The sequence below is a fragment of the Eschscholzia californica genome, unplaced genomic scaffold (genome assembly GCF_041429995.1).
Source record: "Eschscholzia californica isolate CP2 unplaced genomic scaffold, dmEscCali1.0.p SCAF_5, whole genome shotgun sequence".
Taxonomy (NCBI): Eukaryota; Viridiplantae; Streptophyta; class Magnoliopsida; order Ranunculales; family Papaveraceae; genus Eschscholzia; species Eschscholzia californica.
The window spans coordinates 22,840,747-22,894,791 of record NW_028238472.1 but is presented as its reverse complement, the minus strand read 5'-3'; the positions used below and the strand labels follow the sequence as shown (position 1 = coordinate 22,894,791).

Here is a 54,045-nt window from a genome sequence, read left to right as displayed (position 1 = left end):
TTCGTTAGAAACCAGGAGGTAAGAAGAAATATTGAAGAAGAAAAACGAATAAAGGAAAAGTTGTTCTTGAAGAACATCAAATCGCGGCAGATCATCTGACCAAGTCAGACGCAAAGTTAATGAGATAAGAAACAACTCCAACGCTCGTCCGATGAAAAGAAGCCACGTGTAGGGTTTTGTACGTCTCTAAGATTACTACTCATCTAACTAACGTTGTAAGCGGAATCTCAAACATCGTATGTTTAATGCTAGCTAACCAGGATCATATGCATGAACTAATAATGAACTACAAACTGAAAGTAGAATACCTGGATTCGCTTTCCCACGACCTGGATTCCAATGACTTTATCTCGAAGAAGATGAGACCTCTGTTTATCGCTCCTCTACTTGAGACACCCGAGTAAATAACTTGATCTCCCTTCTTTTTTCTCTGCTAGAACTCCATTATAAGTTGAGAAGAAGAACCATTCTTCTTTTGACAAATTAGATAGATTGGGAACTTTTTCTCTAAAACCCTCTCTCTCCACGTAGCTATATATTGCGAGAGAAAAGTTGTTCTCTCTTGAGAAAAATCCAACCATATTTTGAACTCTAATGACCTATATAGAGAAACCGTAATAAGAGTCTCACTCAAATTAGGTTTCAATAGGAGTCCCAAAAAAGATAAACTCATCAGAACTCTTTCTGGCTGGAAATTAGGGTTTCCCCTAATTTATTGTGGTCGGACACTTAAGCCCATTAATGGCCTTGGCCTAGCCGGCCCACTCCCCTTTTGTGGCCGGTTCAGATTAACCCATTACTGGGCTTGATCTGGTGGGCCCAAAAAAAGGGTTTTCAACTTTTTCGGGCTTCTCTTTCGAGCCTGATTCCATCTATCTTTTGGCACTATCAGACTAGATCATATCCATCTATAGGAAACACCAACGTTTCCATCCTTGTCTGTTTTCCACTATGAAAAACTTATTTGTACTTGAAAGGAACTATTCCTTTAAGTAAAATAGATGAAGTTCCAAAACTTGATTTTAGACATGGATTCCATTCTGATCTTATGGCACACAGCAAGTATACAGGCGTCAAGTGATAATTTCGGGTACCAAAATAGATCAAGTTTCCTAAATAGGTCACCACTCGCAAGTAATACGGGCGTCAAGTGATAATTTCGGTAAGACCGGGTCGATCCGCAGGGACTAAGTGAAACCTATTCTAAGACTTGGAAGTAACACATTTTTGTTTTCGAAAGTGGTTTTGGTGATAAAATAACATGAATAAAATATTAAAACGAATAAAATGATGAACTCAAATGGGGGAAGAAGTCTAGGGGTTTCGGAATCTACCACATAAAATCATCTTTACAACAAATATTTAAGTAGTCAATTCTCCCTTTTTATAAATCGGAATTTCAGTTTAGGAGGCGTAATGCTTAGCTAAAAGCCGCTTACGATTGTCGGATCACTTCGGTTATCCGCGACTAACATAGACTGGATCCTACAACGGGTTACACATAAGAATGGTAACTTGAACAGTGAGATTAGAATGATGGGAACTAGTATATAGATGGATATGATCCAGTCTGATGATACTCAAAAGATAGAAAAGAATCGGGTCAAAAGAGAAATCTAAAAAGGCAAAAAGCACACTTTTTTGGCCGGGAAGGGAATCCCTTATCCCTTATAGGGATTCCCCTTGCCGGCCATATAAGAGAAGTAGGCCGGACAAAACAAGCCCATAAGGGGTTGTTGTGGCCGGCCACACTAAAGGGAAAACCCTAATTAGGGTTTATCCTAATTAGGGAATCCCAGAAGAATTAAACTCTTTTTGTGCTTATCTTTTCTGAGGTACCTTTTAGAATTCCTTATTTGAGTTGAACACTACTAAGGTAATGCCTATATAAAGACCAGTTTTGAGTTCAAAGAAGGTGTGAAAATTTCTCATAAAGAAATCACTCTTTTCACACAACTATTGGAGAGAGAGGATTTTAGAGAAAAGTTCCAATTCTATCTATCAAAGTCTAGAAAAAGGAGTTCTTCATCTCTACCTTCAAGAAAGTTCTAGCTGACTGAAAGGAGGGAGTTCGAGTTATACATTTGGTGTCTCAAGTAGAGGAGCTCCACTTGAAGCTCTTTATCTTCCAAATACTGGTCGGAATTTAGTTCGTGGGAAAGCGAATAAAGGTATTCTTCTTCCTTCTAGTTCATAGATTAGTTCATGTATAGATCCTGGACAACTTAGTGTTAATCATATGATGATTGAGATTTCGCTTACAACACTAGTAACATGATTAGGATATGTATTAGATAAATGTAACTCCCAACACATCACACGCCAATAGACACGCGACATTGCTCAACCAGGTCTGCTCTCGCGAAGACACCCAACAAAGGCAGCCCTAACAAACATAGGTCCCAAAGCCCAAACACGCAAAGGACAACCAGGCTTCACGAACAACCTTGGTTCAGGTTTACATAAACTTTAAGTATTTGCATGATGAATTATTCAAGTCATTGCAACACTCCATTTTCTGATACTACTACTCTTTAGTTTCTTTTTTTTTAACTAAAGAGTGACGAGACTCGTGATGATACAGAAAATGGTCATCAGTTAACTATTGTCAGTAAATAAATAAAAAACCAAAAGTCGAACGGGTCAACCCGTGTCATGGCAATAAGACTACTGAGCCCAAATAGGTTTGTCACCTAAGCCAAAAATTGGGACGTCGACAAGATCATCTTAGGAGCGTCAGCCATGCCCTGCCTCAAATACAACCAGTCTGCCCTAGGATTCCGAAAAGTAAAGGAGAGTCTACTTAAGCAAGATTGATGCCTTAAGCCTTGAACATGAGAAGACATAAGCATGCCCCACGCTTACTGACTCAATCTCAAATCTTCTCAAAGATCTCAGTCGGCTAAGACTTAAGTATCTAAGTAACTTGGGTTTCAAGAGTCTTAAAAGGAGGTAACATTTCCTAAAAATGTATCATCTCGGCAGAATATCTATTAGTCCTCTAAGGACAAAGAAACTTTTAAATATCTGAGATATGAGATAAACTCAAAGAGGAATCCCTAATCTCCTAACTACCGAAGAGTAGTCTTAATCCCGAATGTTGTATATAAACCACTTCATCCTCACCGTCGATCAACAGTTGGTCCAAAGCATCCTAGAAAAGTGCATCAAAGGGGAGCTGGCTGTCTTCAGCGTCGGAGGGGTTTCCTGACTCTGTGCATGTTTTCCCTCATGTTTTTATGAGTAGGAGCGAGAATGAAAGGAGCAGAATCTTTCAATCAGATGTGATCCAACATGAAGTCTTTTTACTCTGACTGATTCCAACATTGACAAATTTTGACATCAGCAACTGCTAACATTACTAATTACCTTAACATAAGTCATGCGTTGCATACCAACCCTACATCGGAGATTAGCCTTGCTAACGTGTCCAAAATTTCGTGCATAGGCTGTTAGCGGGTTGGCGCGGTCCCAAATCAGATTAATATCAACCCATATTCAAGACACTTTCAAAACCATGTCCTGCCACGGTTATCCAACCCTATAGAAGGTCATTTCTACACTCATACTTTTGAACAATTTCACAAAAGCCACCATTGATTTGGGCTTTGAAGTCTCTACTTCGTTTTTTGCAAGCTTTATCCACCTGAATGCAATCGGAAACATAAAAAAGAATTTCAACATCAGGACAGAGGTCTGATCATCAAGAAGATATTCTTGAAAATCCGTTTTTCGTCATCAATGATTAAGTTACAGATAGGTACTTAATAAAAACAGGTAAAATATAACGGTAAAGCTAGAAATAAAATTAGCTCCACCTGAGTTGTCAATGAATTTTATAAAAAGGGAGTTATCTTGGTTGGCATTAGGGGGCACAGGCAGGAAACTGGTCATACACATTAGGGGCTAGACGTGAACACAACCCTTTTTGTAATTAAATTGCAAAATCCATGGTCAAAATATGACGGTCAACATCAGTGACAGTCTAAAAATGGTAGTCTCAAAACAATGACGGTTTGACATATGACAGTGGAAACAACAATTGTCTAAAATATGACTGTCCATTTAAGCAAAAATTCCAAATATTGTTGACATAATAAATTGATTATCTGAAACAACGACAGCCTCATACTAGAAAGTCTACAATAGTGGTAAATTGAGACAATCTAAAATAGTGACAGTTTAAAACTAAGACAGTATGAAATAGTGACAGTTCAACAAACAACAACAAATACAAACAACATATCTTAAGATATATTAAATCTAAGCTGTAATCAATCACTCTTGTTATGACCATCTTCAAGTGGAGTAGGCAATGTTCCACAATCAAATTGTAGGAAATTTCGAATCCGATGGTATAAAAACTTATAATATACCTTATCCCTAAAAAACTTAATAAACCATCCTTCTCCTTGTTGGACCCATCCAGTAAAATATGATGCCGCAATCAAACCAGCGCTTCTCCACCTTCTTTCCTTTACATACAACTCTATTTCTCTCTCAACATCTTCACACTTAATCATTCTTCCATTTCTTATAAATGAGTTTCCAATATGACGACCTAATATGACAGCATCTTCCAATGCTGAACAACCTCCTTGACCTAGATCTGGTGGCATTGGGTGCATGGCATCTCCTGCTACAGTTACCCTTCCTTTTGACAGTTTTGCAAATAGGACATCCCAAGGATATCTGAACATCAATGGGACTGCTGTTATAGTGGATAAATCTGTTTGGTTTATGAGATCTAGGAGTGTTGAAGGAAAGTGAGCCAGTTTATCTATTACATTTGCCTTTATCAACTTGGGATCTTTTCCTGTCATTAGATTTTCTGTTAAATAAGATAATAAGGTATATTAGTTATAAGAAATAGCACCATTAATAAATCTCAACAGTGTTTTGTGCGTGAGAGAGAGCTAGAGAGGGAATTGAGTCTCCAGTTTCCAACTCAAATCTTCCCTGCTCTATCTTCTAAAACAGAGGTCAATTTCCAATTCAAATAAGTGATTTTACTTAAACTTACTGTTTATTGCTCATTTAAATTCTTCTTTTACTATTTGATTTTTTAATAATATTTTCGATAATAATCTGAAGACTTTAAACTCCCCTGCTACCATAGAATTTGGTATTGCTTTTGCAGTATTTGAACGTAGTCCCCTAGGATTCAACTATTCCTTATCAGAAATTGAAGAAGCAAACTTCAATTCTGATCTCCTGATCTTGACAGAACTTAAAGGCAGAGAGAAGAGAAAAAAACTAAGAGAGAGATAGAAGACGAATTGTTTCTGTGTGTTTTTCCTTCTGTGATTTTATCCCTATTTATAGAGTACGAAACCAGATCAGAAGACCTTGGGTTGTTTTGATCCAACGGTGGAGAATAAGTAGCCAGTACACACGTTCTTGGACTGATTCCACTAGCCAGTAGTGGAAGAAGAAGTCAGAGAAAATTAAGGCACTGGACTCTTTCCACTAGCCAGTAGTGGGAGGAAAAGGTCAGAGAAAAAATAAGGCATTTCTCTGGTAGACCGAGACCAAGACCTAGACCGAGTCCGAGTTCGAGACCGAGACCGGGACCGGGTTCCGGGCCGGATCGGGTCACCGAAGAGATAAATGTAAGTGTGCCTAAGGTAAGGGTGCCTCTAAAAAGTGATGGGTCAGAGAAAAAATAAGGCATTTCTCTTGGAGATCAAGACCGAGACCGAGACCGGGACCGGGTTCCGGGTCGGGTCGGGTCACCGAAGAGATAAATGTAAGTGTGCCTAAGGTAAGGGTGCCTCTAAAAAGTGATGGGTCAGAGAAAAAATAAGGCATTTCTCTTGGAGATCAAGACCGAGACCGAGACCTAGACCTGGACCGAGTTCGAGACCGAGACATGGACCGGGTTCCGGGTCGGGTCGGGTCGGTGACCTGACCCGCGAGGGTGTGAAAGAGATAAATGTAAGTGTGCCTAAGGTAAGGGTGCCTCTAAAAAGTGATGGGTCTCTCCTCCGGAAAGCACTATTGTAACCCCAAGGGCCACACCCCTTACACCCAACTTTCTATTTATAAACACAAGCATGTGTTTCTCTTTGAAAGATGTGGGACAAAACTTTTAGTTTGAAAGTTTCCATTTCCCTATTAGTAAGCATGATAAAAGTGTTCTCTACTTTATTCTACAAGTGTTGTGAGTACAATGGGTATTTTGTTTGTTTGTGGGTGAAAGTAGTTTAATCCAAAAGTGAGCTCTTTTTATCTCAAATAGAAGTAGTTGTTAAATTTTATTCAAACACTACTACAAAAATAAGAAATAGCACCATTAATAAATCTCAACAGTGTTTTGTGCGTGAGAGGAAGCTAGAAAGGGAATTGAGTCTCCAATTTCCAACTCAAATCTTCCCTTCTCTATCTTTTAAAAACAGAGGTCAATTTATTACTTAATTTTCATAGATATTTATCTTATTGTAGTAATACCAGGAAAGATTCTCTAATTTGTTCTAGTTATGTTAGTTTTAGGCAATTTATTGTTGTGTTTTTTTAATTAATAGACATGCCTAGGACTGGGAAAATAGTCTGAAAACCCGCGACCCGTACCTAACCGTGCAGACCATTACGACCACGTCACCGAAAGAAGCCTGGCTCGGGCTTACCCAACCCGTGGCTTCGAGTTAAAACGGTCGGGACTCGGGTAAGTAATTCTAGCCAAGTCCCGCCCAATAAGTACCCACTACCTGACGCCCGATAACTACCTGTTACACATCCGCCCGCTACTACCCGTTGACTCCGCCCGTTAACCCGCGAGAGATTATATGATCCAACAACTGAGCTATCATGTTTCTTCAAGAAAAATCCTCAGTCGTTGGATAAGAAGGAAAGTCAAATTATATGATCCAACTTGGAGTACATTGCCTCTTCTGAAACTTGAAATGCACAATTTCGAACCCATTGTGATTCTAAAGGTTTTGGGCCCAAGAAATTGAAATTAGATGTGAAGCATCGATGGAATTCGACGTATATACCTTATGTTGAAAAATGTCTTGCCATATCAAAGTGTGATAGACTCTTTTCTTTTGAGTTTGATTGGCTACATGTTGATATCTATCTTTTTATCTCTCTAACAGTCAATGACAAAGTTAAACTCTCGCCTGATTTGGCGAGGGTGGGTTTCATCTCCCTGTCTCAGTCGTTCGCTATATCTCTCTCTACTAGCAGATTGACAAAGTTGAACCCTACCGATCTTCCTCATATGGTGCTTTCTGTTTTGTTGTGGTGATCAATTTTGTGGTGGTGATCTTTTATGTTGTTGTGGTGGTTGTCTGGTTTCTAGTGGTTGTGTTGTGGTATTGTTGTGATGGTGGTCTGGTTTGTGGTGGAGGTGGTGTGTTCTTCTAGGGCTTTGTGGTTTGTGGTGGTGGTGGTTGATGATCCCAATTGGTCATCAGTTGACTGAGGTCATTACGTCTGGAAAAGACCAAAAGACCAACGAGTCCATCTGTATCAAGTTTACAGGCTAGTTGAGCCCGAAAGAAATCTGTTACTCAAGCCTGTAACTGGGGAGTCTGTACGATCGTCTTGAGCGCCTCAACCCTACCATGCCTAAAATACAACCAGGTCTGTCCTGTGATTTACGTAGACTAGGGGGTCCAGGCCAGCGGGGTCAATACCTCAATCTCAAAACATGAGAGTAGAAGCATGCCTAATGTTTACCGACTTAATCCCAAACCTAATGAACGATCCTAATTGGTGAGAATCTTAAGTATTTAATAACCTTGGGCTTCAAGAGCCTTTCAAGGAGGAAAAATCTTCTTAGGAATCTATAGACTAGGAAACATAATCTATTGAGAATCTTTGAACAGTGAAACTTATAAATATCCAAGAAACATGATAATCCCTAAGAGGAATCCTTATATCTTAAGACTAAGAAATTGCAATTTTGATCCAACATAGCGGATCTCAATTGCCTCAACATCATCATAGCCTCCTCAGACTTGGTCAAAGCATCCTATAAAAGGGAATCAAATCCTCTTAAAGCAAGGGGAATCAAAACAGTGAATCAACTCTCTCAATACATCAAGTAAGTCTCCAACAGTTTAGTCAACATTCAATATTGTAACTGCAAGGGCAATCTGACTATGTTGAACGTAAGTTTTCGAACTTCTTGTAGGTTTTGCGCCCAAATCGAAAGGAGCAAAAGAGGGATTTAACGTAGCCGTCTCATCACTCAAAGCGGGATTCAACATCATGGTCTCATCATTCTGACTAGAAGGACAAATTTTGACATCAACAGTGGTCTAGTTTGTGGTGGTGGTAATAACACTTTGTAGTATGAGAATATTTCTTGTTCGAGGGGGCATAAGTTTTGAAAATCTAGGCTACTTTTCAGCCCATTCAGGCAAGGACTCGATTTACCTAATGTTTTCTATTTTCCTAAATAAGAAAAAAAAAAGTGTGAAATTTCAAATCTCAAACTTAAAAAAAACAAACACAACCTAAGCAAAAAAAGTAAAGAAATCACATTACCCTTGTTGAGGAGATGATCATTATAGACGATAAACCAGTGAATGTGTTTTTCAGTGAGTGGAGCAATAGCAGCCCTTATACCCTTGTCTAGAAACTGTTGGAATTCATGATCAAACCCATGACCTTGAGGAAACACCCCTAACCCTCGAACTGCCGATTTCCCTGATTCCACAACATCTCTTAGTCCCAACCACTTACCCACCAGTGAGTTCACCCCATCACACCCTATTAATACCTGTCACCATAGTCAAACCGCAATAACGCATCGGTAAATTTAAGTCAAAATGTTTTTCTAGACATTGATCTTTGTAAAGGTAGGTGATTTTTTTTTATTATCTGAAATTGATTTGTCCGACTCGGTTTAACATAATGAATCCAAAATGAACCTGTATCCACTATGGTGGGTGGTTTCTTCCTTACTTGAATAATTTTTTAAGAAAAGATTTTGCAAAAAAAGTACTCCCTAGTGTATACCTGGACACATTCCATAGCGGAGTTGGCTAATAAGACAAAGATTATTTTGTTCTTTTCATTATCTTTTTGCAGGTTGTGAAAAGACTAAAATACCCTTAGTCCTATTAGAGTCGGGAGTACACCATAGATTATACCAGGAGTCCACGTATCAGCATTGATTTTTTTTCAAGAAAATAAATCATTGACAATACTCTTGTAATAACTCTCGACTCTAGGATTTATAACTCCATAGCTCTTGATGCTCTTAATAATGGTAATAATAATCTGATTCAGGAAATAATTGACTAAAGATTTTGGATGAGATTGGACTCGATTCTTTCCAATATATTGTATATACTATTTGCTACCTCATGTATTTTCTTTCCTTTCTTATATATAGCTATCTATGTCAATTACATATTAATGTAAAATATTAACAATATAAATATACAAGGGGGGTTAATGGTTTTCCTCACACAAAACCTATTCATATTCTTTTATGGTATCCAGAGCCGTTCTCTGACGAGTTCGATCCTTGTTATTTTTTTTCGGTCGTCTCCAACCGAGATCATATTCTATTGTCCGATTCGTCTTTACCGAGGTTTTCTTCTTTTCTAGAGTTATTTTTTCCCGATTTCATATCGAGTTTAAAATCTTCAAGGGTTTTTTGAGCTTACCCCCTCATCACTAATTGGTAATTGAGTTTACCCCCCTCAATAATGGGTAATTGTGCTTTCCCCCTTAGACTTACTATTATTGACAAAAACACAAAGGTTGTGTTTGCTGTACGTGAAATAATTGTGACTACCAAGAACAATTATTCTTCAATATGATTCCTAGTAGAGATTTCACCTTACTTTATTGTTTGATTTGGTCGGGAATATGATTAGTAAAGATTGATTTTGGTTGCAATTTGTAATTTTATCGTCCCATGCCAAACATGTCCTTAGTAGTTTTGTTAAAAATACTAAATTCAAGGGGGTAAGTTCAATTAGCAATAACTAAAGGGGGTAAACTCAATTACCAATTAGTTTTGAGGGGGTAAGCTCTATGATCAACTATGATATCTTATCCGCATCTAGTTCATCATCTTAATAATACGAGTCTTCACCCAGTTTTTTTTATTTCAAGTGGTATTTTATCTCCCTCGGCACCCACTATGATATCTTATCCGCATCTTAGCTCTATGATCAACTTAAAACTTGATTCAGAATTTTTTTTGCTATGGCGTCCTCAAGTTTTATCTTTATTGGAAAGTCAACATCTAGTTCATCATCTTGATAATACGGTCCCTCCACCGAAACCCACACTTCCTTCCCCTATAGGTTCGTTAACTGTTAATCCTCTTTATGAATCTTGGTTAACTACAGATCGCCTTATTTTTTCGATCCTCTATAGTTCTCTCTACAAAGAGGCAATGACTAATATTATAGGCTTAACCCGAGCGGCTGATGTTTGGGCTCAGCTCAATCAAACTTATGCTAGTCCATGCATCACTTGCTCTCTTCAGCTCAAGGAACAAATTCAATGTATTAAACGAGGTAATGCATCCATAGCGGATTATGCTCGTAATTACAGGGTTTTATGTGAAACCTTAGCCACCACTGGTCCTCATATTTCTGAAGCTGAGAAAGTATACTGGTTCTTGAAAGGTCTCGGCCCGCATTATGAAACTTTAGTCGCATTATCAAAAGGGTGTTATAAAATACTTTGGGCTTGTTCCTCCTAATACCGAAGGTGCTTATGTCTCTACCCACAATTCAAGTCATCTCCAATATCGGTCTCCACAATGTTCCTCTCGTTATGATCGGTCTTCTCGGTCTCCCCCTCGCCATGATAGACGACCCTCTCGGTTCACACCGACGTTTATTTGTCAGTGGTGTAAGAAGCCTGGCCATTTTGCTGACCGTTGTATCTTGCTTACTGGTCGACCACCGCGATGTCAACAAAGAGACTCTCCTCGTCGCCGTGATCAATATTCACCACGACGACCGCACTGAGAACCCTCTTCTCGTCAGACCCGTGACTCATATTGTCGTCGTCCTCATGATCGATCTCTATCACCTCACCGAGAAGCCCATATTGCCGATGCTGAATCTATTGAAACTGGACTGCGTCTTTTATTTCATAGTGGTTACCTACTATTTATTGGGTTGAAGCTTTTCAAAAAGCAAATTTTCTCATTAATCGAATGCCTACGACAGTGCTCCAGGATGCATCTCCCTTCTCCACTTTATACGGTACGCCACCGTTCTATTCCATGTTGTGTTCTTTTAGATGTCTTTGTTTCCCTTTTTTGTGACCTTATGCTTCTAAAAAACTTTCACCTCGGAGCTTCCCATGTGTGTTTATCGGTTACAGTCAATTTTATAAGGGTTTCAAATGCTTAGATCCTAACACCAAGAAGGTATTTATCTCTCGCCATGTTATCTTTGATGAAGCTATTTACCCGTTTAAAACGTCTGATTTTGTGTCTTCATCTGATGATCGAGTGAGTTTTCTTGATACTCGTCCCTTAATGTCTTCGTCTTCCCCACTACCCCTAGCACTGAAGCCAATCCCATTCCCATTTTGGTGGATGATTCTGCCTTAAAGGCAGCTTTAGTTACCACAATTCGTCTAGATGATACCGAGTCAGTTCTTTAGTGACCCCTATTCCTGCACCAACTGGGAAGGTTCCTTTAGTCTCGACTGAGGGCCCCTCCGCGGTTCCTTCTACTACACCACCGGAATCCACTCCTACCACTCCTCTAGTATCGGGTCCTCGTTCTTTGGCAGGTATTACTCCGGTTCCCATGCGTTCTCTGACGGATTCGATTACGGGAGGGGTTGCTCTGACGGTTTCATTAGATTCTAGCTCGGAGTGTGGTCCTCAAGGTTATATGTTGATGGACTCAATCATGCGTGATGCTCTACTAGTTGACACGACTCCCTCTCAGGTATACTCTCGGTACCCTATTTCTCCCCGTGATTTTGATACTTTTGGTTCTTCTAGTTCCAGCTTTTATGCTGCTTTATCTCCTATCACGGAACCGCGGGGATATCGTATGGCTAGTAAATCAATACATTGACAACGTGCTATGGAAGAAGAAATGGAAGCTCTTATGAAACAACGTACTTGGTCTTTGGTGCCCTCTGACCCCTCTATGAACATTGTTGGTTCTAAATGGGTTTTTGGCACTAAGCTCAAACCTGACGGCACTATTGATAGGTATAAATCTTGTTTGGTTGCCCAAGGTTTTACCCAAAAACCTGGACTTGAATTTGATGAAACTTTCAGCCCTGTGGTCAAACCTACAACTATTAGGATTATTTTATCTATCGCAGTTTCTCGTGGATGGTCAATTCTTCAGTTAGATGTGAAAAATGTCTTTCTTCATGGGGATCTAACTGAGGAGGTTTACATGGCCCATCCTCTTGGCTATATTGATACTTCTCATCCATCGTATGTTGTCGTCTTCACAAGGCTCTCTATGATTTAAAGCAGGCTCCTCGGGGATGGTATGACAGATGCAGTTGTTACCTACTCCGTATTGGTTTTCCTGTTAGTAAGTCTGATACCCCTCTTTTTATTCGTACGACTCTAGTGGGTATGATTTACTTGTTGCTTTATGTTGATGATATTATACTCACGAGAGCTGATTCCTCCACTGTTGATACTATTATTTCTCAACTATCTTCTGAGTTCGATATGAAGAATATGGATTCTTTACATTATTTTCTAGGTATTGAAGCAACCTCGAATAAGGATGGTCTTTTACTTACTCAATCTAAATACGCCTTAGACATCTTTAAAATTTTAAATTTAGGCGTGTCAAACCAGCTTCTACACCTATGACTACAGGCACTCAGTTGTCAGGACAAGGTGGTGCTTTTTCAGATCCTACTCAATATCGTATGGTGGTGGGTTTTCTTCAGTATCTTACGTTGATCCGTCCAGATTTAGCCTATGCGGTCAATGTGGCGTGTTAGTTTATGCACGCTCCCACAGTTGACCACTTTCAAGCTGTTAAACGCATATTGCGTTATGTTAAGGGGACGATTCAAATGGGTTTACAGTTGTTTGCGGACTCTGCCTCTATTTCTCTTCATGCTTACTCTGATGCTGATTGGCAGGTTGCCCTGATACACGTTGTTCTACATCTGGGTTCTTCATTTTTCTTGGTCGGAATCTTCTCACCTGGAGTGCTCGTAAGCAGCCTACGGTTTCTCGTTCCAGCACCGAAGCTGAATATCAGACTCTTGCCTCCACTACTGCTGACTTAACTTGGATTGGTTATATTCTTCAGGAATTAGGTATTCGGCTATCTACTCCTATTAGTATCTATTGTGACAATAAAAATGGCATCCTCATGACTACCAACCCAGTGTTTCATTGTCGTTCTAAGCACATTGCTTTGGACTACCACTTTGTTCGGGAAGAGGTGGCAGCCGGATCAGTGAAGATTCAGTTTGTCCCATCTCATGATCAGCTCGCTGATATTTTGACAAAAAGCTTATCTCATTTCTAGTTCTTGGAACTTTGTCCCAAATTGAACATTCGCGTCTCCTCGAAGCTCAATTTGCGGGAGGGTAATAATGGTAATAATAATCAGATTCAGGAAATAATTGACTAAAGATTTTGGATGAGATTGGACTTGATTCTTTCCAATATATTGTATATACTATTTCCTACCTCATGTATTTTCTTTCCTCTCTTACGTATTTTCTTTCCTCTCTTATGTGTAGCTATCTATGTCAATTACATATTTATGTAAACTATTAACAATATAAATATACAAGAGAGGTTAATGGTTTTCCTCACACAAAACCTATTCATATGCATTTAGTTCTATACTCGTTGAAATAGAGTTTTTACCTTGGTGTGAATGATTGTTCCATCCTCCAAGCCTAAAATAATAATATTGGAGGAGTTTGGAGTAGAGGAATTGCGAATATGAGTAGTACTCTCAATGGATGTTAGTTTTGAAGAGAAACGAATGGTACCAGTTGGCAATTCTTCAGCAAGAGCTTCAAGTAAAGCTTTCCTGTGCACTGTTATAGTTGCCATATTTCTCCTTCATTTTTCGTCATCAGCATAAATTAATTAATTAGCTCCAGGATATAATTGACAAATTTGCAGCGATGGAAAATGTGTAATTAAACTTACCCTCCTTGAGGTGGAACATAGTTAACCACTTTCACCCCATTTCCCACATTTGTTATGGTAAACCTTCCAAGCAGAAAAGAGACAGATTAGTTTAGACAATATTAGAGAAAGAGGGAGAGAGAGAGAGAAAGAGAGAGAGAGAGAGAGAGAGAGGAAGAGAGAGACTTGTTGAAAGGGGAGTAGATGGAGGTGAGTTTATGAGCGACACCAAGTGATTGAAGAGCAATCCAAGCATTTGAGAAGAGGGCGAGAGCAGCACCTGTGACCCTGAGTTCATCTGACCTCTCTAACACAAGAGCTCTTAATCCTACCTTATGAAGAGCTAAGGCTGTAGCAAGACCAGCCACTCCACCTCCTACTATCACTAATTCTTCTTTCCTAATCTCTCCTGCCATCTGTACTCTTAGATCTCACTCTATAATCTTGCTTCTCTCTTCCTTTTTCTTACATATATGTTATTACTTTAATCTCTTTCCTAGCTGTGATCTTGATTAATGACTACTCAACTAATACTTAGATAGGTCTGACTTATTTTGTCTACTATAAAATTTGTGAATTAATAATTGAACGTGAAGTTTTAATTGTTTATTTATTAGATGACTGTTGTGTTTGGAAGATGCGGGAAGTTGCCCACCGCCCCACACCTCCTCTCACTCACATCCTCAATTTGTGGTGTCTCACTTCTCTCTGTTTAGTTATGTCTCTGACTTCTTTCTCTCACTTCTATCTTCTCCCTCCAACTAGTATCCGATCAAGGAAGCTTTGTTTGTGCGATTAGCCGATTCTCGAGGATTTCTTGTTGTTCTTGATTCGACAACCCTCAAGAACTTGTAGTTGGAACGAACGACATGTTCTTGAGGGTTGTTTGACCAACCCACTGTTTTTAGTATAACTAATTTTGGTCCCTGCTGATGTCAAAAAATGGTCTTCTGTTATATCAACATGACAAAGGGTGTTGATGCATGATAGCTTCCGTTATGGTTGAATATTCTGTTAGCTTGATAATGATTCCTTCGCCTGTTCCTGTTCTTCGATTCTAGGGAGGAAAACCTGCAAAGGGTTTGAAAACCGCTCCGACGCTCAAGCCAGTCAGGGTATTATTTGCAGTAAAAAGATTGAATATTGATTGGACCTTTTTTGGGGCGAGTTATGAGAACTCTCTGTGTTTCTTCTAGGTTTTTGGGGGTAAAATATGATGTTCCAAAAGTCTTGTGGAAGAGTATGTGGGTGCCCTTTTATTGGCTTAAGAGCCGGCTGTGATTGCCATTGAGGCGGCTGTGATTGCATTGAGGTGGCTGTGATTGCCGTTAAGGGAAGTTTTCCCTTGTGTTTATCTCGTATCCAGGATAAATAGAAGTTCCTAAGTTTAAGGATCCTTCGTAGATATCCTGCCGAGGTGATAGATTTTCTAGAGAAGTTTCCTCCTTTTAGACTCGTGAAGTCTAAGCTTGCTTAAACACTTCGAGATCGGAAGGCAACCGAGATCTTGGAGGGTAATCTGGGGTTAAGTCGGTAGGTTGCTAGTGCGCTTTCTGCCTCCCCAGTTTAGGGCGTGAGGCATCGACTGAACCCACGTGGACCCCCATGATTCCTTTAGAAATCCCAGGGCTGATCTGTTCATGCCGAGGGCAAAAGAGGGCTGGTTCCTCTAGCCGACCTCCAAGTTAGGGGAGTGCGTAATGGATCGTCAAGGATTCAGCTGCCCTGTTGCCTTAAGCCGGGTTGACCCGTTGAACTTCAGGTCTGATCTTGACTTCCTGACGTCAGTCTATGTCAGGACCTTTTATACATCATTATGAGTCCGGCCACTCATTAGTCGAAAGTAAAGACACTGAGGAGTAGAAGTAACTCTGAGGTCTGGCCCCTAAATATTTTAAATGACCCTGAAGACACGGGTATACCTGGACCAGAGCCGTTTCGTGAGGCTCGATCGTTCTTCTGATTTTTCTGAGCTCTGTGCTCCAGTGCCGACCTGAGATAAGATGTCTGAGGTGTTTTCTTCTCTAATAATGGCGGTCGGGTTTCCCTTGTTTAGGTTGTTTTTGCTAGAGCGGATTTGAGTTGTGTGTTCTTGAACTGATGTACACGTATCCTTATTTTCCGTGACAAGTCTCGACGTCTGCTCGAGGAAATTGATTTCTTTTCATGCGCGATTCGGTGACGTCACAGATCTGATTCTCTGATCACGCACTTTCGGCGTTAATCTTTTAAGTAACTGCCCACGACAGTTCTATTGCCATGCGTAGGCACGTGGTATTCCGTGACTGGAGAGACGAACCTTTTTTGCCGAGTCTCATTAATACCTCCTCTGACTTTGAGTAATTAACAACCGGCCCTCTTTTCGGCAGTTGGTTTCATTGTTCGTCGTCCTGGAGTGGTCGTCTTCTTGTCGTGTTCATCAAATCCTCAGTGGATGTGGTTGATCCACCGGCTAGTCCTCCTTTTGTCTCTTCTCTTTCCAATACGTAATTATTATAGTTTTTTGTGTTTTAATGAATCTTATTTTCCATTAGTAACTATCCCGTCTTTTCTTCTATTCACTTAACACGAGTTCCTTATTTTCCCTCTTTCTGCAACTGTACAAGACGATAGCAAAACAAAAATATGTTATTTTTAGCAAAATCCTAAGCTTACTTATGCAATCCTAACTTATTACACATGATCCGAATGATCGCTCATGCATTAACAAAAAAAGGGGTTAGACCTGTTCCATTATGCCCTAATCTTACTAACTCTTTCTGCAACATAATATCCAAATGAGGCATGTATAAAAGATTTTTGAATAGGTCTGGAGTTTTAAGCTCGGGCCCCTGGTTGTGGCTTTTACTACTAAGGATGTTTCGTTGGCTTGAGCGCGACTAGTTTAACTATTACTTCTCCTTGGGCCCCTGGTCATGGCCTTGGCTACCAGGGTTGTTTCGTCGGCTTGAGCACGACTAGTTTAACTAAGACTTCTCCTTGGACCCCTGGTCGTGGCCTCAGCTACCAGGACTATTTCGTCGGCTTGAGCACGAGTAGTTTAACTAGGACTTCTCGTTGGGCCCCTAGTCGTGGCCTTAGCTACCAGGGTTGTTTTGTCGACTTGAGCACGACTAGTTTAACTAAGACTTCTTCTTGGGCCCCTGATCGTCGCTCTCACTACTAGGGTTGTTAATATACGACTAGGTTAACTAGGACTTCTCCTTGGACCCTCGGTGGAGGATCACGTTTTACCCGAGTAAAGTGAGGTTAGCTTGGTCTCCTCCTTAGGGCTCCTGGTTGCCGACTTAGCTATCAGGGGTACCTGTTTTTTCCTTGGCGAAAAGTTTAACTAGGATTTCTACTTTGGACCCCTGGTCGTAGCTATTGCTATCAGGGCTTCCAGTTTTACTCGAGCAAAGTTTTAGTTTAACTAGGACTGCTCCTTGGGGCCCTGGTCATTTCCTCAGCTACCAGGGCTATCTGTTTTACCGAAGCAAAGTAAGTGTAGCTAGGACTCCTCCATAAGTCCCCTAGTTTGTCTCCTTAGCTACCAGGGCTATCCGTTTTGCTGAATCAAAGTGAGTTTAATTAGGAGTCCTCCTTAAGGCCCCTGGTCGTGGCCATAGCTACCAGGGTTATCAGTTTTGCCGAAGCAAAGTGAGTTTAACTAGGACTCCTCCTTGCATAATATTTGTTTTGAAAAAGCATTATTTTATTGATAAAAACTGTAGTTGGTAGCGCTACACTCTTGCCTAATGGCTTTATTATAGAAGAAATTGAAAGAAAAGTAATTGTGGTGGTCGTTCGTCGTACCTGGACGGTTTCTGCTTTACTCTTACATGTTTGCTGTGGGATCATCATAAAAGACCCTGTCCTTTCCGATAGTGGCCGGGCCGGTTTCCTCCTCCCCACACTTCTGAGTTGAGGTCAAGTAGCACTCCCGGGCTACTTCTTGGTTTCCTCGGACTGTCCCTATGAGAATCGTTTCTAGGACAAGTAATTTCATCATTATGTGGTTCATAGAGATAACGGCCTTAGACTCCCTTAGGAAGTTCCTCCCTAAGATGATTTTATAGGCATGCATATTGTCGACTATGGTGAAGTCCAACATTATCGCCTTTTTTACTTCTCCATCCCCTATCAGTATAGGTAGTGATGCCATTCCGTCGGTCTCGACTTGATTGTCGCCGAACCCTCTCAAACAAGACTTGTAAGTCTTATGATATTGAGGACTCACCTCGAGTTGCTAAAAGCACGTGCGGCTCATGACTTTGGTCGAGCTCCCTATGTCAAGTAAGATGCGTCCGACGTTCCAGTTGGCCACCACCGCTGTTATTACCAGGGGTCGGTGTGTGGGTTGATTACCCCTACCAGGTCATCATCAGTGAAGATGATGGGTGGTGTCTCTATGCTGGGCTTGGTAAACAGAGTTGGCGGATTTTTTGCTTCGTTAGCGTACCTGCACTGCTCACTCTTGGTATTCCCGCTAAGGGTTGGTCCTCCAGTGATGGTATGAATGTTACCTATTGTCCCAGAGGACTCTTCTGGCCCCTTGGACGTTTTTCTGGCATTCGTGGAGTGCGTGTTGTTATCCAGTCTTGATCCGACCCCACCTTTGCTTGCAGACCTTTTGTTCTTATATTTTGGAGGTTGTTGTTCTCTCTTGTGATCGTAAGATTGTTGTTCCTTCTGGATGTACTTGTCAAGCCCTCCTTTCCTTACCAGCTCTTCTATCAGATTTTTGAGGTGCCGACAACTGTCGGTCCTGTTGGAAATGACTCGAATATGGGTTGATATGGAACCCGGTTTACGACCCGCCAATCCGCTTACAAGGCAATGGTAATTGCCTGCGGCGAATTTTGGACCTGTTAGCGGAGCTGATTACTAAGACAAGGCTGGTATGCGAAGCAGGGTGCTGAGGCAGATTTGATCTCCGAGACAGAGCTGGAAGGCGAAGCTAGGCTTATGTCGCTTATTAGTGTTAACGTGCCCATGTGTAATTCAGATTTAGAAAGAGAGAGTCGGTGAGGCGGTGGGATTAGGTTTTTAGTGGCTATATAAACTAAAACCCTGAGGAGATATCAGAAGCACAATCTCACGAAATCTATTGCGTAACTTGTTTGCATATCATAGTGGAAATCATCGTGCCGTTGTCGCTGTGGAGTATGTCTCACCAACCGAACCAGATAAATCTCTGTGTTCTGTTCGTGATTGTTCTTTATTTTGCTATTGCTTATGCTTGATTACTCGTTATTGATCACATTAAACCCCAATTAACATAATAAACTGGTATCAGAGCTAAAGGTTTTGAGGTTTCTGTGATGGCGAAATACGAGATAGAGAAGTTCGATGGAAGTAACGATTTTAATCTTTGGAAGATTAATATACGAGCAATATTAATTCAACATGGTCTGCTGAAGACGTTGAATGGGAAGGATGCACTCGGTAAATCACTTTCAGAAGCAGAGAAGGAAGATCTCATGGGAAGATTCTACTCTGTTTAAGCAATGAGGTCTTGCGGAAAGTAGCGACGGAAACTACAGTCGATGGGCTATGGAGTGAGGTGGAGACAAGGTATATAACGAAATCTCTAACTAATCGTTTGCATCTAAAGAAGAAATTATTTAGTTTACAGATGTTAGAAGGGGAATCATTGAAAGACCATATGGAAGAACTCAACCGAGTATTCTTAGATTTGGCAACTATAGATGTCAAATTCGAAGATGAAGATAAGGTGGTACTATTGTTTGCTTCCCTGCCACCATCATATGAGAGCTTTGTTGATTCTTTTATGTCTGGTAAAACAACTACAACCTTTGAGGATGTTAAAGCAGCATTGAACTTGAAGGAATTGAGACGAAGGTCAATGGAAGAAAGTAACTCAGGAGATGGTTCGGTTGTAAGGGGAAGGATGCAGTAGGTAGACGTTGGGAAGGGCCAGTCTAGGTCTCAATCAAAACCTAGGAAGTACAGGTGCTTTAATTGTAAGAAGGAGAGACACTTCAAGAATAGGAAGAAGCCAGGTGAGGCAGCAATCATCGAAGAAGATGATGGTAGTGTCTTGGCAATCATTGAAGAATGTGATGAAGCTATGGTTCCGGCGATCAATGCCTACTTCACTGAAGATAGGAGGAGTTTGGATACTGGTTGTACATTCCATGTATGTCCTCATGAGGAATGGTTTTCCACTTACACCGCCATTAATGGCGGTATGGGGTTAATGGGAAACGACGCTCCTTGTAAGGTGGTTGGAATTAGTACTATTCAGATCAAGATGCACGATGGTGTTGTGAGGACTATAACAGACATGAGACATGTTCCAGATTTGAAGAGGAACTTAATCTTTTGGGAACTCTGGATGATAATGGTTGCAAGTATACTGGTGAAGGTGGTGTTCTCCGGATTTCTAAGGGGACTCTTACAGTTATGAAGGGGTTATAAAAGAATGGTCTATATGAGCTACAGGGTAACACAGTTACCGGACTTGTAGCGGTTTCATCATCAGACAAGGAAGTTGAGACTACTAAGCTATGGCATATGCGGTTAGGGCATATGAGTGAAAGGGGGATGGCTATACTGAGCAAGTAGGGTTTACTCTGTGGACAAAAGATTGGAAAACTGGAATTATGTGAACATTGTGTCTTCGGAAAGCAATGTCAGGTAAAGTTCAGTACAACGGTTCATACTACCAAAGGAACTCTGGATTACATCCATTCAGATCTTTGGGGTCCCTCCCAGGTTAGCTCACATGGCGGGGGTAGATACATGTTAAGATTGATATATGATTTTTTCAGGAAAGTACGGGTATACATACTGAAACGCAAAGATGAAGCATTCGTCAAGTTCAAGCAATCGAAGACCTTGATCGAGAAGCAGACTGGAAAATCGATCAAACGCTTGAGGACTGACAATGGCATGGACTTTTGCGGAAACGAGTTTAATAGGTTCTGTGAAGACCAAGGGATTGTGACACACCATACATTCAGAAAGACACCACAACAGAATGGTGTGGCAATCTAAACTAAAATCCTAAAGAGATATGAGAAGCATAATCTAACGAAATCTCTTGTGTAACTTGTTTGCCTATCATAGTGGAAATCGTCGCGTCGTTGTCGCCGTGGAGTAGCTCTCACCAACCGAACCACGTAAATCTCTGTGTTCTGTTCTTGATTGTTCTTTATTTCCTATTGCTTCTGCTTGATTATTCCTGTAGTCGTACCCTCGACGGAAGGCGCACCAAGAAGTCATTTGTCCGGGGCCAAACTCTTCCTTGTCATCGTTGGGCTTTGGTAGCTGTACTTTCGCTTTTGAGACGAGGACCTGAGGGATTTCTTCTCCGCCCTTTGTCAGAGGGGTGTAGGTGGCGAAGTCGGGTCTTACCTTCCTGCTCCGGTCTCGCTCTTTAGAGGGCCTTACCTACTCGAGCTCCTTTCTCCTAGGTAGTTCTCCTTCTTATGGGATATTAGCCACCTCCTTCATCCTTCGGTTGTTCTCTTCCCTTCTTATGAACTGTTGGACCCTTTTTATCTGCTCCGCAAATGTGTCGGGCTCAACTCTCGAGATGTCCCGTATAATGTCATCCTGCCTGAGACATCTCTATAGGGAGAAGAACGCGACTTTTGGTTCAAGGTCAGAGATCAGTACCATAAGGGTTCTGAACCTCTGCCAGTAGGTTGCAAGGGACTCGCTCTTCCTCTAGAAGACATTGAATAGTTCGTCGGCTTTCCTTTTGATGGTAGTGCTGCCTCGGAAAGAGTCACCATGGGCTTGAGCGAGTTCTTCGAAGGAGTTTGTGGATCCGGGCGCCAGTGCTTGGTACCACGCTTGTGCTAGCCCTTTCAAGATAATGGCGAAGACCACGCACCATACATTCCGATTGGTCGTATAGAGGTTCATCGCCGCAACATAGTTATTAACAAACACTATTGGGTCCTCCGTGCCATGATAGTGCTCGAGTGTAGGACACTTGAAACTCTTGGGGTTCTCAGATTCGAGTATTTCCCGCTAGAGAAGGGGCTGGTGCATTATCGCTCTCGCTGATGATTTCTCTTTCTCTCTTGCTCGGGTCAGCTCTGTTACTTGGTGTACCAGTAGTTCGCAAAAGGTTGGGCCGTCTGTGCGTCCTTCGCTGACTCCCCTGGGCCTAGGGACGTACGGTCGAGTTGGATTTAGTACCCCAGCTTCGTCCAAGATACATTTCATACGCATCTGGTCACCAAGTGCTAGTTCCATAGCTCCGGATGAAAACACGACGCCAGGCGAGGAGAAGAGTCTCCGGGCCTGCATCTTGATTGTTTCCTTTCTCGCCTCCACCGTAGGTTCCTTCCTAACTGTCTCTGCCTTTTGGAGGCTCTCTTGCAACTGTCTTGTCTCTTCCTGCTTTCGCGCATGGTCTGCTCTGAGCTTCTCGAGCTCGGCCATTAGTTCGACCACGTTAGGAAGTATGTTCTGTGATCCACGGGGGGTGTGTTCATGTGACGACATGCTTGCCTGAAGGGCTAAAGAAAATGGTTAGTTTTGAAAGTAGGACAAAGAGTTCGGGTTACCTAATTGACGATTTTGTTGGAGAGATCCCCCTTCATCTAGCGCCAAAAGCTGATGTCTAAAAATGGCCTTCCGTTATATCAGCATGAAAAAGCGAGTTGATGCATGACAGCCTCCGTTATGGTTGAATATTCTGTTAGCTTGATGATGATTCTTTCACATGTTCCTCGCTCCAGCTCTAGTTCCCTGCTTCCTTGCTCCAGCTCCTTAGCTCATGTTTTAGCTCCTGGTTCCTGTTCTTCCATTCCAGGGGGAAAACCTGCAAAAGGTTTGAAAACCGCTCTGACGCTCAAGACAGTCAGGGTGTTCTTGGAGTAAAAAGATTGAATATTGATCGAACTTTTTTGGGAACGAGTTATGGGAACTCTCTGTGTTTCTTCTAGGTTTTGCGGGGTAGAAGATGATGTTCCAGATGTCTTGTAGAAGACGATGTGGGGGCCCTTTTATAGGCTTAAGAGGCGGTTGTGATTGCCATTGAGTTGTGGGGGCCCTTTTATAGGCTTAAGAAGCGATTGTGATTGCCATTGAGGCGGTTGTGATTACTGTTGAGGGAATTTTTCTCTTTGTGTTTATCTCATGTCTAGGATAAATAGAAGTTCCTAAGTTTAAGGACCCTTCGTAGATATCCTGCCGAGGTGATAGATCTTCTAGAGAAGTTTCCTCCTTTTAGACTCGTGAAGTCCAAGCTTGCTTAAACACTTCGAGATCTGTAGGCGACTGAGATCTTTGAGGGTATTCTAGGGTTAAGTCGGTAGGTTGCTGGTGCGCTTCTGCCTCCCCAGTTTAGGGTATGAGGCATCGATCGAACCCACGTGGAACCCCCATCATTTCTTTAAAAATCCCAGGGCTGATCTGTTCATGCCGAGGGCAAAACAGGGCTGGGTCCTCTAGCCAACCTCCCAGTTAGAGGACTGTGTAATGGATCGTCAAGGATTCAGCTTTCCTGCTGCCTTAAGCCGGGTTGACCCGTTGCACTTCAGGTCTGATCTTGACTTCCTCACGTCAGTCAACTTCAGGACATTTTATGCATCATCAGTCGTGGCTTTGGGGCATAAAGAATTAATAATCTCTGGGGAATAAATTCTCTAAGGAATTCATGTTTTTCTGTACATTCTCGGGAGAATATTATTTTTAATCCAAAAATTAACTTGATCAAACATTGTCGTCTAATCTTCATCTTCTCTATCACCATCGCCACCACAACTTGCCGCTACCACCATTTTGACTGCCATTGCCTCATCTTCTCTCTCCTTTCTTCTCCTCTCTCACTTACTATTACCCTCTCTCTCGGTCTTTCCGTCCCTCTCACTATCTCTCTCTATTGCTCTCCCTATCTATGTCTCTCGATCTCTCCTTGTTTCTCTCTCAATCTTTCATTGTTCCTTCATTAAACTCTCATTGTTTTTTTCTCTCTTACACACAGACACTATTCGGGCGAAGGAAAGTCATCCCTTCGCCAGAACCAGACCTCGAGAAGGGTTTTTGGCGAAATCCTTCGAGTATTTCATGGCCACGAAACACTTCATGGACACAAAATGTTTTGTGACTCTGACCATTTGGTGGCTGCAAAACGTTTCGTGGCCACAAACTCTATGATCTCTACAGAGAGATCTATACATACTGCAAGAGAGAGAAGACGAGATAAAGGCTGCAAGAAAGAGAGATAAAGACTGCGAGAGAAAAAAAAAGAAAAACTAATCTATATAGAGATATGTCTACAACGAGAGGGATGAGAGTTATCTACAATGAAAGATAGACTAGAGTGAGAACGACAAAGAGATAGTCAGTGAGAGTGAAAGAGACGGTGAGAGGGAGAGAGAGAGAAGATGAAGATTAGGGGGCAATGTTTGATGAAGTCAATTTATGGATTAAAAAAAGAATACGCCCTCTAAATCAAATTTTATTGACTAATTCTTTATTCCCCATAGAATTTTTTTTATTCCCCAAAGCCGTGGCCATAATTTTTTGTGTGACTCTAGGGGTTCTCATATGGGATTTGATCTGAAAATCTTCAAGAACAACTTACTGTTTGACTCCACCTTAAGTTCTTGCTGCATGTAGGAATGACGATAAATATACTAATGATCCAAATACCAATAATGATCCAACTTACTCTTTTCCACCTGTTAGCCCTTCCTAAAAGATTTCTATCTTTATTTTCGGAAGATTACTTTTATGACTTTCTTCAATCTTCTGACTTGTATGGGTGACGACATCTTTTTGTACTCCAAGTACTTCTCAGATGTTCGGGTAAACAACAATCATCTCATGATCGTTCTTATGTTTTCAAACATAAGTGTCTCTCCCATGTTTATCACGGGAGCTGGGTAGAATTTTTCTCCAAGAGATCTTCTTATTCAGACCTCTTCAAAACTCCTTTTGAACGAGTCTTTATCATCCTTTGGTCTATCTCCATAGGCTTGGATGCCCATGGTTAATTTACCCTCGTCTTCTTGTCCTCTCGTGTATGTCTCCTACATACAGGACATGAAACAGCGCTTGTTTCACTCCCACTTACCTTCTTGTCACACAAGATTTAACCATTCTTACTCTTATCTCTTTGGATTTCCGATCCAATTTCAGAGTGGTTTCTGCTATAGTTCTAATGAATCTTCTCAAGACTCATTGGGGTTTTTGAGCAACCTTCTTAACTCCTTAAGAAGTTTCTAGGTGATTGTCCCTTGAACCGTTCAAGGCGACACATCCCTCTTCACGTAAGCCGAGTAACTCTTACTCCCTTTCGTTTTAAGGCAAGTAACTCCTTACTTCCTTTTGTTTTAAGGCAAGTAACTCCTTACTTCCTTTTGTTGCTCTTTATCGAATCCTATTCGATTTTTCCTCCCACTTGTCTTCTTTGAAGGACCTTCCTTTTAATGAAGACACCATCGAGAGCAACAATCTCATTGTGTTTCGATGATTTGTGAGAAAACCCCGTTCTTCTTCTCGAAGAACTTATGTCTAACACGCTTTAGACATTAGAATAATTGACAAATTTTAGAACTCCTTCTAAAAAAATATCCATATCCATATGGATTCAATTATTCACTATAGCTTTTCTAGGTTTTTAGTGGATTGGCAAATACGTATTAGACTTTTGTGTTTTCGGAAGACCGATGACTATTGAACTTATGATCTCATCATATTCTTTAGTCACCTCGACCCACTTCTTGATTAAGGATTTGTTTCCAAAACTTCTCCAAATCAAGTCTTACGTCCATTCTAATCACATTAATCGCAGACTTTATGTCTAACATTAGTTTCTACGATTAACTGAACTCTTGTACTCTTACAAGATTAGAATGACTAAGTCGGATCATTCGGTATAATTACTTAAAAGTTAAATAGGCTCTTTTAAGAACATCATAAAATATCTCATATTTTATTCACTCCCATAATCTCATTACAGAGTCAATGTTCTAAAAAGAAAAAGAAATACTAAAACTGCTTTAAAGTATTGCCTATCAGTCTATGATCCTTCTCGAGCTTTTCCAGCAACTCTTGCCTTCTTTGCTTTTGACAGGGTCATCTCCTCTTCAATAAATACTCAGCTCCCTCTTGCTCCTGTCATTCATAATGATAAGAGTCTTTTAGGTATCTCATACCTTGAGAAATTTGTATTTAATTGAATAACTTTTAATAATTTTTACCTTGACCGGAACTCCCAGTTCCGTCGTTTAATTCTTCCAAAAATCGCGGGCAATCTCTTAATCGAATATGAGATGTACTACCGCACACAAGACATCTCTTGTTAGGAAGGATAGTTCTGGGTCTCGGTGCTTTCTTGCCCAATCTCTTGCCAGATGGCTTCCTTCTCCTAACGTCTTCCGTTCCCGTATTTACAGTCTCCTGAACACCTAGAATTTCTTCTAGAGTTTCAGGGGTGCTGAACCTACTTTCAGCAACTTCCAGAATCGTCAGCAGTCTTTCGAAGGATACCCGGCCAAACTTATCTTCAAAGTTCGCTACTACATCCTGAAACCTTTCATCTAATGAATTCAGGATGATGTCAACCGCCATGTCGACTGGCATGGGAGACCCCATCCATTCCATGTCTTTGAAGTGATCAATCATCTCCAAAACATGATAACGAACGAATTTCCCTTTCTCCAGTCGCATTCCCAGTGTCACCATTGTGATTCTAAATCTTTCCATTCGACATTGTGTTCCAAACACTTCCCTTAGTCGTCGAATGATGGTGTATGCTTCCATTTCAATGAACATATCTATATATTTTCTTTCCATGGCCATAAGCATTAAACCGGTTACTGGCGCTGACTTCCTTCGAATATCGTCTACTTGCTTACGTTCTTCATCAGAAGAAGTTTCTGAAAGCACGGGAATCGGAATGTCCAATACTTCTGCGCTTTCTCCTAGAACCTTTCTCAGGTTCCTCTCCCATTGAACGAAGTTGGTATCGTTCAATTTCTCAAGTATGGTATAGAGGTTGAAGATGTTCTTTGTCATAATTAAACTACATGTAAGAAATGCGAAAGTGATTAAACTTGTTATCCTGGCAATTTTTCTTAATTTGCCTATATTATTCTACTTTTGTTGTCCCCTTAGAATAATATAATTCCAAGATCCCATTCCTTCAAAATTAAGCGTACTTTGGCACTGCCCTTAATTCGTCGTCCTGGGTGAGTAACTCCTTACTGATCATACTCCTATGATTCTTGGTTAACGATTTAAACATTAAATCGTCCTTTAGCCTCGAAGTCCAAAACCCTTTTGCTAACTCAGTGAGAATAACCAGTTAGACATGTAGACCTCTTCATAGATCTACCCGTATTGTCCCGAGGTAAAAGATGGCACCCTGCTTTGGCATGACCCACCATCGATGAACAAGGGCTCAACATGTGTCTTAATCTGGGTAGGCTTTACTCAAAATTTCTTTTGGGACTTATTACGTAATTTATCAAATTGCGTTACTGTGAACTCTTGCATAACCATTCATGATTTATTACGTAAAGGTTTACGTGGGTTTGCGTAATGATTTGTTAAATCTTAGTATTACCCCTTAAAAGATCTCATCTTTTAAGTTTATTTCTTGTTCGCCTATGGTTCGTTTGGATCCATATCCAAGAACCTCTATTGACTACTCCCACTTGAACCATGATCTCATCATTCAGTTCGTCAATAGATTTTAAGACCCTATACTCTAAGTATTATTCGGGCACAACTCCTTGCGCTTAGAACAAGAAACGATAATCCTATCTAAAGGTATACTATTCTACGCAATCACATACATCCATACATACAATAATATGACAATCATAATAAACAAAGTATGTATCCTAGATCCGTTTCTAGGTTTTGCTATGTCTCGTATAGCTATTCGTGGGAATTTGTGACATCTCTATGTCTAATGGGCTCTAAAGTTTCGTATTCACAATACACAAACTAGAAGCACATTACGTTTCTTCCTTAATTGTTTCCTAAATCAATACAAGGAAAAACTCCGTTCGGGCTCTTCACTAACCCGGGTCTATGTCTGAAAAAGTATGCTCGGAACCGGGATAAAAAGTCTGAAAAACTCCCTTTTAGTCTTGGCATAAAAGCCCTTGAATCTCATTCAAAAAGACCTGAGTCAACCCTAGTCAAAGTCCCTTGACTGGTCTCTGGTCAACTCTTGACTCAACCTGGTCAAGGTCCGGTCCTTGAGACAGCACCTTCCTGTCGTGCTCAGTCTCTCGGGCATACACGTGTCCTAGCCCAGCTAGACGCTTCTGTTCTAGGACAGACCATAGACATCTCGGGTGAGATGTCTAGGATGCGTCCTGGTCGCGTCCCAGACGCGTCCAGACCATCCGGTCACCTTACATCCCTCTCGGGTACTCAATCCGAGAGGTGTTGGAACTTCCAGACGCGTCCCGTACGTGTCTTGACCTGGGACAGCACATGTGCCATCTCGGATGTTCGGTCCGGGATGCACTCGTGCTCCACAGTCGCGTCCCAGACGCTTCTGTGCACAGACGGCAAGGCCATCCTTCCTGGGATGCCTTCTGGACGCGTCCAGGCGCGTCCTAGACGCTTCTGGGTGTTCCGGTCGCATCCCAGTCACGTCTGGAAGCTTCCAGTCGCATCTAAGATGCTTCTGGTCGCTCCAGACGCATCCTGAATGCGTCCAGACACCTGTCCAGTGTCTCGGTCCTAGACCGAGACTCTAATAGGTTCCCTCGAGCGCGTCCTAGACGCGAATGGGATATCCGAGACGCTCCTGTCTCGAAATCCTATTCCGTCTCGGACTGGGTTTTCCCAGACGCGTCTTCTACACGCTGGGACGTCCGAGACCCGAGAGTCTCGGACTCCTAGTCCGTGTTGGACTGGGATATCCCAGACGCGTCCTAGACGCTCTGGGACGTCCGAGACCCGAGAGTCTCGGACTCCTAGTCCGGCTCGGTCTAGGACTCCCGGTCCTTCACGGACTGGAATTTCCAGCCCGTGTCCCTGTCTTTCTCGGACTGTCTGTCCGAGACGTGCTGGTCCGGCCCGGACGCGTCCTGTCCGGTCCGGCCAGCTGGGTTTCCAAACTCTTTGGAAATCCAACCGTTCTAACTGATTTTCTTTTTGTTTTTCTTTGTTCCAGCTGCTGTTAGGTACTGTTTTTGACCAATTCATCAACCAATCTTCATGGTTTTGATGATTTTTATCAAAATTCTAATACCCTAAATATTGTTTGTGAACACTCTTTTCATAAAACTATGTTTTTAGTGTTTCTAGGTCATGAATCTCATTCAAAACCCTAATTTGATCTCATCAAACTATGCTTGAATCTCTATTCAAACATCATAAACACTAATATCTAGTTGTTCAAGTATGAATCTAATTCGTCTAGTCAAAGATAGTTCATGCAAACGGCTCGTGATGCCACTGTAGGGGATCGTACTAGGGTATCTCATACACCTAATTGTCTAGTGTTGGTAGCGGAATCTCAAACATCATATGTTTAACACTAGTTACCAGGATCTATACATGAACATACCAATGAACTAGATTGGAAAGATGATTACCTCTTAATCGCTTTCCCACGAACTAAATCCCGACCAGTATTCGGAAGATAAGAGCTCCAAGTGTAGCTCCTCTACTTGAGACACCGAGTAATAACTTGAACTCCCTCCTTTCAGTCAGCTAGGACCTTCTTGAAGGTTGAGATGAAGAACTCCTTCTTCTTGACTAGATACTTGAGAAAACTCCTTTTCTCTCTCTCTCTCTCTCTGAGATTATATTCTGAAACTCTTTCAGTTAACCCTCAGACTCTTGAGAATTCAATCTCTTTCTTTAGGTTGTATAATTAGGTATATATAGAAATCCCTAGAAGAGGTATTAGACTCAAACTAGGATTCCATAAACCTAATTATTAGGCAACACCCAAAATACCCTCCATTGGGTCACTTAAGGTGGCCGGCCAACATAGCCCTTTATGGGCTTCCTTGGCCGGCCCACTTAGGGCCTAGACGGCCCTATTGCCTAGGTCGGCCATCACATGGCCGGCCTTCCTAAAGCCATTCCGGGCCTCCCTTTTGGGCCCGGACATGTTTGTCTCTTCGGACTTCTCCGAATCTTTCAGGACTTACCAATAATGGATCCAATCCACTTATTTGCCATTGTCCATCTAGTCAATTTTCTCCGTTCAAATCACTACTCTGTTGTGTAACCCTTGTAGGATCTGGTCTATGTTAGCCGCGAATCAACTCTTGATTCGACGATCGTAGTTGGCTTCTAGCTAAGCATTACGACCCCTAATTGGACCGGACTAATGATCTTCCAAGTAAGGTCATTAAGATCCTATTAGCCAAATTATACGCATTGCATCCATGGTCGAAGGACACTCCTTCGGAAGGATACCATTCCTTCAGACTTTTAGGCATTATATCCTTCAGGAAGGTATCGACAACCTTCTCCAAGTGCACTCGATTCCGGCCACTGTCGAGCTACTTCTTCCCGCCCCTAATGAACGAGTTTGCCTTACCAACGACCGTCGTGTTGGCGTTAACGAAGTTTTCTTTAATTTAGGTTAGGTGTTCCCATTTCCTTTCTTTCTCTTAGAGTTATTGAATCATTATGGGTTTCGGCTTTTCCAATTGAGCCCTAATGCCGTGATGACGATCATGGCGTTTTATCTTGTCTGTCCTCAGAAAGGCAAAAAGGTTACTCTATGCTTTCGATAAGATCTTTTCTGTCAAATCTAACGATCGTTGTTGGTATTACTTTTCTTCTCATCTGGGGCCATTCTTTTTGGCTCCCTCTATCCCTAAATAATATAAGGAAAAGTTTCTCTTCGTTCGTCCTTATCTTGCTACCGAGGAGTTTGGTTTTATCGCTCGTACTACAGATCCTTCCGCCGGACTTCCCCAAATTATTGCCGATGCTCGGGACGTCAAATGCTTAGAAGTCCTGACTGTCTTGGACAAGGGAAAAGAGGGGTTAAGTCTTGAGGATATTGTTGACTTTCGTCATGCATCAGACCCGTGTGCTTCCTTCTCTTCCGGGTATGTTGATCGCTTATTCTCTGGCTTGACGTAATTGTTTTTTATTTTGTCTTGTTATAAAGCTTCTTCTTGCTTTCTTGATTATCAGTGTTTTTAAAGGAACGAGTTAGAATCGGTGATCCGCCTTCTTCTTCTACTGCTAAGAGGCCTCGTACCAAGTCCATGATTGGGCAGAGTTCTGCTAACATCACCATTTGCGAGCCTAGTAGCCCGGCCGCTCCCTCGGTTCCTCTGGGTTCGTCGCCTAAAATGGCCCCTCTGGTTAGGAACGGTGTTGTTTCTTCTCGGACTAGAGCTGGGATCAACTCCCAGGCTGATATAGGGAAGGTGCCCGCTGCTATGGGGTTATCCTCCAAGCTGGTTTGCTGTCTCATTGGCCTTTCACTGTCTCGACTTGCGTTTAGTGCATCCTGTTCTTCGACTGATGATTGATTTTTGTTCCAGAGCTCTTGTGCTAGTCAGGATGTTTCTCTTTATCTGGATCAGATCGGGCGCTTGGAGGTCCAACTACCGCGAGCTGAATAGGAAGCCTTATACTACAAAACCGAGGCTGAAGTTTTGACCAATGATTTGAAGGTCATTCCTGCTGATCGAGATTCTTGAGGTGATGGTGGAGCAGTCTCAGGGTAGTGCCGAACTACAATCTTTCCAGTCTAGTACTTGTATTTCTGCTCTTGAAAAGCAACTCAAGGCTCTCAAGGAAAAAGAAGTTGTTCTCGTTTTTCGGAGAGAGAAGGACAAGATTGCCCTTCATGAATCTCCAAGCAACACCTTCGAGTTAGCTGAGCTGAATCGGGCGAAGTTGGTTGCTAGTTTCAAGTGTGAGGACGAATTCTCAGCGATCCTAAGAAAGCAACGTGAGCTAAGTTTTAAGTTCGCTTGGGAATCTGCTCTTCGTTTTTCTGCTCTTGGCGACTCTTCTCCTTTACGCTACCTTAAAAAAGCTAAGGTGGTTGAATTTATCGATGCTGTAGCTGGTGAACAGGGTGTCAAGGAACACCTCCCTTTTAGTGATGATGAGTGGGGAGGCGAAGCTACCACTTCCGCAATTCCGGTGGGTGATGACTCTGATGATGGTTCTACCTTCTCCGTGCCTCAACCATGTTTTGGCAATCAACCTGACCCCCCTCCCTCCGAAGAGGAGCTCCAGCCTATCTTGGTTTCCGTCTTTGTCTAGTTTGGTTTCATGTTGCTTTTCATACTTCCTCGGATTTTGTTCTCTGTTTAGATCGTTACTTTGTCTTGACGCATAGTTTTGTTTGAACAAGTTGGGTTTTGTCCCAACCGTCTTTTGCTTTTGTTCTTCTATTGGTTACCTCTTTTCTTCCCGCCACTGCACAAAAACATTTGTAAACCAAAGACTTGTGAAATACAAACAAGTTAGACCTATTCTATCATTCCCTAATCTTACTAACTCCTCCTGCAAAATAATACCCAAGTTAGCCCTGCAAAAATGATTTCTAAATAACTCCGGAGTTTTAAACTCGGCCCCTGGTTGTGGCTTTCACTACCAACGCTGTTTCGTTGGCTTGAGCGCAACTAGTTTAGCTAATGCTGATGTCAAAAAATGGCTTTCTGTTTGATCAACATGAAATAGGGAGTTGATGCATGACATCCTCCGTTATATTTGATTATTCTGTTAAATTGAGTGTTGCTCGGCTTAGAGTTCCTGCTTCCTGCTCTGCCTCCTTTTCTCTGTTCCTTACTCCTTGCTCCTGCTCCTGCTCCTTGCTCCATGTTCCTGCTCCCTGCTCCTGCTCCTTGTTCCCTGTTCCTGCTCCTTGCTCCTTGTTCATGTTCCTGTTCATCTGCTCCCAAGGGGGGAAAACCTGCAAAGGGTTCGAAAACCACTCCGACGCTCGAGCCAATCAGGGTGCTCTTTGCAATAAAAGAATGAATGTTGATTGATCCTTTTGGGGACGAGTTATAGGAACTCTGAGTTATGGCTGATCTTTTTAGGTTAAAGAGATCGTGTCCTGGGAAGGACGATGTGGGGGGCCTTTTATAGGCGATGTTAGGTTGACTATGATTAGTGGCGGTGGTGAGGTGGTTGTCGCCGGCCCAAAGAGAAAATTTCCTCTCTTGAGTATCTAGGGTTTCTCTTAGAGTCTATCTCGGATCTTTGATAAGTGGAAGTTCCTAAGTTCAGATATGTAGCCGATTGAGATCTTTCTGGAAGATTCGGGATTAAGTCGGTAGATCACCTAGCGTTGTTGCCTCCCCAGTTCTGAGCGTAAGACATTGTCCGGATCTGTTTGGACCCCCCCCCCCCCCCTTACTCCTCTGAAGACCCAAGGGCTGATCTGTCCATACCAAGGGCGTTTTGCAGGGCTGGTTTCTTCTGGCCGACCTCCCAGTTAGGGGAATATTGGGTGGACCGTCAAGGGCTCAACGGTCCTGCTACCTTAAGCATGGTTGACCCAGTAGACTTCAGGTCTGATCTTGACTCTTCAAACGTTAGTCAACATCTGGATATTTTATGCATCATCATGAGTCCAGCCACTCCGTAGTTGAAAGTAATGAGACTGAGGAGTAGAAGTAACTCGTGTGTTTTAAATATTTGAAGATCCTGAAGTCATGTATTTTACCTGGACCATAGTTGTTTCGTGAAGCTTGGCCTTCCTTCTAATTTTCCAGAGCTGCGCATTCCTGAGCTAATCTGCACTGAGCTGGTGGGGGTTGCTGGTAGTAAAACTTTCTTCCCCTACAACCATATTTTCCAGAACTGACTTGAGTTGTGTTTGCCTTAGACTGTTTGACGCGTGGTTTATCCTTTCGAGACACGTTACAACATCTGCCCGAGTAATTAATTTCCTTTCCATGCGTGATTATGTGACGTCGCGTATTTGATCTTCTGACTGCCCATTTTTTGCGCTGATCTTTTGGGTTCTTATTCACGGCCGTCCTTTCGGCATGCGTGAACCCGTGGTGTCTTGCTAGTGGGAGAGTAGGTGCGTTCCCCAGTGTTCTATTAATTCCTAGCGCCGTCTTGGATTAATCCGAACCGTCGATGATTTTTTCCAGTGATTGAAGAAATTGCTAGGGTTTTTCTTGTAGTGATCGCTGCCACGTGTCTTGCTCTCGTTGGCGCGGATCCAAGTCTCTCTATATTAAAGCGCTGTGACTTGCTGTTAATTATTCCTTTCTCGTTCTCTTTATTTCAGCCAAAATCTTTGTCTTCTCTTTTCCTTCCTTTGTCTATTGTCTGTGTGCCTCCTTTCTTCTGACTTTCATGGCTACTCCTCCTTCTGCTTCAGAGTTTTCCGGTCAGATGCGTTCCTGCAGTCGTATGACCCAGCAGGACCTAGAAGCTCTCCGGGCTGATCATATGATTCCGGACACCGTCGAACTTATTCTCCCGTCTCCTAATGATAGGATTTGCTACACCGATGATCATCGTATCAGAGTCTATGAAGTCTTTTTCTACTTCGGCTTGGTGTTTCCCTTCCCCTTTTTCCTCGTTGAGTTGCTGAATCATTATGGGCTTCAACTCTTTCAACTGAGCCCTAATGCTTTGATGACCATTATGGCGTTCTATTTCCTTTGTCTTCAACAAGGCGAGAAGGCTAGTCTTTATACTTTTGATAAGATTTCCTCTCTCAAGTCCAGTGATCGGAATTGGTACTATTTTTCCTCTCGTATCGATTCGTTCTTCTCTGCTCCTAATATCCCCAAAAATTATAAGGAGAGGTTCCTTTCTGTTCGTCCTTCTCTTGCCACTGAAGATTTTGGGTTTATTCCTCGTGCTCCTGGTTCTTCTCACGATTGTCCCCAAATCATTCCTGATGCCGAAGACGTCAAGTGTCTTGAAGCCGTGACTGCTTTGGATAAAAGAAAAAAGGGGTTAATCCCCGAGAACTCGGTCGATTTTCAGGCCCTTCATCAGGCTCAAGTGCTTCCTTCTCTTCCAGGTGAAGTTTTGCTAGAAATGCCCTTTCTGATGATTTCTTTTTCTAAATAGTTACGCTGCGATTCTTCTTCTTCTTTTTCTTTTTGTGTCATCAGGATTCCTTAGGAAGCGGGCATGGGACGATGACCTTCCATCCTCTTCTGGTTTGAAAAAATCTCGTACTAAATCCGTGATTGGCCGGAGCCCAGATGGCGTCATTATTCGTGAACCTGGTAGTCCGACTTCTCCCTCGGTCCCCATCATCTCCTCTCCTAGTGCTCCTCCCTTGCTTAGAGGCGGTTCCATTGCTTCTTGGACCAGGGCTAGTATCATTCTTCGGCGGATAAGGGTAAAGCTCTAGTTGCTACGGGTTTATCTGCTAAACTGGCTACTTGGCCCAAAGGTCTTCCTCGTCACGTGATATCTTTGATCGATGGTTTTTACCACTATTTCCAAAGTGAGGTATTTCGGCCTCCATTCTCTGTTTTCCGGTTTTCTTCTTTCTTCCTTTTGATGACATGTTCGTACTCTTCTTTTTCAGTACTTTGAAGTTAATCATGACGTTGCGTCTTATCTATCCACGATCGAAAAGCTGGAGGGCCAGCTTTAGAAGGCCGATCGAGAGGATTTATCTTATAAAGTCGAGGCTGAGATTTTGACCAACAACTTGAAGATAACCTCTCTGAGCGGGACTCGTGGAAGCTGGAAGCGGACCAGTCTCGAGCCAGCGCTGCTTTTCAGTCCTCTCAATCTGATGCTCGTGTTTCTGCCTTGGAGAAGCAGCTTGAGGCTCTCAAGGAAAAATTAAGGTTGTTTTGGTTCTTCAAAGGGAGAAGGATAAATCTTCCCTTAAACTCTCGCATCGAAATATTCTCGAACTGGCTGAGCCGAATCGGAAAAAGGTGATATCTTCTTTCAAATGTGGGGATGAATTATTGGCTATCCAGAGGAAGCAGCGCAAGTTGGGTTTTCAGGTGGCTTGGGAAGCGGCTCGTCGCTTCTATTCCCCCAAGGATTCCTCTCCTCTGCGCCACATTGATAAGGATCGGGTGGCCATGTTTGTTAATGCCGTAACGGCCGATCGGGGTTCCAAGGAGGACTTCCCTTTCACTGAAGACGAGTGGGAAGTTGAGGTGGCCACCTCCGTGGTTTCGGTGGATGATGATTCCGATGAAGGCTCTACTTTTCGGTTCCTCAACCTAATTCCGGTTGCCAACCTGATTCCTCTCCTCCTGAAGCTCAGCCATGACTCTTCTTGGTTTTTGTTCTGTGTATTTCGTCTTCCTTGTTTTTTTTCTCTGCTACCTCGAACAATATCCTTACTTTGCTTTGATTTTTATAATCGGCCAGTTTTATATTTCTATCTTGACTTACATCCTGCAGCTGTATGAACTTACGAACAGGACATTTGTTATAGTTAGTTCACTCTTATATTACTAATGCATTCCTATACTTACTACGCATGCTCCGAATGATGGCCCCTATAAAAGAAATAAAGAAGGTTATACTTATTCTATCTTGCCCTAATCTTACTATTTCCCCATCCAAAATAGAACCCAAATTAGCGTAGCTCCGTAAACTGCAACGGTTTTCGAATCTGACTTTTTGCCCCTGATCATGGCTATCGCTCCCAGGGTTGATTTCGTTGGCTTGAGCACAACTAGTTTAGCTAGGACTTCTCCTTGGGCCCCTGGTCGTTGCTTTCGCTACCAGGGCTGGTTTCGTTGGCTTGAGCACAACTAGTTTAGCTAGGACTTCTCCTTGGACCCCTGGTCGTTGTTTTCGCTACCAGGGCTGGTTTCTTTGGCTTGAGCACAACTAGTTTAGCTAGGAATTATCCTTGGACCTCTGGTTGTTGCTTTTGCTAACAGGGTTGGTTTCGTCGGCTTGAGCACGACTAGTTTTCGCCGGGACTCCTCCCGTACCCCTGGTCGTAGCTTGGGTTACCAGGGTTGTTTTGTCTGCTTCTGCATGACTAGTTTTGCAAGGACTTCTCCTTGTACCCCGGTCACCTTTGTCAGGGCTATAAGTTAACTAGGACTTCTCCTTACGACCCTCAGTGGGGATCGCGTTTCACTCGAGTAAAGTCTTTTGTTTAACTAGGACTGCTCCTTGTAAGGTTCTCTGGTCGTCCCCTTAGCTACCAGAGCTACCTAATTTTGCCGGCTTGAGCACGGTCAGTTTAACTAGGACTCTTCCTTGGGGCCTTGGTGAGGGGTCTGTTTTACTCGAGTGAAGTTCAGTTTAACTAGAACTGCTCCTTAAGGCTTCTAGTCGTCGCCTTAGCTACCAGAACTACCTGTTTTGGCCAAAGCAAGGTGAGTTTGACTAGGACTCCTCCTTAATAGTGTCGCCTCTTTGCTAAAATAATTTATTAATAAAATATGTAGCTTGTAGCGCTACTTCTCTTGCCTAACGGCTTTATTTGAAAAATAATTTTTGGGATAAGAAGCTAAAGGGGAGATTAGATGGTAACCAGCGCGACTCTATCCTTGCATGTCTGTCGCATGTTTGTGATCGGCGGCATCATTTCCGCTGGCGGGGGCCGAAATTGCCGCCCTTCTCCTGCAATGTCGGGCTGAGACTGCGTAGCATTCTCCGGCCGTTGCCTGGTCTCCTTCCACCGTGCCTACGCGGTTCGTTCTCGGGATTGGGAATTTTATCATGAGATGATTCATTGATATTATAGCTCCCGATTCCCTCAGGAAATTTCTTCCCAAGATGACGTTGTATGCGTACAGCTCATCGATGATCACAAAGTCCAACATTATTGCTCTGCTTGTCGTTCCTTCCCCGATAAGTACGGGCAAGGTGATAACCCTGCCAGCCTTTACTTGGTCTTGTCTAAAACCCGTTAGGTAGTGTTCATAGATCTCAGTGTCTCTTGGCCTTACTTGAAATTTATGGAGACACGTTCTGCTTATGACTTCGGTGGAGCTGCCGGTGTCGATTAGGATGCGCCCTACACTCCTGTTCGCCACTAGTGCTGTCATCACTATGGGATCTGCATGCGGGGTGATTACTCCTCTTAGGTCTTCATCAGTAAAAACCACGGGGGCGTCTTTTCGTCGCGTATTGTTATGACTTGGCAGTTTCTCCAGCGCTTTTTATTATCTCTGTTTATTTTGCGGGTTGGTCCTCCAGCTATGACATTGATGTCTCCCTTGCTCTCAGACTTCCACTCTGCTTCCCTACATGTGAGCTCTTTCACCAGAGCTTTCGTCAGCCCGGCTCTCCCAGTTTAGGCAGACGGTCTGCTTTCTGTTTGGTACCAATCTTGAGCAGGTCCTCGTAGTGAGGCAGCGAAAGTCGAGCACCAATCATCGTACTGGTTGTGCAGAAGCTCATCATCGTTACATATTTTCCAACGAATTCTCGTGGGTCTCCCAACCCGAAATAAGGTTCCAGATCCCCTTGGCAATCGGTCTCTGTGGGACTTTCCCAAAACAAGGATTCTAGTTTTTCTAATGCTGGTGCTTCTAGCGTGATTTCTGTTGCGCTGACCTCCTTCCGTAATTGCGTAATTTTCTCTTTTTGTTGCCTTCTTTCGACTTTGAGTCACTTTAGGGCCACCGTGAATATCATGCGGTTGATAGATGTTTCTCGAACTTCGTCTAGGGTTGGTCTTCTGTGGGCATGTCGCCTGAGGAACTCATATAAATAGTTAGTCTGAAAAGTTTTAAATAGGGTTCGGGTTACCGAAGTGTTGATTTTGCTGGAGATCGCCCCTCCTTCTAGCGCCAAATGCTGATGTCAAAAAATGGCTTTCCGTTAGATCAACATGAAATAGGGAGTTGATGCATGACAACCTCCGTTATATGTGATTATTCTGTTAAGTTGAGTGTTGCTCGGCTTAGAGTTCCTGCCTCCTGCTCTGCCTCCTTTTCTTAGCTCCTTGCTCCTGCTCCTTGCTCTCTGCTCCTGCTCCTTGATCCTTGCTCCTGTTCCTGTTCGTCTGCTCCCAAGGGGGGAAAACCTGCAAAGGGTTCAAAAACCTCTCTGACGCTCAAGCCAGTCAGGGTGCTCTTTGCAATAAAAGAATGAATGTTGATTGATCCTTTTAGGGGCGAGTTATGGGAACTCTGAGTTTTGGGTGATCTTTTTAGGTTAAAGAGGTCGTGTCCTGGGAAGGACAATGTGGGGGGCCTTTTATAGGCGATGTTAAGGCGACTATGATTAGTGACGGTTATGAGGCGGTTGCCGTCAGACCAAAGAGAAATTTCTCTTTGGAGTATCTAGGGTTTCTCTTAGAGTCTATCTCGGATCTTTGATAAGTGGAAGTTCCTAAGTTTAAAGATCCTTCGTAGATATCTTGTGGATGTGATAGATCCTAGAGGAGAAGTTTCCTCCTTTAGTTACGTGGAGTTCAAGCTGGCTTAAACACTTCGAGATGTGTAGCCGACTGAGATCTTTCTGGAAGATTCGGGATTAAGTCGGTAGATCGCCTAGCGTTGCTGCCTCCCCTATTCTGGGCGTTAGACATTGACCGGACCTGTTTGGACCCCCCTTACTCCTCTGAAGACCCCAGGGCTGATCTATCCATGCCAAGTGCGTTTGGAAGGGCTGGTTTCTTCTGGCCGATCTCCTAGTTAGGGGAATATTTGGTGGACCATCAGGGGCTCAGCGGTCCTACTACCTTATGCCTGGTTGACCCGGTAGACTTCAGGTCTGATATTGACTCTTGACACGTTAGTCAAAGTCTGGACATTTTATGCATCATCAGCTAGGACTCCTCCTTGTGCCCCTGGTCATGGCACTGGCCAGCACAGCTGTTTCGGCAACTTGACCACGACTAGTTTAACTAGGACTTCTCCTAGGGCACCTTGTCGTGGCCTGAGCTACCAGGGTTGTTTCGTCGGCTTTAGCACGACTAGTTTAACTAGGACTTCTCCTTAGGCTCCTGGTCGTGGCCTTAGCTACCAGGGTTGTTTCGTTGGCTTGAGCACGACTAGTTTAACTAAGACTTCTCCTTGGGCCCGTAGTCATGGCCTTAACTACCACGGTTGTTTCGTCGGCTTGAGCACGACTAGTTTAACTAGGACTTCTCCTTAGGCCCCTGCTCGTTGTCTTAGCTACCAGGGAAGTTTCGTCGGCTTGAGCACGACTAGTTTAGCTAGGACTTCTCTTTGGGCCCCTGGTCGTCGCTCTCGCTATCAAGGTTGTCGGTATACGAATAGGTTAACTAGTACTTCTCCTAGGACCCCCGTTGGGGGATCACATTTTACTCGAGTAAACTGAGGTTAACTAGGACTCCTGGTTGTCACCTTAGCTATTAGGGCTTCCCGTTTTGCCTTGGAAAAGTAAGTTTAACTACGACTTCTCCTTGGGACCCCTGGTCGTAGATATTGCTATCAGGGCTGCCAGTTTTACTCGAGCAAAGTTTCAGTTTAACTAGGACTGCTCCTTGGGGCCCCTTGTCGGTGTGGAGGTAGGAAATCGCGGATCAAGAAGTCAGTTGGACCAGGTCGTTGACCGGATGTCGAACCTCCACCTGTTAATAATTTTGCTGGCACCGACGACGTCTTTGGGCTTAACCTGCGACAAAAGAGACAACAACACAGGTGACCGTGAGGTCTTAGGGACACCGGGATGGTGCCGGCCTAAGGGGGCTCCGACGGTCAAGTCAGTAAGCTTGCAAGAGAAGTAAAGTGTACGTGGATATTAGCCTCGCAATGTTACCGTTGGTTGGATAATGGTCGGAGCTTAGGCACGGCTTGTAGAGTGGTCGGAGCTCGCTCTCTACGGATGACTGACTTTGTTGAAGAATGGTTATGACAATCTACGAGGTACGTCCTTAAACAAGGCAGTCCTGGGGCGGTTTGCCTTGTCCAGGGGTATGTTTCGTAAATAAATGAGAATCTTTAAGGTCTGATCTTGTAAACATTCACGTGGGTGAGGAAAGGAAAGCCTGACCTCCACGAGAGATAAAGTACTTGCCTACGTTGATCGTTAGGAGAGATATTGGTTGGTCGCCCTTCCTTGGTTGTCAGGTCGCCCAACTGAGAGAAAGTAATGGTCGATCTTCCTTGGTGTCTGGTCGTAGGTCGACCTTACTTGGTCGTCAGGTCGCTCGGGAGAGAGAAACGTGGGTAGAACCTTGAGGAAGCCTTATACTTGGAAGGGTCTTGCACCTGACAGGGGTCCTGCACTGGGAAAGGTCTTGCACCTGACAGGGGTCCTATACTTGGAAGGGTCTTGCACTGGTATATTAGATCACAATTGTTTTTAGGTGAGAGGAAGGAAGCTCGATGGTTGCTCTGTATGAGAGAGAAATTGGATGTTAGTATTGAATCTGTACTCGATGTGTTTGCCCGGAATCAGATGCCTTGTATCATCTTCCTCTCGGTCCTTTTATAGTGTTTATGGTCGATCGTCACCGGTCGTGAGCTGTCGCCTTCAGTGGGGTAACGCTTGGAGTTTTCACCATTAATACGAATATTGTAACCCCTTAACGGGTATATTCGGGATCTTCAATGATCGTAACGTCTCCCAACGGATATGCGAAGGAAAGTCTGCTGGTGAGGACGGACCTCTATTTCCAGGGCTGGAAATACTTGCGTGTCTTAACATTGCTTCGGGTGCCCGAAGACAAATGGGTCAGGCCCATTAGCCATTAATTCATGGACTTGGTCACCATGTCGGCTCATTAATCGTGGATTTCTGGGGGCGCTCCTGGTGACGTATTTTGGCCCATACAGTCGGCACCTCAGCTACCAGGGCTATCCATTTTGCCAAAGCAAAGTAAGTTTAGTCAGGACTCCTCCTTGGGGCCCCTGGTCGTCGCCTTAGCTACTAGGGCTATTCGCTTTGCCGAAGCAAAGTAAGTTTAAGTAGGATTCCTCCTTAGGGCCCCTGATCGTTGCCTTAGCTACCAGGGCTATTCGTATTTGCTGAAGCAAAGTGAGTTTAACTAGGACTCCTTGCATAATACTTGTTTTGAAAAAGCATTATTTTATTGATTAAAACCTTTAGCTGGTAGTGCTACACTCCTGCCTAACGGCATGCCTGGATGGTTTTGAAAAGTAATTATAACAGTCGTTCCTCGTACCTGGATGGTTTTCTGCCTTACTCTTGCCTAACGGCATACCTTTAGCTGGTAATGCTACACTCTTGCCTAACGACTTGTTTTGAAAAGTAATTATAGCAATCGTTCCTCGTACATGGATGGTTTTCTGCCTTACTCCCGCATGCCTGTTGTAGGGTTGTCGAGGGTGGCTCTATCCTTTCCTGCGACGATCGGGACTGTTGTCTTTTTCTTACAGTTTCGAGTTAAGATTGTGTAGCATTCTCAAGTCACCTCTTGACATTCGCGCCTTAGAAGATCTAATCTCCTTTGGTTTCTTCTTGTTTCATCTTCGGTTCGCCTTAGATCGCCCTCTTTGAACCTCCATTGATTTCTCCCACTGGCCTTTGGATCTTATCCTTGAACTTCTTCAATGGACTCATAGACCCCAAACTCTAATTACAAGACTCTAACGATACGCAGATCGTATCAACTTGAAATTAAAACTAATTACAAATTTGCACCCATCCTTGCTTAAAACAAGAAATAAAAGAAACAATTTATATGGCATACTAGTTTCCCGCATTCACATCGCATGCATTCATATAATATATAAAGGCTAAGAATTATATATGCATGATAATCATGGAGATACTTTTGTCGACGTCCCAAGTCACATTACCTACCTTAAGTCTAAATTCAAAGAATTTGACTAATGGTGCGTTACGGTGTTATCTTTTATTATTTTTAAAATCAATTTTAAGAAAAACTCTGTTTTGGGTTTTTAGAAAGCCCGGGTCAATTTTGGAAAAAATTGGTTTGATTCTTTATGATTTCCCAAATCAATTTTAAGAAAACCCGTTTCAAGCCTTGGGGTTGCCCGAGACTATTTCGGTAAAATTTGGGTGGACTCGGGAGAAAATTTTGACTTTCGTCGAAAAACTCCCACTCGGGTCAAGACCCATAAAATTTCGGCCCGTGGACCTAGGTCAAATTCGGAAAGGTTCGGGACAACCCTTGGTCAAGGCCCAAGATCCTAAAGTCAAGGACCAAGAAGGTGGTCCGGGCCAAAGAGGCCTAGTGTCACGGCCTTTTAGTCCCGTTAGGTCGACCCGGCATATTATGCTCAAAAGACACGGGTCGATAGTGCGGAATATCAAATCCTAACGTGCCGTGCGGCGTCATGTACTCCCTCCTAGTACATAACCAGCCTTCCCGAACATATTCGGAGCATCTCGACTATCAAGTCATCTTGGTTCCCAACCAATAATGCGGCATGACAACAACGTGTCCCAACCTACGAGCATAGCTCGAGCCGTCCCGTATAACGCTTCCTTGAGTCATAGACTCTCGCCCACTATAAAGGATACCGACATATGTGCGGAGCACACCAAGCCGTATTTGCGGATCTTGCCATCTAGTCTCAAGCATCCGGCACCTTATCATCTCGGCTACCATCTGGACATTGGGCATAGGAGCATCCATCTCTAATAAGCTACCTCATGCCCAACATAGCACATCAAGGCTTGGCCCCTTGAATAGCTCAATCCTCCTTATGGAATATGCTAGCACGACGCACGCCTCGCCATGGCATGAGAACATGCAACACCTTTTCCAAAGGAACCCGCAGTAACCTATCTCCAGGTACTGTCCCGAGCCATTTCCTATGACAAGGGAACCCGTACAATATGCTTCTCTCGCATACGCTAGGCCGGCCTCATGGGTTGCGCCACGAGGATGCTCACTTTCGTGCATACCATGCTAAGATGGGCGAGCTCCCATCCACGAGGTCTTGACATATGCTGGATGCATATGAGGAAGGGAGACCACCCCCTCCTAAGGTGCAAACTTCTTGTTTTGCCTATTTCCACAAGGAAACATCAATCCTTTTAACCAGGCATACTCTCGTCCAAATGACCCTTTGTATCCTTGACAAAGTCTTGAATGCCACGGATGTCCCCGTGCATGGCCTAAGGAAGCTTGCTGGCACTCTTGCCCTACTTCGACCTCGTATTCGGCCCTACGGCCTATATGCTCGTATGTGCTCTCCTAGCACTCGTCACGTCATATGCATGCTCAACAATATGTACGTGACATACTCCCCCACTTGTAATGTCGACGTCCTCGTCGACTAAGTTTGGAGTACTTCAATCTTCAGCCTCAACTCCGATGCTACCACTGCACCTTCATGTCTTCGGCATACCGCACCTCCGTGCGAACTCAACTACGCAGTCTCGTCGCGCAGGTTCCCCCTCCGGTTTAACTCAATCTTCTGCAATGCATCCTCCGATGCGTTAGGGTAATGGTCTTCTCTACCATTCATCCATGCTCAATGTTGCCCTCTGGCCTCAAATGTCGGCTCCCCCTCTGGTTTGCCTCTCTGTTGCAGCCTCCGCCGCTCCTCGAACTCAGGTACCTCACCTCCTCGGCTTCACCTCGAGTTAGCATCTCGACGCCACCGCGTCTTGCCATGTGCTCGCAATGTTACCATCGCGAAGCAACTCGTCTTCAATGTCACTCACCTCTGGATCAGACCCAACGTACCCATGTACTCCACGTTCTGACTCCTTGGTTTGCTTGTTCATTGAGACCCTCGTTTCGACCACTGTCCTCAAACATCAAGTGCACTCTAGTACCTACGTATCCACTACTTGTACCCTTGAGTGTATGTCACTTGAACTCTTCGCAATGTCGCCCCTCTCTCGACGACCCTTGCCTCGATTGTGCCTCTGCACCTGCACCTCTGTGCAACTCAACCAAGCCTCTGCTTGTGCGCCTTCGCGCTTGCGCCTCGTGCGCTCGGCATCCCCCATGCCATCCCTTCCTCGGGAAATTATCGTGTTGCCTTCGATGTCCACTAAAACGAGCACGGTAGCTTCTCTCCGCGAGAACTACATGGTACCAAACCATCCACCACTGGCATACTCTTGGGAACGTCCTCTTGACTACATCCAGACACACACTTGCCATTTAATCTTTGGCGATACTCCTTAACCCGAGCATCTTGGTAGGCTCGTGTCCCTCTTGAACACATCCGAACGTACCACAGCATAAGTTCCAACACATCTTATGCAGCACCATACGACTTACAACTCAACTGCAAACTCGACGTTGTCATATGTATCTGACGATCTGAACTTAGTTCCAACTATCACCAGAATTGGACGATGCTTAATGTCACCACGACACACCATCCTGAAATCCCATAACGTGAGCTGATCTCTTCTTAGTCACCACGTACTCATTGCACACTGTAGGCTTGAACTCGGTTCCAACTTACCTCCAATGCATAACTCAAACATGGGCCGATCCACTTCAGATACAACGACCCTCATATTACTTGACGGCTTGAACTCGGTTCCAACTACCATCAGTACTTCACTTGGTCTCGTGAATCTGTCATCTAGACTTCACACCAATATGACCATAAGCTTCAATGTTGGTTTCGGCTTATAGCACTCATGCGACATACCTCACACAATTGTGTTAGCATATCCATGTCTCATCTCAAGTGAGTTCATTCTCCTTGGAACTCAAATGCGCTTACAACACATCGTGCCGAACTCTATCGTGCACCATACCACATAAGCACAACTTGATCTAGCACCAACTTGCCCAACGATGTACTCTGTCCATCTATCTTTCTCTTGACCCCTGTCTTCTGTAAGTAGCTTGAACTCACAACATCACAAGTCACTCGATGCTACCTTCGGCTTAAGCATAAAAGAGTATCCTTCAACACCTTGTTGCCATACCCTGCTCTAACGCTCAAGTATCACTTGGATCAACATAGCTCCACTCTTGGATGCCAATCCAACAAGCTTACTCAGACTAGCTTATCACAAGCTCTCAGCCTGACTCTACTTGCCATCTTGGTACACTTTATACCAAGCATGTTGTCCACTTCAAAGGACTCTAACATATAATGTACCCAATGCGCACCAAATCGTACTGAGCATTACTGCACTAAGCTCGCACACGACTCACCGTGCCATTCTCGGTTCATCCCATCTCTGCACTTTTCCTTACCTCTAAAGGACTCAAGCATATATGGTACCTTCTTGTACACCAAGTCACACTGAACTCTTGCCACTGAGCTTGCACATGACTTCTTGTGTCAATACGGTTCCATCTCATATCTCGCATATGTCCTTCGTCTCGAAGGAACATAGACCCAAGTATAGCTACCACCGTAGCATCCGTGCACACGGCCTATTCCTTCCATCGGAACTCTCGTCGCCTTATGCACCATGCATCCCTCGACAAGGTCCCCTTCTAGCATCATAGCTTCAGAGACCATATCATCTTGAATGCATCTCACTCTGAAAGCTTTCTCTTGGAATCATGCTCTCAACGCAGCTCTTCATACACACTCCAGTATACCATATACCATAGTGGGAGAATCACTAAGCTCTTCGTCACACTCTTCGAGCATAGATACCATCTCTTGAACCTGCCATCCAAGCTCTAGAAGTATGCTTCCAAACATACCACATGTTCTTAGGCATATCTCCTTGCTTGTCTTCTCAAGCTCCCAAAACACATCCAATTGTTAAATGGTTATCAGGATGCAATACATCTTCAACTCGTGCATCTCCATCCTGCAGCTCAGGCTCTGACATCCATTTCTCATCTAGGATCAGAGCTCCATACTCTTAAGCTTGACCAATCAAGCTCTGATACCAATTGTCACGGCCTTTTAGTCCCGCTAGGTCGACCCGGCATATTATGCTCAAAAGACACGGGTCGATAGTGCAGAATATCAAATCCTAACGTGCCGTGCGGCGTCATGTACTCCCTCCTAGTACATAACCAGCCTTCCCGAACATATTCGGAGCATCTCGACTATCAAGTCATCTTGGTTCCCAACCAATAATGCGGCATGACAACAACGTATCCCAACCTACGAGCATAGCTCGAGCCGTCCCGTATAACGCTTCCTTGAGTCATAGACTCTCGCCCACTATAAAGGATACCGACATATGTGCGTAGCACACCAAGCCGCATATGCGGATCTTGCCATCTAGTCTCAAGCATCCGGCACCTTATCATCTCGGCTACCATCCGGACATTGGGCATAGGAGCATCCATCTCTAATAAGCTACCTCATGCCCAACATAGCACATCAAGGCTTGGCCCCTTGAATAGCTCAATCCTCCTTATGGAATATGCTAGCACGACGCACACCTCGCCATGGCATGAGAACATGCAACACCTTTTCCAAAGGAACCCGCAGTAACCTATCTCCAGGTACTGTCCCGAGCCATTTCCTATGACAAGGGAACCCGTGCAATATGCTTCTCTCGCATACGCTAGGCCGGCCTCATGGGTTGCGCCACGAGGATGCTCACTTTCGTGCATACCATGCTAAGATGGGCGAGCTCCCATCCACGAGGTCTTGACATATGCTGGATGCATATGAGGAAGGGAGACCACCCCCTCCTAAGGTGCAAACTTCTTGTTTTGCCTATTTCCACAAGGAAACATCAATCCTTTTAACCAGACATACTCTCGTCCAAATGACCCTTTGTATGCTTGACAAAGTGTTGAATGCCACGGATGTCCCCGTGCATGGCCTAAGGAAGCTTGCTGGCACTCTTGCCCTACTTCGACCTCGTATTCGGCCCTACGGCCTATATGCTCGTACGTGCTCTCCTAGCACTCGTCACGTCATATGCATGCTCAACAATATGTACGTGACACTAGGATGCATCTTGGTATGGCCCAAGCATGGTTCGCCTCTAGGCCAATAGCTTGGGTCGTGCCATGCACGGTTCGGCCAAGACCGGATGCGTCAAGACCCATGCTAGATGCGTTTTGGTCTTGGCCAGGGTGAGGATGCGTCCTGGCCCTAGGCCAGAATGCTGGTCTTGACCCAGACGCATCCTAGACGCGTCTGGCCTAAGGTCGGCCCTATCAGGACGTCTCGGGCCAAGGCCGAGGTGTCCTGGGCCATCTCTCCAAGACCGAGATGCCTAGGACGGCCCAGACGCGTCTGGCCTAAGGCCGACCCTATCAGGACGTCTCGGGCCAAAGGCCGAGGTGTCCTGGGCCATCTCGCTCCAAGACCGAGATGCCTAGGACGGCCTAGACGCGTATGGAGAAGTCCCATGCGTCTCGGATCAAGTCCGAGATGCCCTCGGGTCAACCTGGGACGCGTCCTAGACGCGTCATTGAGACCCGAGACGCGACTCAGACTGGCCTGGTCGCGTCTGGCCGGCTGGGCCAGATTTTGGCAATTTTTAATTTTTTTTTTTTTGGGCTATTCTCAATAGCTCTTGTTCCCTTCTTTTAGAAACTTCCAAAAGACTCAAATTTGCTTTTTAAAACCTTCTAAAGTCATAAAATCACAACTTTTGATCTTTTGAGGAAACTTCTAAAAAACCCAATTTGTGATTTTTCAACTACTTCTAAAATCATGAAAATTACAACTTTTGAAACTTGTAGAACACTTCTATTCCAAATTTTTGATTATCATCTAATTAACCAAATCAATGAAAATCAAAGCTTTTGAAAATATTTTTCAATAACGAAATCAATCAAAATTGAATCTTTTGAAACACTTTCAATCATCAATCTTTGATCATCAATTTGAAAACTATTGAATCCCATTCAAAACAATCAAATTGAATGTCTAAAACACTTTTAGACAAAACTATCAAGCTAATCAATCATGGATTAGTCCGAAACATAGCAAAAATTAGTTATTTGCAAAAGGCTTTGACGCCACTGTTGGGAATTGGTGGTGTCTACTAATGTCGTTTGGTGGAATCTCAGACATCACATGTCTAACATTAGTATCCCAGGATCACATCCATAAACTAATGATTAACTAAGAGTCCAGAAGATTACCTTAATCGCTAGTTTTCCCTCGAACCTTTCCAATCGCTTTAGAAGACTAAGAGCACCAATTGTAGCTCCTCTACTTGGGACACCAAATGGTCTACTTAATCTCCCACCTTGAAAGCTAGCTAGAACTCCAATGGTAGTTTGATAAGAAGAACACTTCTTCTTGAATGACTAGTTGATAGCTTTTGGGAATTAACTCACTTTCTCCTCTTTACTTGATGTGGTAGAGTAAGAAAGCTATAAGAGAAATTCCACACCTGATTCACTGCCCTAAGAGTCATTATATAGAACCCTAATAAGAGTCCACCTGTAATTTGGTTTCCTAAAAGACCCTTTTGAATAAGATTAAGGAAATTGTCAAAAATAGCAACTAGTTGATATTTTCTCAATTCCTTAATGAGGGGACGTCCAAACCAGGCCAAAATTGGGAGATCTAACCTTCCCTATAAGGGCAACCGACCCTCCAATTTTTTAGCCCAACCCGAGCTCAAAAAGTCCCTTTTTGGCCCTAGGCCCGAAACCCCTCTTTTGGGCCTTTTGTGCTATCTTTGCCTAAACTTGTTTTAGGCCTATGAGACATATTTATGGGACTCTCCCATGATTATATATCTCACTCCCACTAGTCATATCATCCGATTAAATAACCATTCTTATGTGTAACCCGTTGTAGCATCTGGTCGAAGTTAGCCGCGAATTACTTTGTAATTCGACGATCGTAGTTGGTTTCTAGCTAAACACTACGGCCCCTAAATCAACCGGTCTTGATGATCTTCTTCATCTTTTTCAAAAACTTGATGCACCCGAAAAGGTTGCAACCCAGACGGAGATATCAAGTAGTAACCCGACAAAGCCGGGGTCGATCCAAGGATAGGAAGGTAGTTTTGATATCGAAGGGTCTTATCCCTTGGTCTAGATATTAAAAGCTAACTTAGACTAAAAAGGAGAGAAATAAATATTGAATAAGAAAACAAATAAAACTAACTAAACAATATATGTAAACGGGCGAGAGAGATTCTAGAGAAGAGTCGGAGGAACAAGAGTCGGGAGACAAATAAGTGAGAGAGGTGTCGAACCGAGAATCCGATAATGATAAACCTACGACTACGTGTAGTCCGATCTAATGTTTCAAAGTATAATCGATGTTCGACTCCTAAAGTACATGTCTCTAAGTACTACGTATATCCGGAGATCATACTTAGTCAAACAAACGTCTAAATCGGTTTATCCCGAGTCAACGAAAGTGGTTTCTAGTCGCCTAACTATGTGAAGTGAATGACAAGACACATGAAATTATGACTTAGACTACGATCGATATCGAATACTTCGTTTCGTCTATTAACTATGCGAAGTGCTTGACAAGACACATGAAAATACGATGAAAACGATAATCGAAATAAATGAACATCAAATCATAATCAAAACATCAAATCATATTAAACATAATCACGAATTCATCACATTTGATCTCATATAATCGACACACTAAAGTTAGCTAAACATGGTAATTGAATAAGAAATGGAAAGGATATGATGAGAGAATCCCCCTTTTTCGATGTGGTTTGAGGCTAAGATCGTCGGAAAATATGAGTCTTTAGGGTCAACCGATCTCCCTTTAGAAAATTATGGATTCCCCATAGCGACCACCATGATCATCTTCTCCATTTAGAACACAACCTCCATTAAAGCTAACCCTAGCTTTCTCACTCTAGAACTTTCTAGTCCAAAACCAAATCAAACCACATGGGTAGCTAGCCAAGATGATGGGGAGCAAAAGCCCTAAGGTTTCCGGCCAAGAAAGTGTCCGGTAACCGTAGATAATTCCAGCCAAAGAAGCTTCAAGATCCGGCCAAAAAGATGAAGTTCCGGCCAAAAAGCTTAGATCCGGGCCAAAAGGAAGCTTCCGACCATTCCGAGCCTTGCATATGCGTCCCGTGAATGCAACCGAGCTTCCAAAGAAGCTTCCCGTCAACCTTGCAAGGAAGTCGCGCCAGTCGCGCCAGTCGTCCGTGCTTGCTTCCGGTCCAAGCTGGCTACTCCGAGAATCTGCTGCAGATGCGTCCCGTGAAGGGTACTGTCCCATGCTAGCAGCTCCCGTGCTAGCAGCTCCCGTGCTAGCAGCTCCCGTGCTAGCAGCTGCCGTGCTCCCGTGCAGCTCCCGAGCAGCTGTTGCTCGGCCGGCCTAGTGTGTTGGCCGGCCTATGCTTTGGCCGGATCCTCTTTCTTCTCTCTTGTCTTTCTCTTTCAAACCCTCTTGATGAAGAACCCTAACTCTCAAGAACCTTCAAACCCTAGAGCCCTCTGTCTCTTGTTTGGTGCTTGGTTGATGAAGAAGAAGATGATGAATGGTAGCCTTAACTACTAAAACCCTAGAGTCCCTTGACTTAATCAATTCATTTAGACTTTGTTGACTTTAATCCATACAGAGAGGGTGCTCATATAATTCTTCCTTGTCATTCTTCTTTGGGCTTGTGTGGGCTTTGGGCTTGATTTAGAAACCAAGAGGTGCCTCCGTCCTTGTCTCTACATCTTCAAATTGTCACAAAGGACTAAAATACCCTCGGACTTCTTTTTTTCATAACTTCCCCATCTGAACTCGGAATTGACTTCCGTTTTCACCGTCGGACTCGTCATTACCTCCACTTGTAATTTGATTTGCATGAAGTCAGTTTCTCTCGTTTTGGGCACATGAAATGATAGTGATAATTCGCTCATTTTATTCCAAATTTCATGTTTAACTCCAAAATAGGTACCTAACATGAAAAACACAAAATATTATTGATAACACTCGAAAAGGACTAATTAGTCTAAGTTAGGCGCTCCAAATGTGATATTTTCGTGTCACATCACCCCTAAAAATCAACCGGACTTGATGATCTTCTTCATCAATAGTCCTATCCGAAAAATTGCTCGCATTGCATCTTTGGTCGAAGGACATCTCCTTCAGACTCCCACTTGTACTTAAAACAAGTGAAATGTTCGATTCCCGTGTCAATTTGTATCTCATCTGATACATCTCATCATTCAGACTTTCTTGATACCGAGGCCAACTGTCAAAGACAAACAATTAATTTCTTAATCCGTTTAAGCGCGGCCACGCATTTTCAGTTGCTACTCATCAAGCGGCCTTGAGACACTTTTCCTAATAGAATTAGGATGACAGAATCCATTCTTGTACTCCCGCTCTACTTCATGTCTATCATGTCCTTTCCATTATCCGCCTTTATAACCTCCTTTTACGTCGCGGCGTTTAACGGAAACAAAGTCAGATATTCCTTACATAAGATGAGTGGAGCACTCATGTTTTGAGGAATCTCTCTAATTTTGTCAATGAGAAGCATTTGACGTTCATCACGAGTGATGTACTTCTCATTTGAGGGTTATCCAGTGTATAATCTCTATTACACACCCACGTAGGCGAGTTGAATATTCCTATTGCTATAGCCCATGAAACTGCGCTATCGCATCGACCTCACGTGTTAGTCTTCCTTAGTCGTTGTTGTCCATGTAACGACGTGGACTAGGGAGATGACAATAAATATTCCAAGTTCACTTAATAGGGTTTCATTCATCAGATCACGTATTTGACAAACCTATTCGGAATGTTTTATTATTCGTGGACTGTCGTTTAAATACTAAACCAAATTTAGACGACTACGAAATTACTAATTTATTTCCGATAACGAGAGTTTGTAAATTTGAGCCTCATCCGTAAAACTCCTTTTACCCACTCAATTTACTTGTCAAGGTTTATTCAAAATATACCTCATGCCTTAGACTTGTGTATGAGTCTCATACTTTGTTTTAGGTGACAGTTTAGTTTGACTACAGATATAGTCAATTTAAACTTTGCTAATTATCAATTAATTTGAAGATCGCTCTCTTCAACCTTGATAATTTCTAGTGATCTTTACTAGTATTAAGGCTTTATTTCTTTTGTAGAATTTGCAATAGTTCCAGGCTAGAAATGCTCTCAGCCTACTTTCCTTCCATATCTGGAAGTTTGCTATGATGACTTGTTCAACTATAGTACTACTTCATCCTACAGCCTTCTAGGATGCCCTTAAGTATGTTTCGGATTCTTCAATCCGAATTTGGATGTTGACATCAGTGCCCTGGATGTCTAATTGTTAATCGTGTCCTACATGACCGACTTTATGTTTTGTACATAAATGTGTCTCTCGTGCGTGCGTGCTTGCTCATCGGTGCCTTCTAGACTCTGAGTCTTGCAACGCTCTCTGTCATGAGTTTTTGGATTGAAATTCTTATACACTTTTCCGAGTCTTAGACCTTTCGAGTTTGGACTTCAAGAATCTTTGGCGTACCAAGGATTCTTAATCCTATCATCTAATCGATCTATGCTTATAGACCTTTGATGCCCAAAATGGCATTTTATCCTTTTGTGTGTGGTCCTTTATTGAGTCAGTTCCTGACTGTTTTAACAACATTTCTATGTTGTACTCTGTATGGGCCAAAATATGTCACCAGGAGCGCCCCCAGAAATCCACGATTAATGGGCCGACATGGTGACCAACCCATGAATTAATGCCTAATGGGCCTGACCTATTTGTCTTCGGGCACCCCGAAGCAATATTAAGTCACGCAAGTATTTCCAGCCCTGGAAATAAAGGTCCGTCCTCACCAGCAGACCTCCCTTCGCATATCCGTTGGGAGACGTTACGATCATTGAAGATCCCGAATATACCCGTTAAGGGGTTACAATATTCAGACGTTTTGGTATGTTTTGTCCTAGAATCATAAAGTGTAATTCATTGTCAGGTTCTTTGAATCTTCAATCCTGAGTGATAACTAAAAGTCATATTTAGACATCATCATATTGGCACTAAATGGAAGACCTACTCTAGAAAAAAGTTTCTACTTTCGGCACCTTGAACCATAAAACCTCGATTCCACGACTAAATTTGTCCTTTAAGTTTCCAACCACCTCGAGTTCACCATGTCTCCAGTAACAAAGTCGGCATCTGAAATGACGAAGAATTCACCTAAAGTCTTATTGACTTAAGATATCATCCCTTCCAATGGATGGGGATCAGGTAATGCTTGAAGCATAATCCACAGACGGTGCCAAGTAGTAAAGTCCGAGCTCGGGAAGCCAAAGGAACTGAGCCTACAAAGCGAGGTAGCGGAAGGAGAGGAAAAGGTGGATGGAGAGGGTAATACAAAGGTAGAGGAGATAGATCTAGATCCTGCTGAA

At 43.2% G+C, this 54,045-nt stretch overlaps 1 protein-coding gene across 3 annotated transcripts; it reads right to left on the bottom strand.

Annotated features, from left to right (window-relative positions):
- Positions 1–4,064: 4,064 nt before the first annotated feature.
- LOC147537856 (monooxygenase 3-like) lies at positions 4,065–14,613 on the bottom strand. 3 transcript variants are annotated; one of them, XM_086643920.1, is made up of 6 exons: positions 14,264–14,571; positions 14,099–14,161; positions 13,936–14,006; positions 13,808–13,839; positions 8,497–8,731; positions 4,065–4,831 (listed from the first exon to the last, which is right to left on the bottom strand). In XM_086643920.1, exons 1-6 carry the CDS (start codon positions 14,491–14,493, stop codon positions 4,275–4,277), a joined length of 1,188 nt encoding a protein of 395 aa, XP_086500046.1. In that variant the 5' UTR covers positions 14,494–14,571; the 3' UTR covers positions 4,065–4,274. The 3 variants fall into 3 exon arrangements, with proteins under 3 accessions (XP_086500046.1, XP_086500044.1, XP_086500045.1); XM_086643918.1 differs by having other exon boundaries at positions 13,808–14,006; positions 14,264–14,613; XM_086643919.1 differs by having other exon boundaries at positions 4,065–4,816; positions 13,808–14,006; positions 14,264–14,606.
- Between the last annotated feature and the right edge of the window lie 39,432 nt (positions 14,614–54,045).

Coding starts and splice junctions, on each gene's coding strand:
- LOC147537856 (XM_086643918.1), bottom strand. CDS start 14,493: ATGGCAGGAGAGATTAGGAAAGAAGAATTAGTGATAGTAGGAGGTGGA. Junction 14,007..14,098: donor TATGTTCCACCTCAAGGAGG/GTAAGTTTAATT, acceptor CGAAAAATGAAG/GAGAAATATGGCAACTATAA. Junction 4,832..8,496: donor TGATCATCTCCTCAACAAGG/GTAATGTGATTT, acceptor CTTATTTAACAG/AAAATCTAATGACAGGAAAA.